A 72,089-nucleotide genomic window follows, 5' to 3' on the forward strand; every position below is an offset into this window, starting at 1 on the left:
AACGCAGCAATCTCCCGCGTCTGGGCGGGCATGCGCGAACCGCCAAGATAAAAGAATTGAACTATAGATGATGATTAGTTTGGCTTTAGGAAAGGTAAAGGCACCAATGAGACAGGTTGCCGATGTGGTTGAGAATCGAAGCAAGACTGAAGAAAAATCAAGACACGTTCAATGGATTTGTCGACCTGGAAAATCGCTCGACGATGTAATATTGTGGAATATGTTCGAAATTCTAGAAAAATAGAGGAATGTTATAACGAAAGACGGGTAATATATTCTATGTACAAGAACTAAGTGGGAACAATAAGACTAGAAGAGCAAGAACGAAGTGCTCAGATTGAGAAGGGTGTAAGGCAGGACTGTAATCTTTCGCCCCTGCTGTTCAATCTACACATCGAAGAAGCAATGACGGAAATAAAAAAGGAGGGTTGAAGAGTGGGATTAAAATTCAGGGTGAAAGGATATCAATAATAAGATTCGTTTATAATGTTGCTATCCTTAGTGAAAGAGAAACAGGATTGTAGGATGTGTTAAATGGAATGAAGTCTACTGAATAGAGGATATGGATTGAGAATAAATAGAAGAAAGACGAAAGTAATGAGAAGTAGCAGAAATGATAACAGTAAGAAACTTAACATCAAAATTGGGGATCACGAAGAAGATGATATTAAGGAATTCCGCTACCTAGGCACCAACCCGTGACGGACAGAGAAAGGAGGCCACCAAAAGGAGACTAGCTTAGAAAATAAGGTATTCCTGATCAAAAGAAGTCTGCCACTATCAAACACAGGTCTTATTGACGAAGAAATTTCTGACAATGTATGTTTGGAGCATAGTGGCGTACGGTGGTGAGACATGGATTGTGGGAAAACCGAAACAGAAGAGATCTGAAGCTCTTGAGAAGTAGTGCGACAGAAGAATTTTGAAAGTTAGGTAGACTGACAGGGTAAGGAATGAGGTTCTCGCAGAATCTGTGAGGAAAGGAATATGTGGAAATCACTGACAAGAAGAAGGGGCAGGATGATAGGATATCTGTTAAAACATCAGGGAATATATTTCATGGCACTGGAGGGAGCTGTAGAGGGTAAAAACTGTAGAGAAAGACGGAGATTGGAATACTTTCAGTAAATAATTGCAGACTTAAGTTGCAGTTGCTACACTATGATTAAAAGTTTGTCAGAAAAGAGGAATTCGTGACAGGCCGCATCGAATCAGTCAGAAAAAGTATCGTATTCACCTTTCTAAACCTTATCATGTTTAAGGTTAGAAATATGTCACAGATTCATTATCATTATCATTATCATCATCATCACCGTCATCACTGCAAAGTGATTCCCAAAGAACGTTTAGGCGTTTTGCAGAGAGAAAAAAAAACCTTGTCACATACATTACGACGAAGAGAACAAAAAATAATGCACAAAAATATTTGTAAATAATTCCATTTACTCGCTTAAAAATCAATAAATAATTTATTCGATCTTCCCTGAGCTATATTTTCCAACGAAAATAGTCGCATCCGCTCACGCACAATAATAGAAGAGTGCAAACAGTCGGGTCAGATGCAAAATGTGAAACAATAATAGTAGCAATGACTCCGATTACACTGTTCAGGACATATGGACAGTAAAAGAAAATACACTGTTTTGTTTACATGATATTTTAGCGGTAAAGTGCATCCAGTCCATAAGCTATCTGGGCCGCATGCTCCCGTAAGTGTCAGGAGTGAAAAGACGAAACAAAACATAAGAACAACGTATATCGTCACTTAGCACGTACTCGTACGGAGTGTGGGTGCTTACACTTTTTCTAGTATTTAATCCGATGATAACAGTTAGCCGAAATGCATTATCAAATTAGAATTATAAAGTGTACCCACGATTGAAACAATTGCGTGTGTTTGTACATGATTGTGGCCATTGATCTATACAAAGGCTGCTATTTAAAAAATACTTTGATAACTCTTGTCATAGAATGTAGAAAGTTTTGTCATCCCCATGGAGCGGGTATCCAGTGCTGACCGCACTCCTCGCATCCCCTTTGTCACGCTGGTGGTGACCTTAAAAACCTTACGGCAACCGTATAACCCTTGCCATGCGTTCATTGCGTCACTTAAAACCACATTTACGTCTCAGACTGTATATCACGAGCGTATTTTACGTGCGTAATTACGGTAGCTTTGAACTTCCTGATTTCGGCAACGGATAATGATATCGAAAAAGTTTCAAGGTTCCCTAACAACGTCATCTTAATAACAGCTGGTAAGGATTTCGACGATTTGCCATGGAAAAACTTTGGCATTCAAAACAGCTTCCATTCGACTCTAAACGAACGAACACAGATCCTGTATAGTTTTCAAGCGAATCTTATACCATTCTTAATGTAAAATAGACGCTAGTTCAGGTAACAATGGTGGAGGTGGTTGGTGGACGTGGATAACGATCATGCATCCTTCTTTCCAAAGCAGGTCACAGAGGCTCAGCAATATTGAGATATGGTAACTGTGGCGGCCAGAGGAGGCGCGACCATTCATCCCGTTGCTCACAAAACAAGTCGAGGACGATGCGAGCTATTTGAACAGGGGTTGCGTTGTCGAACTAGCATGGGATGGATATAATCAGCCAAAATGGCCACGTAATCGTCACCGAAGCCCCGCTATGTTTCACTCTTCAGATGTAAACTCGGCCAGAAGTTGGAACCGGTGCGAAGCAATAGTCATCCGATGGAATGACATTATGCCATTGCTCCACACTAGTGTTAGGTGTTATGGCTTCGGCATTTTCTTGTTACGGGCGTTTCGTCACTGATGAGTCGTTTATGAATTCCAGCTCACTTTTGCAGCTCCCGTCTTCTCATTTTTTGCCACAGTCCTGTGCATTGCCCGTCTGTCACGATCACGCACTTTCATCCGCGTTGTGAGTTAGTGTATGACGGTTTTCCGCTTCCCAGGTATGCCATATAAATCTTCGACACGGTACCTCTTGAAACACCGAACACTTCGGCTACACAGGGTACGGAAGCTCTGACCATACTAGCCCAACCATTTGCCCGCTCTCGAATTTACTCGTCTCCCATGCAGTGCACTCACAGCTACACAGGACACTGCTTTGACAACGACTGACACTTGTGACGTATTGAGGACATTGTGCAGGTTCCCTTATTAGTCAAATACGAAAGCGCAACTTGCAGGCTTGGTTAGCATCTGCATCTGTGTTCAAACATGCATTTCTCGCGGTGTTTCCACAGTTTTTTCCAACACTGTGTGCGATTATATTAAAATTATCTTACATTTATCGTGGTAATTTTGCTACCTCTTAAGACGATAACAATACAGTGTTGCAAAGATATAAATAAAACGAAATTCGAGCTCACATATGCATTTTGTAAAACGAAAATAAATTTATAAGAATAAATTCAACCATCTGAAAAGCACCCTCTAATCATTTGGGCCATTAGATTTTAAGTACCGTGCACCATTTATTAATTAGTCGAAATTTTAGTAACGTTCATTTGCATAGTCAGTACACTTTTAACTAAATTTAAACTGCAGTGGTCTTCACCTCGGCTAATTAGTGAAGGATTTGGGTAAGTCGTGCTATTTTCACACTACATACAACTGTGGAGGCCTCAGAGTAATGGCACATTTACATCATCATACTGTTATAAAGGACTTGAAGTATGATTTTATGTGCTTCTTACTGACATCTTCAGCTTTCATTTGATACCACATGTGCTACGATCACTCAGACCCCCACATTCTCAACACTGTTAATAATGACCTTTTGCTGTCTGTTAACTAAATTTAAACTGCAGTGCTCTTCACCTAGGTTGACTAGCGAAGAGGTTAACCAATTGTCAGCTCCTCCCCATATTTCGTAATGGTCCAAGTTCTGGAGCAATATTTTGTGATCAGCACAATCAAACTCCTTAGTTAAATCAAAAAAATATGCCTAGCGTTCTAAACCTTTTGTTCAACCTATCCAGTACCTCGCAGAGATGACAGAATATAGCATTTTCAATTTTTAAACGACTTCCAAAGCCGAACAGTACATTTGATAGCAAATCGTGTGATCTAAAATGATCAATTATCCTTACAGAAACAGCCTTTTCAATAACTTTAGCAAACACTGATGGCATAGAAATAGGTCTACAATTGTCTATACTATTCCTTTCTCCATTTTTAAAAAGCTGCTTTAGTACTGAGTACTTTAATCGTTCAGGAAACTGGCCATTTCTAAAGGAAAAATTACAAATATGGCTAAATACAAAGCTAACATGTGCGGAAAAAAACTCTAATATTCTGCTAGGCACTCCATCATATCCATGAAAGTCCTTAGTCTTCAGTGCTTTAATTACTGACTCAATCTCCTCCTTGTCTGTATCACAAGCGAGTACTTCAGACATCAATCTCGGAATGGCATTTGCCAAGAGAATTACATGATTCCCTGTAGAAACTAAATTTTTCTTTAATTCACCAGCAATGCTCAGAAAATGATTGTTAAATACTGTACATACATCTGATTTATCAGTTACAGAAATATTTTTAACTTTATATCTTCGACCATGTGCTGATAACCAGTCACGTCCTTCACAACTGACCATATGGTTTTAATTTTATCCTGTGAATTAGCTATTCTGTTTGCGTACCAGATACTCTTTGCCTTCCTAAGAACATTTTTAAGCAACTTACAGTACTGTTTGTAATGGACTACTGTAGCTTCCTTGGGACTACTTCTAACATTTTGATATAATTCCCGCTTTGTTCTACATGATATCCTTATCCCACTAGTCAGACACCCTGGTTGCCTTTTACTACTAGTAACACGTTTAGAACGTTCTAATAGAAAGATACTCTCAAAGAGCATGAGAAATGTGTCAAGGAAAACGCTATATTTGTCATCTATGTTATAGGCACTATAAACATCCTGCCACTCTCGTTCCTTGACAAGGTTTAATAAACTCTATATTTTTGTTGGATTGACTTTCCTACATAGTTTGTAAATATATGTGCCATTTGCTTGAGTACAAAAGCTTTTAGTATTAAAATTTGAGTATCATGGTCTGAGAGGACATACACCCTTTTACTAACACAATGCCCATCTAGTAATGAAGAACGAATAAAAATATTGTCTATGGCTGTGCTACTGTTCCCCTGCACCCTAGCTGGAAAAAACACAGTCTGCATCATATCATATGGATTTAGGAGATCTACCAAGATCCTTTTGCTTGCAGAGTCATATACAAAATTAATATTGAAGTCACCATTTATAACTAATTACTGGTACTTCCTATAAGTGAATCAATAAATCTCTCTAGCTTGAACAGAAATACTCTGAAGTCAGAGTTAGGGGACCTATAAACAACAACAATTAGAAGTTTAGTTTCACTCAATTCAGCTGCCCCTGCTCAACATTCAAATATCTGTTCATTGCAGTGCCGTGATACGTCTATGAACCCAAATGGAATACTGTATTTTGAGTACATGGCAACTCCCCGACCCCGCAAATTTGGATAAATGACCACTAGCAATAATTTTATTGTCTTCATGAAAGGATCTCCGGAATTATCAGGTAATTATCTGACAGGTTTCATATTTTTTACCACAGTAGACGCCAATAAGCGTTTCCAGATTTACGAAACCAAGGTGAATAATATGTTTTATATGCACCAGATTACACCAGTGAATAGCATGAAAATTAAACATTTTGTTTTAAATGTTCTGCTAATGCCTGCATATGTCAAAATTCAGAAAGTAAAAAGAATGTTTGTCTCTTATGGCTTGCAGAACTACTTACAATCGATTAACTTAGAGTGTCTATAAATTAAGACGATGGTGACGTTGACGGCATTGGATGAGTGCACTACGGAAGTCGGATTCCGGATGTAAAATAGCCCTCATTTGGATCTCCGGGCGGGGACTATTGAGAAGGATATCGTTATCAGGAGAAACAAAAGTGGCGTTATAAGGATCGGAGAGTGGAATGTCACATCTCTCAATCGGGCAGGTAAGCTAGGAAACTTAAGAAGCGAGTTAGTGAAGTTCGGTAGCAGGAGCAAAAGGACTTCCAGTCAGGTGAACACACCGTTATAAATACAAAATCAAAGAGGAGTAATTCAGGAGTAAGCTTAATAATGGATAAAAAGAAATAGGAAGATGCATTAGCTACTATGAACAGCACAATGAACTCATTATTGTGGCCACGATAGACAAGAAGCCCACATCCACCACAAAAGTATAGGTTCATATGCCAACTAGCTCCCAGATGATGAAGAGACATGAAACATATGATGAGAAAAAGAAATTATTCAGATAGTTAAGAGAGACGAAAATTTAGTAGTCATGGGGAACTGGAAGTCGATATTAGGAAAACAAAGTGAAGGAAAAATAGTAGGTATAAACGGACTGGGGTAAAGGAATGAAGGAGGAAGCCGCCTGGTAGAATTTTTCACAGATCATATTTAATCATAGCTAACACTTTGTTTAAGTATCGTGAAAGATGCTTGTATACGTGGAAGAGACCTGAAGACACTGGAAGGTTTCAAACTGATTATACAATAGTAAGACAGAGATTTCGGAACCAGATTTTAAACTGTAAGACATTTCCAGGGACAGATGTAGACTCTGATCACAATTTACTGGTTAACTCTAGGGCGAAGAAATTGTAAAAAGGTAGAAATTTAATGAGATGGGACCTGAACAAACTGAATGAACCAGAGGTTGTAGGGGGTTTCAGACGGAGCGTTAGGGTACGATTGACAAGAAAAGCGGAAAGGAATACAGCAAAAGAAGAGTGGGGTAGCTTTGAGAGAGAAATACTGAAGGCAGCAGAAGATCAAGTAAGTAAAAAGGCGAGGACTAGTGGAAATCCTTGGGTAACACAAGAGACATTGAATTTAATTGATGAAAGGAGAAAACATAAAAACGCAGTTAAATGAAGCAGGCGAAACGGATACAAACGTTTAAAACATGAGATTGATATAAACTGTAAAATGGCTGAGCACTGATGGCTAGAGGACAAATGTAAGGGCTTAGAAGCATACGTTACTCAGGAAAATAGATTCCGCCTACAGGAAAATTAAAGAGATCTTTGGAGAAAAATGAACCATCTGCATAAATTCCAAGAGGTCAGATGGAAAAGCAGAAAAGTGGAAGGAGTATAGAGAGGGTCTACACAAGGGAAGTGTACTTGAGGGCAATATTATGGAAATGGAAGAGGACATAGAAGAGGATAAGATGGAAGCTATGATACTGCATGAAGAATTTGAGAGAACACTGAAAGGTCTAGGTCCAAGCAAGGCCCCGGGAGTAGACAACATTCCATTAGAACTACTGATAGCCTCGGGAGAGCCAACCATGACGAACCTCTTCCATCTGGTGAGCAATATGTATGAGACTGACGAAACACCGACAGACTTCAAGAAGAATATAATAATTCCAATCCCAAAGAAAGCAGGTGTCGACAGCTGTGAAAATTACCGAACTATCAGTTTAATAAGTCACAGTTGCAAAATACTAGCACGAATTATTTACAGATGGATGCGAAAACTGGTAGAAGCCGTAAGGACGTTGGAACACTAGAGGCAATACTGACCCTACGACTTATCTTAGAAGATACGAGGGTAATCCCAAAAGTAAGTTCTCCTAGTTTTTTATAAGTTCATAGACCTGTTTATTTCTACAATGGTTTACATCAGTTTACAGCTTGAACATTTAGCTATTTTTCGACATAATCACCCTTTCCGTCGATAAATATTTTTGTAGACGCTGTGGCAGTTTTTGTATGCCCATGTCATACCAGCTCGCCGCCATGCTGTTCAGAAAGTTATGAACCTCTTCTTTCACCTCGTCGTCGAAGCTGAATCGCTGGGACCACAATTAACGCTGAAAGGTACTGTGAGACTCTGAAAAAACTCAAACGGGCAATCCAGAACCGGAGAAGAGGAATGTTGAGCAAGGGCGTTCACATTCACCACGACAACGCTAGCCCACACATCGCTTAGCAAACCGTTGCTCTCCTGCAACAGTTTCAGTGGAACATAATCAATCACACACCCATCCTATAGTCCTGACTTGGCACCAAGTGACTATCACCTGTTCCCTAGGTCAAAAGAAAATTTGCCCGGAAAGCGATTCAGCTCCGACGAGATTCATAACTTTCTGAACAGCATGGCAGCGAGCTGGTATGACATGTGCATACAAAAACAGTCACAGCGTCTACAAAAATGCATCGACAGAAATTGTTATTATGTCGAAAAATAGCTAAATGTTCAAGCTGTAAACTGATGTAAACCATTGTAGAAATAAACAGGTCTATGTACTTAAAAAATAGGAAACCTTACTTTCGGGATTACCCTCGTAGATTAAGGAAAGGCAAATCAACGTTTTTATCATTTGTAGACTTAGAGAAAGCTTTTGACAATATTGACTTGAATACTGTCTTTCAAATTCTGATGGTGGCAGGGTTCCAAAAAAAAAATAGGGAGCGAAAGGCTATTTACAATTTGAAAAGAAACCAGATGTCACAGTAATAACAGTCGAGGGGAATGAAAGCAAAGTATGGTTGAGAATTGAGTGAGATAGGGTTTTATCGTATGCCCTATGTTAATCAATCTGTATATCGAGCAAATAGCAAAGGAAGCCATAGAAAAATTTGGAGCAGATATTAAAGTCCAGGTATAAAAGAAAAACTATGAGGTTCGCCGATGACATTGTAATTCTGTCAGAGACAGCAAAGTACTTTGAAAATCAGCTGAACAGATTGGATATAACCTGAGCATCAACAAAAGTAAAACGAGGATAATTTAATGTACCTGAATTAAATCAGGTGATGCTGAGGGAATTAGATTAGCGAATGAGACGCGCAAAGTAGTAGATGGGTTTTGCTATTTGAACAAAAAAATAACTGACGATGGTCGAAGTAGAGAGTAATGGAAAGACAAGCATTTCTGAAGAAGAGAAATTTGTTAACACCGAGTACAGATTTCAGTGTGAGGAAGTCTTTTCTGAAAGAATTTGTATGGAATGTAGCCATGTATGGAAGTGAAACATGGATGACAAACAGTTTAGGCAAGAAGAGAATAGAAGCTTTTGAAATATGGTGTTGCAGAAGAATGCTGAAGATTATATGCTGAAGATTAAATTAACTAATGAGGAGGTATTGATTAGAATTGGGGAGACAGGAAATTTGTGGCACAACCAGACTAGAAGAAGGATTCGGTTAGTAGGACACATTCTGATACATGAAGGGGTCACCAATTTAGTGTTGGAGGAAGCGGGGGGGGGGGGGGGGGGGGTGGAATCGGGGTAAAATTCATGGTGGGAGACCAAGAGATGAATACAGTACGCAGTTTCAGAAGCATGTAGGTTGCAGTAGTTACCTCGAGAAGAAGAAGCTTGCACAGGATAGAGTAGCATGGAGAGCTGCATCAAACCAGTCTTCCGACTGAAGACCACAACAGCAACAAAAACAAGTCGGATTAAAAAAAAGAGTAGCCAACTTTGCCACCAGCGAGCAGTAGCAGTGGCAACAGCGCGAGAAAAACTTTCTTTGCTGTGCTGATTTCATTCCTGTGGTGAAAAATGCATTTTTTTATTCCACGCTAAAGAAAATGAACTGATCTTCACCTCAGGCATGAAACAATAGACATCTCTGTAAATATGCTAACTATATAAAAAAATATCGGTGAAAGCATTTTTAAGGGCTGTCGAGCACAGCGTCTGCTGTTTGACTTCTTTTTGCAGGGGGATCATTTCTATAATACGGTACAGATGTTAATTCTAGGCCCTTAAATCGGTGTCAGGTAATAAAATTTATTCATTTTTTGTCTGATATGCAAATATGTATTTGCTTTGCCTTGACTAGAAGAAAAAATTTTGATCTAGATTTTAAAGTAAACTTGCACGTGCAAGTCCATTCTATAGTTAATTTCTTTATTTATTTATTAATGAACTGATAGATTATTTCTAGTAGTGATGACGGTCATAATAGTGGCAGTAGTAGTTGTTGTAGTAGTATTTCTTTCTAGTTAGTAAACTGACTGCCCTTTTGGTTTCACTTTTTAATTCTCGTATCTTCAGCGTCAATGATTCTGAACGTCAAAGACATATTACATACAAGTTCTTTTGAATGCCCTTCTGTAAAATTATGATTCTGAAAGGAACATTAAGCTGTTCTGAAATTTTTTTCTTATTACAGTCTCACATTAATTCTAACATTAGAAAGCCTGCAGATATCGATATAAGTTACGTGGTCAAAGTAAAAGGCCAGAGAGCTTTTCAGTAGAATAATGTTTTTACCTTGTCACATGTTCAGGTTAACGTCTGCAGCTGAACAGTGACAAAGTATTTCATAGTTTACGTTATCTCAATTATTTTTCAAAAATAACGATGTAAACAACCAAAAGTGATTTGTTTACGATTACAAGTCTCGTTGTGTTCCACTGTTATAAGTAAACAGCATTTTATTTCCTTTTATGGTATGCGCAAGCAAGAGGTCAGTACAAATATCTATTACTTTCTGAAAGGTAACCTAACTTTGCAAAATAGGAGACAAATTGGATGTGGCCATATTATTCGAGCACGCAATAATAACTTATGAGTACCGTTTCACTGAGTATACAAATGTGACTGTGATCTTTTTCTACGAATGAATCCACTATTTCAAAACAAGATGCGGAGCGCCGTTCATGTAGTGCAGGCATATTGTGTGACAAGAAAGTGCGCTCGCTGCACATTACTTGGTTAAATAAACCGCCCGCATTGTCGCCGACCACATCAGGATCTACATTTTGGTTATGTAAGAATATTGTTATTTCTGATCCAGAGTACAAATGCTTACTTGACACTTCAGAAAGACTGTTGATATTTATAACCTGGTAAGATCAGAATGGACTAGATCCATTTGCTATCACAGAATGGCCCAGGATGTGAACGTTTGCGAGGGTGTCATCAAATATCATTAATATCTTGGACATGAGTGCAAATTTGACCAATTTCTGCAGCAACAACTCGTCATTAAACATGATACTGGAAGTTGTACGTTATGTAGGTTATGTGACCACCCTTCAATGATTCCTGTGCAGGGGTGTAAATAGTTTTGACCCGGAATGAGTAAGTGATTACAATGAGATATTCATCTGCTTCTGTACTGCATTACAATATTTCTTCGCCTAAGGTTGTCTATTCAACAGCTATCAATAACAGTTAGGAAGCCCTATGGCAGCCAAAATGTGCTTATTCCAACTGTGCTGGATCCTTGTAATTTGTCCAACGTAGACCTAAGGCACACTGATTTACGAGTCAACGCATCTGCGTTAGTGTGCTGACCGGTCAGTTTAAAATTGGTAACGTAACTTCCACTGTCAGAAGAACGGCTCTAAACTGAAGTTTACGGGCGGCTTCCGTCTGTCGGGTAGTGTGTAGCGACCAAAGAAAAATGAGCAGAGCAACGAGGGAGCATTCTATACTGCCGAAAAAGGCCACGAGAAAGGCATTTGTCTTAGTTTGACAAAATGATATCAGAATGATTTTGATACAATCACTTCAGAATTCAGCATGTTTTTGATTGATTCTGATAATAATAATGTTTCACATATGACTATTCCTAAACAGTAGCAGTTCCGTGGAAACTTTCTATAAATAAAACCATGTAATATGTTCATAATATTGATATACGACTTACAAAAAATTGTTGTTTCCACTTTTTGTTAGTAATTAGAACCAGAAACAAGTTTTTATGACATCACTTATCGCTTCTTGCGATTATCCCGTCAAAGGAGTACACTGTTTTCGGCCATTTTTTAAACTTAGTGACTCGATAACTTTTCTGGCGACCCGGGTGTCACTTTTCTACACCGTCTGTGAAGTGCGTGACCTCTGATCTGTGTATTGTCGTTATTTTAGCTGTATCGTATATTCTGAGGCGGAGATTGGGACCACCCCAGAATATACGTAACGGGCTGGAAAAGTGCTTAAAAACCACACTCACACTGATCTGTGCACGCTAATCCTCTAGGTGAATTTGATCCTGCTCTGACTCACCTCTCCGTCTCGCAAATCTAACGCGTTGCGTTATTCACTAAACAGCAAATATTTTGATCGATTTCCCACATTTTCATTACATTCAGGGAAGCGTACATTTCCTTCTAATGCAGCTAGATTTCACAATGTCATTGAATTAGCGTTTGTGAAACAGGATTTATCATTACAAATTTTAGAAATACTAAGATTTTTGAGTAACCAAAACAGGCCTTAACATCAGAAGTCGTTAAACAAGACAATTCGCTACTATAATGTTTTTTAGAGTAAGCTCGAGTTAGAGATGTAGTGGAAAATTATCATATTCCCTGAAATCACTAACTCCAGAGATGAGAACATTTGGGGAATGCACAACTCTCTCCTCCCAAAAGTTCGACATTCGTCTTTGGGACATACATATTATTTAATACTAGCTGAGTACCTGAGGTTGCCCGGTTATGTATTTATTCCAATCTTCTGTTAGTCCATCTCCTCCTGTTCCTCTCTTTGTCCATCTCCTCTTAACCTTCCCATTGTCTATTTGCTCTTCCCTCCCTCTCTCTATCCAATTCCCTCCCCCCCCCCACCCCAGCATCTGTCCACCAGCTCATCTGCTCCTTCCCCTCTGTCCATCTCCTCCTCCCCCTATTTCATTCCATCTCTTCCTCCCCCTCTCTTTCTCCATCTTCTCCTCCCCCTCTCTCTGTCTCTCTCCACCTCCCCCTCTCCCTGTCCGTCTCAACCTCTCTCCTCTCGCTGTGCATCTCATCCTTCCTCCTCTCTCTGTTGGCCTTCCCCTCTCCCTGACCATCTCCTCCTTCCCCTTTCGCTGTCGATCTCCTTCTCCCTCTTCTCTGTGTCCAGGTCTTCTTCCCCTCTCTCTGTCTATCTCCTTCACTTTCCTTCCTCTGTCCATTTCCTGCTCCCCTCTCCCTGTCCATCTCCTGCTGCCCCCTCTCTCTGTCCATCTTTTCGTCACCTCTGTCCATCTCCTCGTCTTTCCTTCTCCTCCATCTCCTCCTCATTCCTCTCTCTCTCTCTGTTCATTTCCCTCTCCCATCTCTCTGTCAATCTCTTCTTTCCGTTTCTTCATCAGTCAATTTGCTCCTCCCCCTTCTCTCTCCACATTATCATCCCCACCCCTATAGGATGCTGGTAGTTCTGACCCCCACAGTATTTCTTTCCAGATCGTAAGATGAACCAAATATGGTTTAAATCTTTCCAGGAGTTTAGAATGAACTTTTTACCCGTAGCTTTGCCCGAGATTGCACATGTCACATAAATTTCACATATATTTATCTTTTTCCATACATATTTGTACATATATCTAGCGAATTTCACTGTGCAGTTTCATTTCCACGTACCTTAATGTTTCTGATGTTATTTCTCTTGAACTATGGACCTACAACGATATAATTTTGCTCATACATTCAGTGGTATTTATGAAAACTGTCTGCTAAATGTGTCGCGAATATAGTTAGTAGTAAAGCAGTAATAAATTAGAACGCCACCCTGCATGTGGAAGTTTTATTGTATGAACAGCGAAGATGTAGTATGCGATAAACTTATATCTTTCATTATTTTACAGGAGTTGCGAGCAAGGAAAGGATGCATATTACATGTAGAGCTTATTCCAGGTCACTAAGCGCATTCATTCTCAAATACTGGACGAGTAAACTATGTATCTTCGTGCCGCTCATGGGCTATACAACTTTTTCACTCTTACCCCCACAGCGATTCCTTCCAGACAGTAATATGTGTACTAAGCTTGGCTGAAATCGATCCACTCGTTTAGGAGGAGATGTGGCATGTATATATGTATGTTAGTTTGTTATTGACTTTCGATGTGAATAAGCCTTTCGACGATAACTGCTCTATAGAGTTACTATAGTTTTAAATGAGTATGGTTGGCCTGCAACAGCAACTTGCAATCGTTTACATCATTGTATAATATGGTTGCCATTTATGCCTGCCAAGCTAGAAAATGGTCTATGACCGAAACTAGAAGCTCTGTGCAAAATAAAAGAAAGCAGAAGATTTACAACATAAATTTATACGTATAATTTGTATAATTTGTATGGATAAATAAATGTCAAGGCATGTGGAAGGAAATGTTTTCAAGTAACTTTTACTGGCACAGAAAAACATGACGATAACAACAATTTGGTACAATTGGCGGTCACTGCGGGCTACACACTCTCTGGGAAGACCTCATCGTAAGGCACCAGGTTCGTGATACCGGACAGAATCTGCGTCACCACCGCGGCCAGCGCCTCCGCCAAGGCCGGACCAATCTCCTTCGCCACGTCCTGCCAGTTTTCGTTAAGGAATTTGTTTGTGTTGTCACCTGAAAAAAACACAAGTGACATGTCTCATCAGTACATCATCTCGTATTGGCAGATTACAGACTGCGCGCAAGAAGGAAGTGGAGCAGTAGAAGAAGACTGCATTACCAGAGGGGGAACAAGAAGGATGGAGGAAGGAATGCGCATTGTGAAATAATAATTCCTCGTTTACATGAGCTGTGCGTTTAAGGCATGTTGGTATCTCAGACTTCTAATGGAGTTAAATGGTTCCACGAGCTATCATCCAAGTATCCCTGCTCATTCTCAGGGGGAAAATGCTATCTCTCGTTTAACTGACGGCTCCTGCCACATACATCCAAGCTAACAGCTGGGCCGTCGCCGGCGGTTATTTAGGGTTCCGTTATGTGTTTCGCATGTAGACAGCAAATGCTTTGCTACGTCCTCATCTATCTTTCTGTCACAGTTCCAGGCAACAGGCTCCATCTGCTCTCCCTATTGGTAATTAAAACCCTATGGCATGGTGCGCGTGGGATCTCAGTTTCTGCTTCTGATGCTCTCTCGGAAAACTGAGATAGTGTAGTTTTTTCTGTCTCTTGTCCGTGTAACAGTCAGCTCTTTTCGTAATTTGACCCATAATGAAAGCTATAGCGGCAAAACAGATCATCATGTAATGATAATCACAAAAAATCATCTATAAATGTTCAATATCCACTCGAAAGTGACCACAACAAACAAAATCAGAAGAATGTCTCCCAGTCACTCTTCATATTATATGTTCACTAACATAGTCCATCGTTGTAGCAAGTAATGTTCTCTTAGACATGTAATGGGCCTGCTTTACATGATCTGTGACTCGGTCCTGCATATTCCATTGTTGAGGAAGTTATGTGTTAATTCAGTTTTTACTTATGCTGTTATAGAGCATTTCCAGACTAATTGGGACTAATAATAACGATATTATTGAACACACCTTCAAGGGCAATGGAAAACTTCATTCTAGAAAGAACTTGGGGACGGGGAAGGGGCGTCACTAATTACGTTTTAGCGAGAATTAAGAGGAGTAGTACAAACGTTAACGACTAGCCGTTATGATCAGTAATATTGTGGATGGGCTGCTCACCAACAAGCATTGCAGACAGCGTGGTGAGTTAACGCCTGCAGCCCTCTCGAGCAAGTGTACACTACCGGTAAAAAAATTTCCATCACTCGTGCTAAAAACAAACACCTCTTACAAATTAAGTAGATCAACAAAATAAGTACTTTCTCTCTCTATTATCAAGTACAATACAATATAGTTTACATTTTGGTCTCTTCAAAGTATCCACCCTTTGCCCTCAAAGCAGGTGCACAAACTCTTGGAATTCTGTAGATAAGATTTTGTAGTGTTATTACAGATGCATCAGTGCAACAGCTCTGTAAATTACTCCATAGATCTTCAACTTAGATGACCTCAGTTTGCTGACCTCCATGTCAAGTACACCCCATAAGAGCCAATGAGATTTAAGTCGGGCGACTGACTTAACCAAATCATATTCTTCAGTTTCCTACATTTCTCTTTCGTATTGACATAGCCTCTCCACAGTTCAGAAGCACGTTTGGGATCATTGTCCTGCTGTAGAGCAAACCTACGACCAACAAGTCTCTTCCAGATGGAACGCCATTTTTGATCAGTATCCTCTGATATCCTTCCTTCTTTAATGACTCTGTAATTCTCACTAGACGACAGACTTTACCACTTGTAAAACATTCCCACTGACTCTTAATAAGCTCACTGCGAAGACGACGAACAAACATTAGACGATAGCTTCCATGTACGTCATACCTGGATTCGTCCGTGAATATCGCATTCGACCATGGCTGCACGCTCGAGTTTTTACGTTGCTGTGCCCACTGCAATATTTTAACCCTATTTTGTTTCTATAATAAAGGTTTCTTTGGACTCTATGCTGCCCTTTAAACCCTATTCACAAAGATGGCGTTGGAGCTGCTATCATGCTGCTTACTTACTTGCAAATTTCAGGTGCAATACGACTCATCTAACGTTTATTCTATGTACATAGAACTGACATTCCCTAGAAGATGTTACTCGGGGCCATCCAAATCGCGAAACACTTGCATTAGTACGACTTCACTTGAACCGCTGCGACACGTACTTCAGTGTAGATTGGGCTACGCAACTTTTCTTGCTATTACCCTAATACATCTACATTACGTGATCACTCTGCTATTCACAATAAAGTGCCTGGCAGAGGGTTCAATGAACCACCTTCATGCTGTCTCTCTGCCGTTCCACTTTCGAACGGCACGCGGGAAAAACGAGCACGTAAAGTTTTCCGTGTGAGCCCTGATTTCTCTTATTTTATCGTGATGATCATTTCTCCCTATGTAGGTGGGTGCCAACAGAATGTTTTCGCAATCGGAGGAGAAAACTGGTGATTGAAATTTCATGAGAAGATCCCGTCGTAACGAAAAACGCCTTTCTTTTAATGATTGCCACTCCAATTCACGTATCATGTCAGTGACACTATCTCCCCTATTTCTCGATAATACAAAACTAGCTGCCCTACTTTGTACTTTTTCGATGTCATCTGTCAGTCCCACCTGCTGCGAATACCACAAGGCACAGCAGTACTCCAGAATAGGGAGGACATGCGCAGTGTAAGCAGTCTCTTTGGTAGACCTGTTGAACCTTCTAAGTGTTCTGCCAATGAATCTCAGTCTTTGGTTGGCTCTACCCACAATATTATCTATGTGATTGTTCCAATTTAGGTTATTTGTGATTGTAATCCCTAAGTATTTAGTTGAATTTGCAGCCCTCAGATTTGTGTAACTTATCGCGTAATCGAAATTTAGCTGATTTGTTTTAGTACTCATGTGAATAACTTCGCACTTTTCTTTATTCAGGGTCAATTGCCACTTTTCGCACCATACAGATATCTTATCTGAATCACTTTGCAAGTCGTTTTGATCATCTGATGACTTTACAAGACGGTAAATGACAGCATTATCTGCAAACAATCTAAGACGGCTACTCAGATTGTCTCCTATGTCATTAATATAGACCAGGAACAATAGAGGGCCTATAACACTTCCTTGGGGAACGCCGGATATTACTTCTGTTTTTCTCGATGACTTTCCGTCTATTACTGTGAACTGTGACCTTTCTGACAGGAAATCACGAATCCAGTCGCACAACTGAGGCGATAGTCTGTAGGCAAGCAGTTTGAGTAGAAGACGGTTGTGAGGAACGATGTCGAAAGCCTTCTGGAAATCTAAAAATATGGAATCATTTTGACATCACCTGTCGATAGCAGTTATTACTTCATGAGTATAAAGAGCTAGTTGTGTTTCACAAGAACGATATTTTCTGAATCCGTTCTGACTATATGTCAATAAATCGTTTTCTTCGAGATACTTCATAATGTTCGAATACAGTATATGTTCTAAAACCCTACTGCAAATCGACGTTAGTGATATAGGCCTGTAATTCAGCGGATTACTCCTACTTCCCTTTTTGGGTATTGGTGTAACTTGAGCAATTTTCCAGTCTTTAGGTACGTATCTTCCTGTGAGCGTGTACTTGTATATAATTGCTAAATATGGAGCTATTTTATAAGCATACTCTGAGAGGAACCTGACTGGTATACAATCTGGACCGGAGGTCTTACCTTTATTAAGTGATTTAAGCTGCTTTGTTACACCGAGGATATCAACTTCTATGTTTCTCATCTTGGCAGTTGTTCTTGATTGGAATTCAGGAATATTTACTTCGTCTTCTTCTAGATAACCTTCCCGACGCAGAGCTACACTTAGAGCATATTTTTCAATTGCAGTTTCGTGCTTTCGTCCCTTTAGGAGGTAAAGTGGTATGAACCGGATCATGAACACAAACACTTTGCTATATGCACCCAATATACTGTAAAGTAATTCGAACTGATTGCTACAAAGACAGCTGAAGGAATGAGGCCTGTCCGAACGGAACTAATTTAGGTAAAGGCACATCAGTGATGTTGTGGATAGTCAACGCCCCTCTGCATTAATAACCAATCTGATACACCAGAGAGACACGTTGCCTTTACATGTTTGTATTTGTTTTACTATCAGAACGGGAATGTCATAGAATTTTTAAAACTAAATCCGATTTTTAACCACAAATTCATAGTTGTGATAGGTGATCGGAAACTTTTGACCTAGCGACACAAAGACTGACAGAAGCCAAATGACATTATTATGACAATTTACTTGTTTGTTAATTTCATCTGAGACGCTTTTCTCATAAAAGAAACAACTATGTTGTTCATGTACCGCGAGGTGGTAAAGGAAAGTAGATATAACGGCAGTGTAGTCCTCGAAACAGAGTTGTGGTTTTTAAAGGGGTTGATCGTAGAAGAGAAAAACATTGTGACACAGAGAGGTACATGACTAGCATAAGTAACTCTAAAGCAAAAGCTAAAGCCACGGACAGCCCGTGACGAAGTTAATATGTCTTGAAGTAAGAGACGGAGCAAAGTGGCGTAGATGTTAGCTCGCTGGACTCGAGTTGGGTAGCACGACGGTTCAAGTACGCATCTGGCCATCCAGATATAAGTTTCATTGATTTCCCAAAATCATTCTAGGCAAATACTTGGATGGTTCCTTTCAAAAGTCACAGCCCATTTCCTTCTCCATCCTTGAAACGTTAAACCTAGTCTTCTTTAAAAGTGTGCTATAGGGTATTCCACCGAGTCGGTAGAACTGCCGGAAGCACACTAGTACTCAAACGCGCCGAGAAAACATGGGAAACTACATAATCTCCCTCTTTCTTCCTGGTGAGGGTGCAAATTGTGTGGTGGACCGAAGATTTTCCATTCTGAATTGGAATAATCCCCATATGATTTTACACACTTACTAGCTACAGCTCCACCGCTAACTTAGAGCCACCAAGGCCGTATCAAACGCCATCAGCTGAACCAGTCAGCCCTCAGACAACACCTAAACATATCAACACCAGTGCACTCAAAAACTGTGACTCATTGTATCATTTTTATGTAGAAATGTACACTAGTGTAATACAACTGAAGTGCAATACGCCTTAAGGGGTCATCAGGCTTCTGACCATTAGCCACATAATACTTTATGTGGCTACGAAGTTCCTCTCACACTCATGAACTGAAATATAATCCTTTGCTTGGTCAACTTCCGGTGGATCCGCAACGGAAGTTTAAGTAAAAGTAGGAATATACAGCAATTTGTACTATGTTTCCCAATGGTTCTTCGTGTCTAAAATATGCTGTTGAATGTCTTCTTCGATCACCAACGCATTTTGATGATTTTCTTCCTTCTTATATAACCCAGATTTCTATCAAGCGCGGAAATAACTTCATGATACAGTAGGCAGCAACAGGAATCATTGCGTTCCCAAGGCAATCCTCTGTGCCACTGTGAATATTCAAATTCATGCCAGTCTGTTCAGTTATTCTTCATGTGTTGACATCCTTGTCTGCCGTGTATCATGTGAATCCTGTAAAGCTTCTAGCCCTAACATAAAATTTCGTGTGAGTGTAATTACTTTTATAAATTAAATATTAACAGAATTACGAGCTGCGTTCATTAAGCACCGTAGCAGAGGCCTATAATACAATTCATTTTCCCATTGTCGTTCGACTACGCGATAGCCATCACGTCAAGTGCGGAAGCAATGATCGTTCTTGAAGACCAAACCTGCGCCAGTGCAGGCCCTACTCGATTTTCTTCCAAATTCCTGTTCGCTGTCTTACGGACAGAGGGTAAGTGAATCTGTTCATCCCTGTCGGTCCATCGGATAGGGAATTTATGCTTGGCAGGTGCTTTACCACTTTTTAAGAGGAATAGGCATTTCTTCGACTGGGTTTCACCCCTTTCTTCTCTTTCATAACTCTCATCAATTACACGAGCACTATCTTACACTCCTCATGTTCTGACCAGTGAACTAGAATACAGCTTGAACTTTAACGAAACCAACAAACTACGGGGACGAATTTCTGACTGGATATGGAGGAAAAAAGGACCTATGAACATGTGTCCAGGAATGCATCGTTGCCACGGTAGATGGCGCTGATGAATGGAAGTTCGTCTGTCCATGTGGCGTGTGTTCCTTGTGTGTTTCAGGCTGTGTGACTGATGCAGCGTACTGTGAGCGGCAGAATGGTCCGGTATTCATGGCGGGAACAATCTGAGGTGGTGTTTGTGTACAGCCAAGGAGATGGAAACGGTAGAGAGGCAGCACGGCTATACCAAAACAAATACCCTCGCAGACAGCAACCACATCACACAACATTTCAAGGCCATTTTGTGCGTCTGTATGATCATGGGTCCTTTCAGACAGACAAACGTGCGAGAATGCGGCAGACTGTGCGTGCACCAGATTTGGAGGATCGGGTTCTGCCTCTCGACCGTTTCCATATGCTTGGCCGCGCACAAATACCACCTCAGCTTGCGACCGACATGAATACCGGACCAAGTATGCTGCGTCAAGCACACTGCTTGCAGCACACAAGGAACACACAGTCCCTGGTCAGAGGAACTTTCATTCGTCAACCCAATCAGCCGTGGCAGCTGTGCAGTTCCGGACACAGGTTCATAGGACCTTTCTTCCTCATTTTCTGTCAGGAATCCGTCTCTGGAATTTGTAAGTTTTAATAATGTTCTCCCGATATAAACACAATTAAGAGACGGCACGCTTCGAAAATTGAAGTTGTCCGATGAATGCGAAGAAAGAAAGTCTTCCTGATACAGGAGACTAAGCACTAGGGCTATATCTCAGCCTACACTGACACACGTTTAAGTTTAACTGCCGCAGGGTGAAAACAATGCACGGTTGCAAACTCTCTCTGTCTCCTATTCCAGCAAAGTATCACAGTAAAAACGCCCACGATCCATCGCATACATACTACGTGCTGCATCCTACTGTCTCATAGGAAACACGCTCGTCGTCAAAGATACGAAATTATGCCAGAGTGAAACAGAGATCAAATTATTAAACGTTCTTACACCAGTCTGACGACTAGTGATTGAAGCCCTTTTGGCGATGTGTTGTAGAAACCCATGAGACGTGTTACGAGGAGAACGCTAATGTGTCAGTTTTCATAACTTACTCAGAGCCTTGTCGCCACCGAACAGACCGTCCAGGTTGATGTAGGCGCGGCTCAAGTCGTACTTGATGTCCGAGTGCACAGGCTTAATGTACTCCTTTCCGTCGTCTCTCTTCTCCAGCTCCCAGTGGACTGTGACGGTGAGGTCCAAGTCAGCTGAAAATAAAAACAAGCGATGTGATTTGGTGGTGTAATTTCACTGATGGGTTTCTCATTCTAGTTTTGAAAAACTCAATTGGTTTCAAAGTTTCTCTTGATACCGATATAACAAGCAGAGACATACTGACAGAACACTTATGGAGAAAATGTTGCAATTACACCATACGCTGTCTGAAAAAATAAGTGACTGAGTAAATTTAGAATTAGGCTTCGCCTCCAAACAGCTTTAGTCTATTACGCAAGTTTCCATGTAAAGAAGCACTAGCCTACACAGAAACTTATAAAAATATTGTTTGGATTTCTAATTTCAGTCCTCTGTTTCTGTATACTCTAGCAGATATTTTTAAGTCCAGGAGATTGCGTTTGAAAAATGAAGATTTATTGTACAACAGCTCTCGATGTGTAATCACTTTCAGATTTTCGACCCTTCAACCTGCAGAGTGACACGTATCATTTAGCTCCTGTTGTTGCAAGAATCTACATCTATCCTCCGCAAGATGCCTTTTGGCGTATGGGGGAGGGTACTTGTGCTACATTTACGATTTGCTCCCTTCCTGTTCCAACTGCGAATGCTGCATGAGAGGAAAGACTGTTGGTAAACTTCTGTACGAAACGGAAATTCTCAAATTTTCTCATCATGATCATTTCGCAAGACATGAATGTAGCAAACTACACTACTGGAAATTGAAATAAGAACACCGTGAATTCATTGTCCCAGGAAGGGGAAACTTTATTGACACATTCCTGGGGTCAGATACATCACATGATCACACTGATAGAACCACAGGCACATAGACACAGGCAACTGAGCATGCACAATGTCGGCACTAGTACAGTGTATATCCACCTTTCGCAGCAATGCAGGCTGCTATTCTCCCATGGAGACGATCGCAGAGATGCTGGATGTAGTCCTGTGGAACGGCTTGCCATGCCATTTCCACCTGGCGCCTCAGTTGGACCAGCGTTCGTGCTGGACGTGCAGACCGCGTGAGACGACGCTTCATCCAGTCCCAAACATGCTCAATGGGGGACAGATCCGGAGATCTTGCTGGCCAGGGTAGTTGACTTACACATTCTAGAGCACGTTGGGTGGCACGGGATACATGCGGACGAGCATTGTCCTGTTGGAACAGCAAGTTCCCTTGCCGGTCTAGGAATGGTAGAATGATGGGTTCGATGACGGTTTGGATGTACCGTGCACTATTCAGTGTCCCCTCGACGATCACCAGTGGTGTACGGCCAGTGTAGGAGATCGCTCCCCACACCATGATGCCGGGTGTTGGCCCTGTGTGCCTCGGTCGTATGCAGTCCTGATTGTGGCGCTCACCTGCACGGCGCCAAACACGCATACGACCATCATTGGCACCAAGGCAGAAGCGACTCTCATCGCTGAAGACGACACGTCTCCATTCGTCCCTCCATTCACGCCTGTCGCGACACCACTGGAGGCGGGCTGCACGATGTTGGGGCGTGAGCGGAAGACGGCCTAACGGTGTGCGGGACCGTAGCCCAGCTTCATGGAGACGGTTGCGAATGGTCCTCGCCGATACCCCAGGAGCAACAGTGTCCCTAATTTGCTGGGAAGTGGCGGTGCGGTCCCCTACGGCACTGCGTAGGATCCTACGGTCTTGGCGTGCATCCGTGCGTCGCTGCGGTCCGGTCCCAGGTCGACGGGCACGTGCACCTTCCGCCGACCACTGGCGACAACATCGATGTACTGTGGAGACCTCACGCCCCACGTGTTGAGCAATTCGGCGGTACGTCCACCCGGCCTCCCGCATGCCCACTATACGCCCTCGCTCAAAGTCCGTCAACTGCACATACGGTTCACGTCCACGCTGTCGCGGCATCCTACCAGTGTTAAAGACTGCGATGGAGCTCCGTATGCCACGGCAAACTGGCTGACACTGACGGCGGCGGTGCACAAATGCTGCGCAGCTAGCGCCATTCGACGGCCAACACCGCGGTTCCTGGTGTGTCCGCTGTGCCGTGCGTGTGATCATTGCTTGTACAGCCCTCTCGCAGTGTCCGGGGCAAGTATGGTGGGTCTGACACACCGGTGTCAATGTGTTCTTTTTTCCATTTCCAGGAGTGTATATGTCCCCTACATCTTCTTCGAACGTGCTCTCTCGGAATGGTAATTGCAAACCTCTTTGTGATGCACAATCTCTTTCTTGTACCGTCTGTCACTGAAGTTTGATTCGAATCTCTGTGTCGCTCTCATGCTCAGTAAACGCCCCTGAGACAAGAAGTACCGCTAGTCTTGGGATCTCCCACCTTGTAAGGGCCCCAGACTGATGATGAGTACTGCAGTATCGATCAATCCAGGGTACTGTAAGCTACCTCTTTCATGGGATGCTTGCATTTCATAAAATTTTTCCAATGATTTTCGCTCTGTCTGCTTCTTTTGTAACTACATTGCCTGACAAAAAGTAGTAAAATCACCACAACACGTGGTCGAAAGTAATTGTAACTTCGTACACATGCACACCATCAGCGGGTACAGCTGCAATTTTCTGTGATAGGTAGAATGGCTCCCAGAGGGCATAATTGTTATTCGTATTTAGTATTGGTATCAGGCCTGGTAGGATATGCAGCCAGGAACGGGCCCAAGTGAAGATATTTATGTTGGTGACTGAGAACAGTGTATTGAACAACATTACATCAATGTTTTCGTCATTTGCAGACTAAAAATTGTAGTTATTACAATTGTATGTTCTTAGGTTGGTTAGTACCTCCAAGTACATTTGGCAAGAGCAAGCCATAAACGCTTATTTTCGCCTGGACAGCAGAGCTTATATTGCAGTCTGGATGCGTGGACGCACAACAGGTGGTCTATAGTACCAGGCGTAGTCCACTTCGAGGTGCAGTTATGATTGTGCTATAGGGTATTCCACCGAGTCGGTAGAAACATTAGGTCGTAAAGTTTGTGATGTGTTTGTGGGAAGACTGTTCAACGCAGAGAAAAAACAACTTAAGTGTGTGCAAGCTAAGGTACCACACATAAAAATATTTGCACTCGTACCTGTTACACCCTGTGTAAATGACGTGAATAGCGTCAGATATTGAATGACTGAGTGATCATTGTGGACGAGACGGAGATGCTGTGTATTCATATGAGACAGTGTTATCACCACTTGATGGAGTTTGAAAGGTGTGTCATTGCGGACTTCCATTTGGCTGGCTGGTAGAATCATGCAGTATCCAGATTTGTGGGGTATTCAGATGTGACAGCTACCTTATGTTGGAGTGCTGAAAACATGAGAGCAGAAACACTCTTCGTCAAGGTTGCTGCCAACCACGTCTGACAGACATAAGGGACGATCGGTATATTCTGCACCAAGCCCATCTTAGCCCCTTCACATCAGACCTGCCAACCCGAGAACAAATAACGCACTTCCTGCAACATTCAGTGCCATCCCGCACCATTGGTCGGTCAGTGGAATTATCGTTCCACGTATAGGTTGCCATTAACACCACAACACGAACGACTGCAATTGGAGTGGTACTGTTAGCAGGAAACAGGGAATGCTGATAAATGACGTCACACTGAGCTCAGCAACGAATGGCAGTCCTGCACTAACCCGAATGAACGCGTCTGCGTGTTATGGCGAAGAACTGGGAAGGTGTCCCAATAGTCCGATGTTTTGAAGAAGCACAGCGGTGTTATTTCTGGCTTCATGGTGGGGGAAGCCGTCGGGTATGAGTCCAGAACGCGGTCGATAGTGATCGAGGGAACTCTTAACATCATGACGGTAGGTCACGGACATTCTGCGTTCTCATGTATTACCTCTCGTGGTGCCCTTTTACAACTGGACGATGTTGGTCCACACATGGCATCATGGCATGTGTCTGCGAACGTTGACGTTCTCCTGCAGCCAGCAAGATCCTCATATCTGTCCCCAACATGTATGTCACCAGCTCGAACGTCACCTGCGTCCCAGATCAGTATCCAGGTTATCAAGGATCCGTTAGACAGTCATGGGACGTCTTACGTCAGGAGAGGACAAAACGGCTTTATCACACACATCACTACTGAATCAGTTCATGCATCAAGGCCAGAGATGGTGCAGCGTCGTTCTGATAAGCAGGCTCGTACTGCCAATTTTGACTAGATTTTCTAATCACTGAAATAATATCACATAGCTTCTCAAGGCGTGAAGTTTCATTTCATTTCCTCGCCCCCTTCCGTGTGCTCGACGTTTTTTTCATCTTGCAGTATAATTTTACGTGATTCTTCCAGCTTCCATCTTCTCAGACGATTACTACCAGATATTTGAGGTTGTTACTGTTTCCAGTGGTTTATTGCCACTCGCATAATCGAACAACAATGGAGTCTGTTTACGCTCAACTAAGTTATTTGTGTTCAAAGTAAATTGCCATTACTTTCAAAATTACTTTTACATATGACGATTTCATGCCATTTAGACCGACTGGATTTGTTTTACCTGTTAGTGATTATCTGTTGAATAGTCACTAAGCCGGTCCAGTCTTCCTTGAACTTAAACGTGTTTTCAATTGACGACAGAGCGCATCTGTATGCAAGTGATGCAATACACAAACCTTTGATCCATTATCTAATGCCGTTTGGACTGATGGACAAACAGAGCCAGTTCAGTTTCACAACAACTGTGTTTGTCTAATTCATGTTCATGCCTACAGAGGATCAATATATCTTCAGTCAAAATTTCTAATAATTTGGTACAACAAAATGTTATGCGGTTATGACGCAGCTAGAGCATGTTCATAAACAAAATACATTTGTATTTTCTGTAGAATTCGGAAACAAACCAGAATTTGGTTTCGAAATAAAAAAGTTGTTTGCATGAGCTCTTGTTCAAGTTCCCGGCTGCCTGATTTATCTCTCTAACAAGTAAGTGCTGAGCTCTCCCAATTTTAATCAAATTTACTTTAGCCAGTGCTGGAATATTATCTAGTTTTTAAATATTATTTTATTAGTTTGTTGATTCCGTTAGACAACAGTGCTTAAGTCTTTCCCTAAGATATAAGCTCATTAGGAGTTCTTACGACAGTGTGTTTGCAAGTGGCGACAGGGGTAGTTGCTGTAGAATCATTGAGGACGTCTACCTCATTTTTCTCTTTTCTTGTAGTCTCTGAAAGTTGTTGCTGTAAGATAAATATTACTGGAGACTCTTATGACACTTTACAGTATTTGAAAAAGCGATGGCATACCATAAAGATAAACTGGAGTGTATTTGTACTTTCTGAGTGTTGATCTAAAGTACACCTCCCAATGACCACGACGAGAAACTGACAGAAAATCACATTTTTCCCCACTCACCACATGGGAATGGAAAATGTATACAAGGAGGGAGATGAGAGTATTTCCGGAAATATCGTCTGCCACATCCCGTACTGTGGCTTTCGGAATATAGGAGCAACTGTAGATTGAAAGAAATGCGCATATCAAACGTGATACAGTAGGAAACTCGTGGCTCGTAACGACAGTTCAAGACATAAGAAACTTTCACTAAATTACCGTCAACCGGAATTACTTTACACACATTCTTTGTGTTTCTTGGTTTATAAAGTGTGGTTAGTTATATAACTGACAGAAACGAGTTTGTGTACACCATCAGGACTCTTAAGGACAATTGTAACCTGAAAATGAATGAAAACCACGTTTATGACGTGTCTTAAGAAAAATTGTGTATAAAGTTACCTCTACCAAGGGGTAACTTTACAGACATGTATTTAGCAAGGTATTCGACAATATTGCCTCGTAATGGTTAACTTTACACATGTACGGAAATTTTAAATGGAATGAAAACAGAAAGCTGAAGAGGCGCGGCAATTTTCGTAGCTTTATTGACTTGTCGTAACACACTACAAAAATCAGTGGAAAATGACGAATCATTGCAATTTTAAGTCCATAGAAAATAAGCTGAAGACAGTGTTCCTGTAGTTTCCGGTGCGCGACTTCTCACTCTTCACTTTTATGGCACTTCTACGGCAGCATGAGACAGCACTAACTCTAATTTGACTGCAGTAAAGATTGATATGTACGTAAGTGATTACAGGTGTTCTTTGAACTTCAGAAACACTCTTCGCACAAATCTGGGTTTATCAAGTGCGCCCACAATGTCCTTATAATTGATTTCGGAGATATCATCAACATCAGGCCATATAAATATGTATGTTAAGTCACCCGTTATCTTCACGAAATTCTCTCTCATCACAACAAAAAACTTTGTCCACATGTCCAATAAAGTTCTTGGTTTTCTTTGTTTTTACTTCTGTTTGCATCTAGCAGCCTATGTAAAGTTTCCCCCACCCAATCGTGAGTCGTACACCTTCGGTTGTTTTCGGCTTTCTAGTAACTTTCGCCTATGGTTCCCACCTCTTGAGGCCTTGTTGAAGTACATTTCATGCAAACCAGAATAACAACTAGAACGTAACTATGATATAGCAATGAGACTTTCTAGGTAACGTACAATACACAAAGATACTCACGTCCTGTTAACTGCATTTATTATCCAGCAAAATGATGCACCAACAACACAATCACGTCTTTCCTACCACTAAGGTTCACTGTCTCTTACCTATACAGCCATTTTACTCAGAACTTACAAAACCGGCCACGTGCGGCCCTCGATAGTACTTAGTGGGAAGAGAGTCAAATAATGCAGGTTGTGTAAAATAACACCGCTTGACGGTACTCTGGGAAAAACAAGAGCATAATTCCCACGTTTCGGGTCAATCAAATTTCGGCGATAACCTTTCTTCCAAAAGTACTAACGCAGTAAGGTAAGCGCTAGAGCTTACGTGAAGTTTGTAACGTATGAGAGCAGTCATGAGAAGGGTGGAGGGATTGGAGCTGTGAAGCGTGCAAATACGTTATTGTATTAGTACACATTTCTAATTCTATAGTAAATTCCCAAAGAACGAAAGAAAGGCAAAGGTTAGCTAGTGGTCGGAGAGGAATCATTTACAGGAGGACAATGGCTGGAGTGAGAAATAGCATGGGAGGTGAGATTGCCGCTGACATGCACTTGTACTCACTGAGTGTGATGTTGCAGTCTCCGTTGCCCTTGATGGGAACCAGGAGGATCTTGCCGTCCACGACGTACTTGCCCACCATCTGAGCGACCGGGACGCTGGCTTTTATCACAGCTTCGTTTTTGGCGAGATCGAAGCTGAAAATGAAACAGTGATGTAGTAAATGATTAAATCTCATACCACTCCCACAATTATAGCTAGCGGTTGTGACAGTAAGCACGTTCACCTTGATCGATAGAGAGATCACAGGGACTAACATTATCTGGGTAGGTGGGCAGTGATTTGAACCTCACTCATCCTAGATGTGTGCCAAAAAGTCATTTTTTTTAAAAAAAATTAAAATGTTAGTAGGTAAACATGTAATTTGAGAACGTACTCTTCCTTAACCCCTATCCACGTAGTCCGACCAGAATCTCTTTGGGTCCCCTGCCAGATTTCGAGACAGAATTTCGTTGTGGAAATTATTAAAAGCGTCTCACATTGAAGTACGCGCTATATTTTGAACTTCTGCCCTCTTGTTGATTTTGCGTTCTTTTAAATTTGTCATGCTTTTTTCGCTGCTTCTGCAACAGCGTTCTGACACGTTTTGTGTACCATGGGGGATCAGTACCATCACTTATTAATTTATGTCGTATATATCTCTGAATTGCTGCCGATACTATCTCTTTGAAACCATTCCACAACTTTTCTACGCTTACATGATCGGATCGGAAGGAGTGAAGACTGTTTCTTAAAACGATGTTAAGAGCATTTTTTATCAGCTTTCTTAAATAGATATACTTTGCGTTTCTTTTTGATGGTCGTAGGTGTAATGTTATTCAGCTTAGCAGCAACTGCCTTGCGGTCTGTTGTTAAGAGGTCAAGTATGCTTTCGCAACCATTTACTCTTCGAGTGGGCTCATGAACTAATTGTGCAAAATAATTTTCTGAGAAAACATTCAGTACAACTTCGGATGACGTTTTATGTCTGCCGCCGGCTTTAAACGTATAATTTTACCGGCATATTGAGGGTAGATTGAAGTCACCATCGACTATAATTGTATGAGTGGGGTACCAATTTGAAATGAGACTCAAGTTTTCTTTGAACTGTTCAGCAATTATATCTTCTGAGTCAGGGGGTCGGTAAAACGATCCAATTAATAGTTTAGTCTGATTGTCAGGTATCGCCTCTACCCTACTATTTCTCAGGAACTATCTATTTCAATTTCACTACAAGGCGAACTACTTCTGACACCAATAAATACTCCATCACTTATGTATTTCATCTATCACAAGCATGAGCATGAAGCATTAAGCACCAAAGTTTTCATATTGTTGATTTCCATCTTTCATTAACCAAATGCCTTACTACATATACTATAAGGTTTGAAACTTATGTTTCTCTTAAGTGATTACCGCTTTTTACAGTCAGCCTCCATTCGACTGGTTAATTGTTGTTTGTTAATTTTTCTTTACGAACCTCTTCATTTACTGATATACCCAATGGCTCGATAATAGTCTGTTACGTGCTATGATCACTGTCTACCCGTATAATAGCCTTCCTACTGGCTTTATGTTGATTCCACTTGTAATGTAAATATTTAAAGTACAGCAATAAAAATATATTCATTATAAACCATCATCATCTTCATCCTCATCATAACCATCATCAACACAATTTGACAAACACATGCAGATAAAATTATACATTACAAATAAAATTAATTTTTATTTGAATTATATAATGTTACAGCTACAGAAGCGATGTACACTCACACCTGTACCCAGCTTCCGCAAATAATTACTCGAAAATTGAATTTTCATTCCGAAAATGGTCATGAGATGTTGACTTTTGAAACGTGGGTGTGTTGCAGCCTTGTAATGTTTTACGTTTTAATGTATCAATCATCTTAAAGTCTTTACGTGCACTACTGGCCATTAAAATTGCTACACCAAGAAGAAATGCAGATGGGAAACGGGTATTCATTGGACAAATATATTATACTAGATCTGACATGAGATTACATTTTCACGCAATTTGGGTGCATAGCTCCTGAGAAATCAGTACCCAGAACAACCACCTCTGGCCGTAATAACGGCTTTGTTAAGCCAGGGCATTGAGTCAAACACAGCTTGGACGGCGTGTACGGGTACAGCTGCCCATGCAGCTTCAACACGATACCACAGTTCATCAAGAGTAGTGACTAGCGTATTGTGACGAGCCAGTTTCTCGGCCACCATTGACCAGACGTTTTCAATTGGTGAGAGATCTGGAGAATGTGCTGGCCAGGGCAGCAGTCGAACATTTTCTGAATCCAAAAAGGCCCGTACAGGACCTGCAAGATGCGGTCGTGCATTACCCTGCTGAAATGTAGGGGATCGAATGAAGGTTAGAGCCACGGGTCGTAACGCATCTGAAATGTAACGTCCACTGTTCAAAGTGCCGCCAGTGCGAACAAGAGGTGACGTGACGTGTAACCAATGGCACCCCATACCATCACGCCGGGCGATACTCCAGTATGGCGATGACGAATACACTACCCCAATGAGCATTCACTACCATGTCGCCAAACACGGATGCGACCATCATGATGCTGTAAACAGAACCTGGATTCATCCGAAAAAATGACGTTTTGCCATTCGTGCACCCAGATTCGTCGTTGAGCACACCATCACAGGCGCTCCTGTCTGTAATGCAGCGTCAAGGTTAACCGCAGCCATGGTCTCCGAGCTGATAGTCCATGCTGCTGCAACCGTCGTCGAACTGTTCGTGCAGATGGTTGTTGACTTGCAAACGACCCCATCTGTTGACTCAGGGATCGAGACGTGGCTGCACGATCCGTTACAGCAATGCGGATAAGATGCCTGTCATCTCGACTGCTAGTGATACGAGGCCGTTGGGATCCAGCACGGAGTTCCGTATTACCCTCCTAAACCCACCGATTCCACTCTCTGCTAACAGTCACTGTATCTCGAACAACGCGAGCAGCAATGTCGCGATACGGTAAACCGCAATCGCGATAGGCTACAATCCGACATTTATCAAAGTCGGAAACGTGATGGTAAGCATTTCTCCTCCTTACACGAGGCATCACAACAACGTTTTACCAGGCAACGCCGGTCAACTGCTGTTTGTGTATGAGAAATCGATTGGAAACTTCCTCATGTCAGCACGTTGTAGGTGTCGCCACCGGCGCCAACCTTGTGTGAAGGCTCTGAAAAGCTAATGCTTTGCATATCACAGCATCTTCTTCTTGTCGGTTAAATTTCGTGTCTGTAGCACGTCATCTTCGTGGTGTAGCAGTTATAATGGCCATTAGTGTATTACGTTTCGCAGTTGTAATCCGAAATCACACAAGAAAGTCCTCCTATTGCACACTGACCGGAAGTAAAGAAACGCTTTGGCAGGAGCCTCTCCGTGGAAACAGGCGCAGCGAGAACTCACTTGGTCTCCTTGATGATCGCGTCGGTGACGCCGTAGAGGTTGACGTCATTGAAGGTTATGCCGAGTCCCACGCTGCCGTCGCCGGGGCTCACCTTGATCTGACTCACCTTGAGGGGGTTCATAGCCGGCACGTTGTACTTGCGGTCTCCTGCGGGACAACGGAAGCATCAGAAATCTGCGCTCGAGGCTGCACCGCGTCACGCCGGAAGCGTGACCCAGAATCTGTGCCTAGTCGGCAACCGTCATTTCTCAACGTACTCTGCATGATAGCACAACGATATGCGTATGAAAAAGTGATTTTTTCCGGAATTGGCTATTACGTGATAATTAAAAGCAGAGGGGCGCAAAACGTTAAAACAGTGAATTTACGTGTATTTTATTTCACTAACACATGAAATTTTGTTCGTTGGTAAAGTGCAATGTACAGTTTAGTTTTGCTTTGGTGAGTAATTAGAAAACACTGTAATAAAAGAATAACTTGAGTTTCTTATGAAACACACGGGGAACGTTATTGGTGCCAAGTTAGCCATATGTTTCTTAGGGGGTAGGACGTCAAACGGGACGACTTGGAGCAGGAGACACACCATAGGAATTTCTAATTTCCACTGTCTATCATTTTAAAAATAAATTCATAAAACTTTGTCAGAATGACCAGAAAGTATTCAGGATTTACACTTATAGTGGTGGAAGTTCAAAAATATAAGAAAATAATTTATTTTTTTACATCTGTATTTCATCCTTTTTTCTCTTACCATTGGCTGCATTTGTTGCTATAGGTACGCTTTTCTTCATAAGAAGGGAGATTCTTCGATGAATTTTGCACAGCATACAAACCGTACTTACAGTTGCATGAAACTCTAGAATTTTCCACATCTATTAAAAACCGTGGTAAAAATTGTGGTAATTAACTATAAAATTTGTATTTTTTTAAAACATGAAGTTTAAAATATAACAGCTCAATCTTTTTTTCATAAATTAAATAAATTCTAGAGTTTTATACACCTGTAAGTATGGTTTGTATGCTGTGCAAAATTCATGGAAGAATCTCTCTTACTTATGAAGAAAAGTGTATTTATAACAACAAACGCAGCCAATAGAAGTGAAAAAATGATGAACTTTCACATGTAAAAAAAATATTTTGTAATTCTTTTGAACTTCCACTGCTATGATTGTGAATCCTGAGGCCTTCCTGGTCATCCTGACAAAGTTTTATGAATTTATTCGTAAAAGTATAGACATTGGAAATTAAAATGTCCTGTGGTGTCTCTCCTGCTCCAAGACGGCCCGTTTGACGTCCTAGCGCCCTTAAATGTGTGAAGCGCCATTTCCAGGCAACGCAAAAGACGCGGAGAAGGTACGTTCAGTTCATTTCTTGCGTAAAGTTTTAACAACAAATAGGAACCGAAGAAAGTTTAGTGAACAAATAAACAATTTATCTGATCGCTCTATAATAAACTTGTCTGACATTCGAAGGCTAACTTCTTAGCTAATTTCTGATTGTTGTTAGTTCAGGTACTGAATGGTGGCTTTCAATCCGTTACGTACTTCTTTTGTCAGACATCTGTGACCCAGAGTGCTTCATTTCGAAAGTGCTGGATGGAAGACTGCAACGCGCTTCCATTTCCTCAAAAGTGCAAGGTTTGCTTAATATTTTCTCTACTTCAGTGGTCATCTTAACATATTTCTGGAAAGTTTCTTATTTTGTTCTGTTAGAAAGACTAAACGGGCACAGAAGTCACTGTGAAAAAAATAGTACAGGTAGACATTCCTATGGACCTGGGCAATAACTGAAATCAACACTTTTTTAAAAGAATTACCAGGCGGCCGTAGACCTCGCGCTCTGAGTGTTTATTACAAATTTAAATATTTATATAGACAATTCATCCGTCACGGAAATTCAAAGAATTTCGAGAATGCTTTAATTTTAAGTTTGAAGTCAGATAACAAACGAGAAAGGAATCTTTTTTTCATGTGATATAACTAAAAATTAACAATTTTCTAGTTTTCTTTCCTGCACTGTAACACTTTGCTTCTTGCCAAATTTGATGTTTCTAGGTCAACGTGAAGTATTCTATAGCTGTTAATGAGTGAGTTTGGCAGTATTAAAATAAGCTGGCCGTATATTTTGATTGCACTGACTTAGACCTTACCTATTTTACATCATTAGGGACCATAGACATTAGAATGTGACGTAAATTTCAATTTGATTTGTCTACCTGTTTCTGAGAAAAATGTTTCTTAACATTCGGACAAGCAGACAAACGGAAAACAAAGTTGTCGTATAAGGGTTCCGTTTTTAATGATTTCGATACGGAACCTTAGTAAATACTAACAGGTGGCTAAAGTTTACAAATTGTGTAACGAGTTATTCAGAATCTTTGTTACAGCAGATGTGAATATATGTAAGCATTAGCACAAAACAGCGATAGACGAATGACGTCATCAAAGCGGTTACAATGCCGAAACATTGAGCGACCTGGTTCTCTGTGGGCGTTTCTTAACAGATACAGATTAGCTTCGATTCAGATACAGCTTTCATGTTCCAGTGTCGCACAGAAAGAACGAAATCTTGTGCTAGAAATCGTAAAGCTTCATGTGGAACAGACTTCTTAATATGGCAAACGATTTACAGCACGACGCGGTATGGCACGCTACAGACTGAGAGGACAACGTCCAGTACTCACCTTTGAGGATGCTCGGGATGGCCTCTTGTGCATGCTTGTAGGCGCAGTCGTTGAGGTTCGGGTCATTCTTGGAGCACGGATTTATGTAGCTGGCTGCAACAGTACAGTTTTGATTTTTGAGACACTGCCGTCTCCAAAGCTATAAGAGCAAGTAACAACGACAAGAAACAGAGACAAAATAAAAACTTCAAGATAATCGAGCGAAAGAGATACTCAAATGCTGTTCTCAAAAAAAAAAAAAAAAAAAAAAAACGAAGAACTGTCAGTCAATATGACACACACAACGCTTGATAGGAAGCGACGGCACTATATCTTTTGCGGGGTACATAGCTGTTGGCTCTCATTTTTCTTGTTGTTGCTTTGCACACTATACCACCCACCTGAAAAAATTTGTCTCTTTATGAGGCGCAACAGAGTTATATGGTTCTCGAGTTTTCGCAGTTCTCTTTGCTTCTTATTCTAGTAATACCTAAATCCAAACTGATCTGAAGCATTATATCCACATTTAGAAAATAAACGTACATCATAATTTCACATTTCTAAAGAACTAATAGTGTGAGTGAATGAACTGAATTCTTTCCCTCTTTTTCTCCCTTCATTATTATCGATCGAAAGTCGGGACTGTGGCTTTCACTGTCTACCAAACTTTACTTGGTGATCAGTCAGTAAAGAGGAAGTTTAACTGTTAATAAATTAGTACGAGGTATTCTTGTGGGTCAGATACTAGACGCAGCCCATGCTCATTCGAAGAGATATGATGGATGAGAGCAAGTGGCGACGTGTCACAGACAGCCATTCGTTTGAAAAGAGAAATAGGAAGGGGTGAAGGTTAGCTTTGTACGTCGGCGAAGAGAACATCAGAGACGGAAGACGCGATTGATCGGGGAAGGATGGGTAATGAAATCATTTGTGTCCTTTTCAAAGGCGCCAACCCAGCAGTTTAGGGAAGCACGGAAAATCTAGAGCTGGGTGGCCCTCCGAGATTTGAGCCACCAACCTCCCGAATGCGAATCTCGTGTGCCAACACATTCATCTCGAGTCACTTGAGAAAGCCAAAGAAATAAAATCAAGATGGCCAGACAGGAGTTTCTATCCCGTTTATTCGCAGTAATAGTTAATTCTCTTAACGAGTATGCCAGTTCACTAGTAATTGTATTTTTGAGGCAAGCAAATTTGTACACCAGTTGATTTAATTGTTTGTTTCAACTCGGTAGAAATGGATGAAATAACGACAGAATGCAAAAGGAAAACTCAGTAACTACGAGACCGTTCAGTATTTTATCTTCAACGAAGAATCAGACTTTTGGAAAAACATATTTATCACACACACGCCAAGAAAGCACCAGCAGTTAGTATAAGACATTTCGAAATTAAGGTAAGTTTAATGACTCGTGACATTTAATCTGTTTCTTCGAAAACAATCAGACTAGAGACGAATATTGAAGACATACGCGATGCTAATTAGCTATCGGTCAGAAAATGAATATATCAAGGAAATTATTGTAATAACTAGTGGTAGCTAAATATAACTGAGTAAAATGGAGATGACGTAAAGTCAGCCAAGCACTAACCAATAGCTGCAAGCATTAAATACGAATAATTACAGTGAAGTGTGTATGACGAGGAGCTCAGTTTCAGGGCAAAAGGAAGTGTCACTGTTGTTCGCCACACGGTATGTGATCAGCGCGTTTTCACAACACACGTAGCAACTTGTTTCGTTTACTGAAAGTGTCCAGGATTTTTCCGCTGTGAAAAAACCGGAACGGGATACAAGTAAGCGCACGAGTACAACTGAGTTGCTTCTAGAACGAAAGGAAGGCGTAAGTTTCGCAAGACGACATGACGACATCGGGAGTCGACATATTGCTGTGAGGCGCCAGTGCTGCCGTCCCATGTCTCTAAGGCAGCGGACGGTGAACACTTGGTTAGCAGGCCAAGCAGCCACAAGGTCTAGCACTCAGATTAATTCCTGTGTTAAAAGACTAATGTTCGGTAAGAACCGTAGAGGGGAAAGAACAGTTCTCTCCATGTAGAAAAGAAGACCTGGACAGAATGAAGCGAAAAGACGTTTACTAATTAAAGAAATAAGAGCACTGCCCTCTAGAACGGCCACCAAGACCGGCGGAGGAAGCTACCGGAACAGGTACAAGCAGAATGCTGTGCGGAAATGAATATGAGCAGTGACTCAACCGTTAAAGAAGAGACTGCATCCATTTGGCTGTTGTTGGTGAAGATCTTAAAAATTTACCGAACAGAAATTTAAGGCTATAAAATGTACAAACGAAATCCATAGACAAATCTGGGTTAACTAGCTGTATTGACATCTTCAACTTTTGTAGTCCTGTCTTCCTCAGTTGCTTGTAATATTACGGTATATTGATAATTTTTGCTTATGGACCGTCTGACAGCAACTGAATAAAACACACGTGTTTTATTCAGTTGCTGTCAGATGGTCCATAAGTAAAAGTTATCAATATTCTGCGTTAACTACTTTAACAGAAGAAGGAATATGTGACCTAAAGGGTGTGAAACACGTTTTGGAATATGAACATCTGCAGTAATATACTTTACACTAATATGAATGTATATATTAACAGATTCACATAAGAAAGCAGGAATGGGGTGTGCCCCAGTGGCAGAGAAGGTAATTGCCTGACTACACACCCAGGTAGCTGTGGTTCCATTTCCAGCTGGTCTCAGGCTCTTTCTCTCACTTATTGTTTCTTTCACGTATGAAAGCCATTCATTAAGGTGAACAGGGCCAAGCTGCACCTTGGTTCGTGATTCATGTCAAAATCTAAGTATCCCTACAACTGGCTGGATAAGTCAGGTCAAAGGTTGGTAGGGTCCAATAGGAGCATGCCTAGTAAAGCTCAGCGTTGCTCACATCTTGCTGCAGGATGAGGACAGCTTTAATATAGTTAGCAAGAGATGGTGTCGAAAGCACACTCAGCTGAAAGTAATAACTAAAGCCATTGAATTGAATCCTACGGTGGTTTTGTCGATAACTCCACTGTGTAACCACTTCAAAAGTAGCAAAAAATACATTTCTGACGAAGGTATATTTGTTATCATCGAGAACATATATAAATTGTTACATAAACTGATTCCCAATTGCTTGAAAAATATTTTAATTAGCTTGTGGCGGTCTTATTTCTTCAATATAAGCTTTTTTTGGCAAGAGCTGTCATTTTATCTGTCAAAAATAGTATTCTATACAGACGAAATTAAGTAATTCGTACTACATGTCACCAGACAAATATCCCCTCCAAGGTGCATTATGAAAGTCACTCCACCTAGACATACACTTGAGACACATTGCGTACTAGGTGTAACAAGCTTTTGGTGAAGAAATACGACCAGCAAAAGCTAAACATAGCATTTTTCTGCTAAATGGTAATCATTTCCTATAAAAGCTAGCTGATAAACAAGGCACACCCCGGGTATTCATTTTGCCAGTTTTCTATCAGAAGCTAAAACAACAAAGAACTGTGTTTACAGAGAACTATCGAATAAAATTCATTTCCATATATTCATGAAAACACCCTTGAAACTATGGAACAGTTGTACAAAGTAGAAGCAGTAAAAAACAGTTTAGATTCCATAGTCGGTTTGTCTCTAGTAGTAGACCATCATCATATAATGCACCTTCCGGCTTTCGGTGATGACGCTTGGAACAGCTGGGTTGACCCCAGTCACAAAACTGCTGTCCCAAGAGTCATCATGGTAAGCTGCATGGTGCATATTCTAAATATGACCTGCTACTAGAGGCCGAACCCTCTCATATTTTTAACAAATGGCTGTGCGATCGATTCTGTTTCTTACTAATTTTACTTGAGTGGCGGATCGCTGTTTCCAAATAATGATATCTAAAATTCTGTAGTCGTACAACGTAATATGCACAATGTACAGATGTATACGTACAATATCCAATTTATGAAACGTTACCCCGGATAGTTTTTATATGCTGGGAGCAGCTGCATCGCGCGTCTGCAGAGTGATCTTGTGAACGTCTCTCTCTTTATAGCTCTATAGACTGATACTTTTTTCGCCTACAGCCATTCGTGCTTCGCAGTTGAAAGCTGTCAAAAGCGCTGCCAGATGTGAGGGATTTCATTACTTTAACTCGTCTGTTCGAGTGTCTTAATAGTAAGGAATAAATGTATTACAACTTCACGCATGATGCGACAATATTTCAAGCATCTAATTGTTTATTACGTCATATCTCCCTAAGTATGTTAGGTAGGGAGCCTTGCTCTCGCAGCAGTTGTTGCCTGACAGTACAGGAAATCTGTGCTAAGTGTGGCTGAAATCGATCCAGTGGTTTAGGAGTAGATGTGAAAACACACACACACACACACATATATATATATATATATATATATATATATATATATATATATATATATATATATGCTGTTGGCTCAGGAGAGAAGAGACAAATTTAAATCTGAGGATGGCTTTTCTGGTTGTTTAGAGCTGAGCCGGCTACGGCGTGCAAACTTCACGTGCACGTGTGCAGCGTGTTTGGACCGCGTGCGGGCCAGTGCCTCAGCTGTCACGTAGTTTTGCTGGGTCCTTCCCAGAAGTACCTGGAACAGCGCGACATTTCATTTAGAATTGCACTGTAACATCTTTTGGTCGGCACAACTCTTTGATTTCGTCAGAATCGTGCTGTCAGCACTGTTAAATCTTCCCTATGTTCTCGTGGTATGAAAGACGCCCTAGATCCACTGGACGTTTGCAGAAAGTTAGTCAGTCCATCGATCTATTATTGCAGTCCTTGAAAATGAATGGGCATGACAGAAGAGAGGGATGACTGTTCTCAGTTCGCATAAGCGACAGGTGCTGCAAATCTGCAATGTAACGACATTACAATGCCATGCAAAAAGAATTGAAAGAATTTAAAGATTTGATTGACAATGAAAAACCAAAGAGTTACGACGCTCGACTAATGGGATTCAATGTTTTGACCCTCAACAAGCACTGTCCGCTAAATTTGCAGGCCTGGACCACGTAAAGTAATTAGTGGAAAGAATACTAAAATTTCTGACATCGCACATTGTCAGTTGCAACAATTTTCAATAGAACTGTACGAAGAGTATGGAAACTAGATATAGTACTCCAACGTACCTTGATTAAGTCAAGGAGCAAGCTTGGAACGATTCTTAGATTTAAAACACGCTGTTATAGAATTTATTAAGGAAAGAGGGTTGCAAGGACGAAAATAGAATATCTAGAACGGATTGCAGACTTCGCATTTTCAGTGGACTTGGCTACAACTGGCCACAGTAAGACACTGCGAGATGACTTCTTACTGATTTGAAAGGGATGCATTTAGAAAGAAAACGAAAAAAAGCGCTGTACAAGTGACACATTCTCACAAAGAGCGTCCAGTTCTATAAGCTCACTGGCACTGAGGAACACGCGCGGTTTGAAAAATTCATTATGGTCTTGAAAGAGTTACAAGGAGTTATATGAAGGTTTTGAGGACACAGTCTGTCTCACATCTGTCTCAGGGCTGTTTTCGATATCGTTTGAGTTGAAAAGCGGTCCTGCGCTTGTACAGAGGTAACTGACTGACCTGCAAAGTAATTCCAGTTTTAATGACAAATGCCTTTAAATTTGAAACGTCTAAATTGCTTTCCTCAGGTAGACTTTCGAAGTCTCCGTATGAAGTTGCTGAAGTATTACAATATTTCGATCGACATATTTGTGTGAAATGTTGTTCGATTATGAAACTAAGTAAGTCAGGATTACGTGTCAACCTCAGGACGAAATTCTGTGAAATTATCTTCGTCTTTTCATATGCCGACAATTTGTACCAGATAAAAATTATATTACAGTCTTCAGGGTGCCAAAAATAATTAAATAAGGCTGAAATTCTTGTTTTTTTCTGATCTGTGTTATTGAGAAATTTGAAATATAAAACGAAGTACAAGCCAACTAGTTTGCAGTGTGACCGCACTGCGCGGGCGTGTCTGTAGTTTTACCCTCTTCTCCTCCTCACGCTCAGGCAGCGCGACGTAGCGGTAGGGGAAACGTGACGTGACGCTGAGCGCTTTGGCACTCGTGCCCGGGCACGACCCTCAAGCCGAAATCTTGACCGTTCATGGTCTACACTGTAGCGTTGAACTGAAGTTAAACGTGAACAATAGCAGGTTCGGCAAGAAGAGAACACAAAAGAAATGCTTAGATTCGATGGGAGGAACGGACAACTAATGATGAGGTGTTAAATCTACTTAGGGGAAACGAAACTTGTGGCACAGCTTGACTAAGAAAACGGATCGGTTGATAGGACACATCCTCAGGCAACAACAAAAAATTAAACTCCACCGGAAAGCCCAACGGTACTGACCGACCACCCTGTCATCCTCATCCACAGGAGTCACTGGATGCGCATATGGATGGGCAGGTGGTCAGCACACCGCTCTCCCGGCCGTATGTTAGTTTGCGAGACTGGAGCCGCTACTTCTCAATCAAGTAGCTCCTCGTACGTACGTAAATTGGGGATCAAGGCTTGACCACTGAAAGGAGGTTCAAATGGCTGTGGGTCGTACGATATCGAGTATTTTGGAGATATGCGTCAAACCAGGCTTCGTGGTTCGGTTTTCAAAATTTAGAATAGGGTCATATTCGACGACGCCAGTGTGGTCCTCGAGCTGAACGAGCAGTGAAACTTGAGTGGACTGGATGTGGCTACTCACGTAGCTTGAGAGCTGACGAGGGAAGGACGGAAGCCGAGACAAGCAGCAACAGCAGCAGAGCGCAGGAGGCAGCGGCGTCCATGTCTGGTGCGCTTAGCGTGCAGGAAGGCGCTGTCCGGCGGCGGCGGTGGCGGTGGCGACTACGCAGGCAGCCGGCCGCGCTCCCTTTTATACAGGCGCGCCGAGGTCTGAACCCCCGCCCAGCCTCACCGCGCGTCGACCGCACAACTAAATCTTCCGCAGGCAGCACTGACGCTCGCGCGCACTGCATGACGCAGACAGCGCCTAATCGACGTTAATCGGATCCCGAGGATTACCGAAATACCTTAGGATAGAGAGAAACAAGTCTGGGGCCTGTCTGCTTGGGTCATATGAGAATATTAACGACTATCTAGAATAGCAGCTGCTGATGTTTACTGGCTCACTGACTCAGCAAAATGGCTGACTTGGTCCAGCGACTGCATTTGGAATGTACACCTGTCACATTGCGAATACCAGTACATCAGTACCCAAAATGATTTACTCGAAAAGTTGACACTCTAAGTAGTTTATAAAGCCCCGAGATATCTATTGCAGGTTTCCGACAAATGACAGAACTCACACGAACGGGTATACGCCGTATTATCAAAACCTTTTATCTACCGAAATACTAAACTTCTTTATTAAATAATATTTATAGCAAATCAGGAACAGTGCTAAAGTAGGACCAATATGAGTGATATATTTCCCACAGTAAACTGCGATTTTCCCATTAATGAAAGCCAGATCTTTTGATGCAATTTATCTTTTCTCTACCTTTCAAGTGACGTTCATTTGACGGCGGAGGTTAAACTCTGGCTGTTTTGCTCTTCGTATTTAACATATTTGCGCCTTTTTTACTCTCCCTACAACCTTGAATTTAGAAGCCTAAAACCATAATAATATCCATTAACACATTTCTAAAAGAAAAAGCTTCTCTGCAAACCTCAATGATATCTTATCACTACTCATCAGTCTCTTTTGCAGAGCACTCGCATGCCATAGATAGTCTTGTTGTTGTTGTTGTTGTTGTTGCCGTTGTGTCTTCAGTCCAAAGACTGTGTTGATGAAGCTCTCCATGCTACTCTGTGCTATGCAAACATCTGCACCTCCTCCAAATAACTACTCAACCTACATGCATTTGAATCTGCTTACTTTGTTCATCCTTTGGTCTCCCGCCACAGTTTTTTCCAACCACACTTTCCTCTAATATTAAACCGATGATTCCCTGATGTCTTAGAATGTTTAATGTCAAACAGTGTCTTCTTCCAGTCAAGTTTTACGTTGTAAAAGCTTCCACTCTCTTTCTTGTCTGAATTGCTTGTCGTCCAGGTTTCACTTCCGTACACGGCCACATGCCAGTCAAATAACTTCAGAAAAAAACATCCTAACAAGACAGTTTATATTCGGTGTTAACGAATTTCTCTTCTTCTGAAACAGTTTCCTTACCATTGGCGGTCTATATTTTGTTCTCTCTCTACTTGAGCCATAATCAACTATTTTACTGCCAAAACAGCAAAATACATCTACTACATTTAGTCTCTCATTTGCAATCTGACTCCCGAACCTTCACCTGTTCCAGTTTGACAGTATCCCATTACCTTTATTTTGCTTCTGTTGTTCGTGTTATGTACTCCTTTCAAGACAAATGTCCAACCCATTCAGGTGCTCCTTGAAATTCTTTGCTGTCTCTAACAGATATTCCTTCTCCCTGAACTTAAATTTCTCCACCTAACTTTTTCCTATTTTTTCCGGTCGTGTGCATACAGCCATATCAATAGCGCTATGTCATTTATTAAGACACGAAGGTCAACAAAACTCAATACCCAGTCCCCTAGCGGAGAAATTCTCCGACCGGGCTAGGAGGAATCGAACCTGGGCTCCTTCAGTTAGCAATCCTCCGCGCCAACCCACAACTACCGAGGCCGACTTTTGCTTCTTTATCGCTTGCTCAACGGACGGATAGTACAGTAACATATTTAACTTCTCACGGTCGGGGTGTTTTACAAACATCATATTCGCCGTTGACTGTAGAAATAATTTATTTCACAATTTAAATTTCGGCCTTTGGCCAATTTTAAGTAGTACTCGATAAACTAAAAGACTAAAAAAAATGAAGCACAGAGCGCACAGACAGAACTCCACAAACATGTCATGTAGACAGCAGTATGTTACAAAAATTGAAAATAATAGGCTACATAACTTATAAGTTCTTTCAGCACATGTCGACTTTAAAATCCTCCGACATGTCATCGTCAAAAATAAGCCTTTTCACTGAAGAAATACCGTAACGTCAGGCGACTGCAAAGCTATTTGTAATGTGACATGCTGGAAATTTCGTGAAATGTTGCTAATGTTAACACCCATCACATAAATCGTTAGCAATCAATGTTCTAACACACTGTTTACATGTGAAGTAAGGCCATTGGCACGAAAGACATTCACAAGTCTGACTGTTTGGACTCTAGTGAGAGATAATACATTCCAGCGATATGAACATTCTCGAAGAAATAGAAATTTATAGCTACATTAAAAATTAACCTGGTGACTTACTTAATGACCAGTCTTGTTTAAGAAACAGAAGATTTCTATATAATTTCCAGACTATTTTATGTGCAACTGACAGAAAGTAACTTGACATAAGGACGTGTTATCTTTCCCATCAGATGCGTGTTTGCTGGCCTAAAATTCTATACAGAAATGGTTGTGCTTGATTTCATAATATGTCCGGTGCTTACGAAGCTTTTATTCAGTAAGATATGCGCTACTGCTTTTTATTTTCATCTTTATTTATCTTTATAATCTCTTAAGTGATATATGTTACCAGCTCTTCATAAATGCTATGTAACAAATTTTATCAGTGCTCCCGATGTTTTCTTTTGTATTGCAAGTTTTATAAATTGTAACGAGGAATGATTAAGTGCACTACTATACATTTTATTTTAGTAAATTAATTTTATCTTTTACATTTCATTTTGTCCTTAAGAGATTATCTTGTCATATCTAATTTATTTTGGCAGAGCATCATGCTAGTGCGTAATTACTTTTTACAATTTTATCGAAAGCATTTTAAGCACTTTGGAATTTATTGTTTTATATACATATGTTTTTACACATCTACATTCCGCGTATGAGGATTTGGTAAGAAGACTTAGCCTGTATTTACGAGGCAGTGTCTTCTGATTTATTGTCAAAATTTGTAGCGCTTCATTGTTGGCTGTATCACTAGCGTTTATTTTGAGCTTTCTGTGTTTTTTCACCAGTTGCAATCTACGCATAAACAAAGTAATTTTTAAGATTCCTGTTGCCACTTTCTGTATGAGTACTCAAGTCAGTGAGAGATCTTTAGAACCGATAACATATGTAATTTTACGCTACTTTATTATACTCATAAATAAATTTTCCCATCCTGTCCACTGGCGCCTTATGACTAAATCATCACCTAGAAAGCAATACATTGTCAACAGATCTAAAAAGATGTTATGTTATGAAGCTTACAGTTGTTATCGCTGGATTGTAATATCTCTGATTATTACACATACAGTCTGACTTGTGAATGTACTCGCGTGCCAACGGCCGTAGTTCACCTGGAAGTATACTGTTAGAACATTTATTTTTAACGGTTTGTGTGAAGGTCGTTAATATTGGTAATATTTCACTTTATTTCCATCATTTCACGATGTACAGGGCTTCAGTCTCGTCTGATGTTACGGTATTTGTACAGTGAAAAGGCTTATTTGTGATAAGGGTGTGTCGGAGGATTTTAAACTCGACTTGTGCTGAAGCGAAATGTAAGTGATGTATTATTTTCACTATTTTTCTAATGAACTACTGTCTACGTGACATGTTTGTGTAGTTCTGTATGTACACTCTATACTTCATTTTCATATTATTCTAGTTTTTTTTCAGTACCACTTACAAATGGCTCAAAGGCCGAAACGGCAATTGTGAAATAAATAATTTCTACAGTCAACGGCGATTATGGTCTTTGGTTCTGTGTCTCGGTGTATAAAACATTCGATCATAAACATACACAAAAATATGCATCTCAATTCATAGCATAATTTTTCACAAACTATCTGTGGTTTAAAAGTGGTATCAGAAATATTTGAGGTGCACATAGTGTATCACGTGCTTTTTGTAGACTCATTCATTCGGAGTGCTGAGTACGGCCGCTAGCAGGAGAGAATTGAATTCGCTGTGTCAGCGACAGAAGTGTAATGCTTAAAGCAAAATTTGTTTTTTAGTAAAGAATTTATATACTTCGCCAATTTTAGACTGTGTGCTCTTTAAAAAAAAGTGAAGTACAAGTACTCGTCTTCTTTACCTATGCGTCTAAGCCACTGGACGATCAAGTCAGATAATTAGTGTGCTCTTGAGAAATCTTTTGGAATAATAAGAAATTTAATTGTTATTCTGGAACATTACATGTAACTCTGTGACCCTCTAAACGAAGAAATCTTTTAATGTGTGTTTTAGCCTATTAAATTAGTTGTGAGTGGTCCCTCGGGTGACGCAATTATGGCGACAAAATTGCGCTATCTTGTTTCCATATTACAACGTATATAACTCGAGTCGGTAGTTTACCGTTTGAACGAAGTCAGATCATCATTGATATTTTCTTCCAAGTTATTTATTTGCATTGAAACCTAACACAAAATATAGTAGCCGCGCGGAATGGCCGCGTGGTTAGGGGCGTCATGTCACGAATTGCGCCGCCTCTCCCACCAGAGGTTCGAGTCTTCCCTCAGGCATGGTGGTGTGTGTTGTTCTTAGCATAAGTTAGTTTAAGTAGTGTGTAAGTCAAGGGACCGATGACGTCAGCAGTTTGGTCCCACAGGAATTCACACACATTTCTACAAGACATAGTTTTGTATCACCAAGCCCCCCCACCTTCCAACAACGACTTCTGAGCCTAATGCTTTAGGTTCACAAAGAGAACAGATATTTAATTGCTTTAAAGTGATACACGGAACAGGAGAATTTTCTTTGCTCTCAAGTAATGAATCCTAAAGCCTAAGCATTCGTATGTTTGCATCATTCTCTTTTTGTTGTTAATGTGATCCTACCTTCCTTCGTGAACATTTTATTTTGTTACTTTAAAACGTTTACAATATCCTCACAAGTCGGAAGGAGATAGTATTACAATGTGCATCTATGGATATACATTAACTCTCTCAGAGTTAATAGGATCACGGCAGAGAAACGTGAAAGAGAGTGATATTCCAGCCCTAACACCCAAACCTGAAAAGATGTCAACGCCCACAACTCCAGCGCCACGTTCTTTGTCATCAGGTTGTTTGAATCCTTGTCAGCTACTGAGCATCTCGTTACCAACAGATCTGTTATTTAATAACTCCGTAGATACAGTGGTTACAGGATTAAGAAGTCTTTTACAAAATATGGTTCACATATACTAACTATTTAATGAAATATTGTAAAAATTAACTTTCCTGTCGTACTGCAGTGGGTATTGCTACCCCACAGCCTTCCTGAGTAAGGCTAACCGGTAATTCCCACCCTTTTGTGACACCTACAATCCATTAGACAATAACTATTCGCACAAATTTAAGGAGAAATCAGTTACACAAAATACTGACGACCTCCATCCACTGAACTGCTTTCCTAGATATCGCTCACACTGCTGCAACTATATTTCACTTTTTTTTAAGAAAATGTAATTTTGAAAGCAGCGTCAGTTGTTATATAATAACGTCTTAATTATGAGAGACAGTTTAGATATGTTCTGTTCTTCATCTGCACGATATAATTGCTACAGTAGTATTTGCTACAATGGTAACTACAGCGTGACTTGTCTCCAAAGGTAGTGTTATTATCCGCTAAGTGATGGCCACTATATATCCTCCTAGTTAAGGGCCCCCATATTTAATTGTATAGAGCTATGCTGCCAGACTCAGTCAACGTAGAAGTTTAGGTTTTTATTTTATAACGAGGTATCGTGCCCAGAAAGCTTTTGTGTTAAGTGGCCCCCATATTGTCCAAAAAAGTGACATTGCCAGGACGGCCTGTCTTTCACAGTAATGCCAAAGTCTCATTATTCCAATGCCGGTCCCTTCTCCTATTTTCCCGCTTAGAAAATCTTGTAAGCGCCATTATAACCCCAAACAACATTTGGCATACTGTTACAGCCGATCCCGTTCGCCGGCAAGGCAAAGTTCTGTCAGTAATCCCAACCTTGACAATATTCGACTAAATAATTCCCTCCTGCAATCCTAAACCATAGAATCACCTCTTGCCAGTTAATTCTTCGTCCATATTATCTCATCCGAAGTACTTCCCTGAAGCCGAGCATTAAATCTGAGATCTCCACGAACCGGACCTCAGCGGCACCAACAACAGCAACATAGCTAACAACGTAATCACCACCACATCATCATAGAACAGGGACTGGTATGGCTGAAGAAGTCACATTCAGACAATAAGCTTGATCCAACGGAACAACGAATGCTACATTCTTTTTAAAAGAAAAAGAATACAGAGAACAGAACAGCTAGTTTTGATTTCCTCCTCGTACCCTTGAACGATCGCTATATTCTTTTTCCCCCTCTGTCTCCGTTGCCTCTCTAATTCTTTTACCTTACCAGTAATGTCCATTATAAACAGAATCGTCAATTTCTTCTACACTTTGTGTGTATGTATTGTGAAGTAATGAACTAATTCCTGTTCAAACGTTCATTTTCATTGAATTTTGTCCGTAAGTAAAGTTGCGCAAGGGAGTGAGTGTTTATAGGAAAAAAATCTCATAACTTACTTACCCATTGCTATATCATCAAATGTTTTTATGCAGTGGAATGTCCTGTCTCTTAACGACATCCGAGAACTCCCGATCAGGGCACTGCGATTATGTGAAGGTCATTAACTTTTACAACTAAACCTTTCGAAAAAAACAGGGTGAGAAATATGCTAAATATGACTGGCATGATTCCAGCATTGTTCCACTGTTATAGACACGTAAATACCGGAAACTGTTACGCCACCAGAGTTGACCTTCACATGCGGCAAACTTCCAGCTTCTTTTCTGACATATCTCAACCTGACATGACGTCACACACCACTCTCACCCAACCCCCCCCCCCCCTCTCTCTCTCTCTCTCTCTCTCTCTCTCTCTCTCTCGCTGTCTAGATCTCTCTCAATATGTTTTCGTGGTTGTACTCTGTGATGCTGAAATTTACAGGCACTCATCTATCCCTGCCATCCTCCATAATGAAATTATACATTTCAACATTTCATCAGTCGTTTACCACTCCTGTGGATTTATTAGCAGTGTGGCTTGTAAAGTTTGAGGACGTCACCTGCTTACATATCGTATAAATTTGGCCTTCTATGCTACCTTGGTACAGCTGCTAGCGAGTTGTCCTTCAGTGGCGAAGATGGGGATCCAGAGTGATATTTGTCTAGACAGGTAAGGAACGTAGCCTCAAAATCTGTTCATACCAGCTGGTGACATAGTAACAGCGCACAACTTCTATTCGGTTCTGGGTCGCCTCTTAGCCTCACTCTTTGTACTAAGATGCACTGGCAGGTGAAGACATAAAACGGCTAAACCTCACTTTACTTTTCAAAAGCTCAAGGATGCCTCTGAGAAGATACATAGTTCTAACTGAGAAATGTGCCAGGAACATAAATGCTTCAGTATTTCTCTGGATAACAATGTGACGAATATCAATCGTACAATTAAATAGCTGGGAAAGAAATGGGCCTTCGTGAAGAACACTCCGTAAACATCCAGAATGGCATTACTAAGGCTCTCTGGGAAGTAATATTGACAAAGTGGGGCATTTGTGACGTGTTAAATTTGTCTCCATCACGATCGCTGTGACTCATGGATGTTTGCAACTAAGGGGCTAACATGAGGCAAAATTTAAATACTGACGCAAGTGAGACTTTGAGGGGGTGTTGTAAGTCGTGCTTGGCTAGCTCGGTCGGTAGAGCACTTGGCCGCCAAAGGCGAAGGTCCCAAGTTCGAGTCTCGGTCCGGCACACAGTTTTAATCTGCCAGTAAGATTCATATGATCGCACACTCCGCTGCAGAGCGAAAATTTCATTCTTAAGCATGTAGTTACCCCAAGTTATTCTGCCCAACAGATATAATTCTGCTACACCAAAAGGACAGCCTTTGTGGTATGTGAAAGCTCGATGGAGACATGCTCATAATCATGGGACTTCAAATGTTTAGCAACTAGCCTCAATATCCATGCCCTGTAATCAAACCAACATTTTGTGGTAATTTTATCGTTTTTACCCACTTTTCAAAAAGACACATTTAAATACAGGAAAAAATTTTGGAAATTTGTGGTAATGTTCTATGGGACCAAACTGCTGAGGTCATCGGTCCCTAGACTTAAACACTACTTAATCTACCTTAAACTAACTTACACTAAAGACAAGACACACAACCATGCCCGTGGGAGGACTCGAACCTCCGACGAGGGAGCAGCACGAACAGTGACAAGACGCCTCAAACCACACGGCTACCCTGCACGGCTTAAACTCAGGACTGTAAACGTTTAAAAATTTCCACAGTAAATTATATAACAGCAAATACACTCCTGCTGTGTACATTCTGCAATACACCACCTCCATCCACTACTATCAACAGTTTTGCCGATTTTATTCCAGTACTGGAAAGCATGTCCAACGTTACCTGAATGACACCTTTCCAGGACGCTGAATTGGGAGAGGAGGAGCAGAAGATGAACTTCATGGTCGGAGGTCTCCCAGGTCTCCAGGCCTCACACCTTGTGACTTCTATCTGTGGGATTACGTAAAAGACCGCGTTTTTATCTCCCCTATGCCTGACACTCTCGAAACTCGGAGACATCGCGTTGTAGAAGTTGTGAATCCCATAACGAGAGACCAGCTGCTTCGTGTATGGTGGGAAATGAACCGCCCTTTTGATATTTATCATGTAAGACATGGTTCTCACATTGATTGTATAAAAATTGGTATTTTTCCTTTTCCAGGAACGTTGGAATTGTGTTTCGATCTTTTGTGGTTTGGAAGCAATAAATGTTTGAAATCTGTACCTTCTTTTTGAATATCCCTGTATATTCAACGCAAGATTCAATGTCCTCGGTTCAGTACTCATTGTAACAAGCAAGAATGAGTTTGCACTTATTTAGCTGGAGACTACAATGATTTTAGAACTATATCAGCTGTTTGCGCTGTTGCCATCATAGCATTCGTTTTAAAAGTGTAAGGCTACAAGCTTTACACGATGTGAGGAGAGGTCTGTTAGTACAATATTCGTTGTACCAAGCAAAGAATCACACCCAGAGAATACACGATGGTAAAACTTCATGCAGAAAATGAGTGTTAATGTTCATTCAGTCACTTTTTTTTAAATAGGTGGCTGACATTACAGCAGGTGAGCTGTTAAGAGTGGCAACACTTTAGGCAGTGCGTTGCACCAAGAGGATCAACTGACCTGGATAAAATTCCTCCACCGTCTATTCCTCCACCATCTGTACAGCGGGAATGCCTCTCTTTCAACACCAACATCCCTCAGTGGTTGTGTGCGTGTGTGTATTATTTCTGGAACATGTTTCAATCGTTCATGGATGTAGCTAGAGCGTAGTCGACAAAGCATTTTACTTATATATACGTTCCTAAATAACAGAGATGAAGACAACATTCTGTGAGCTAAGCAGAATACCTCAGCCTTCTACAATATATGAGGTCACACACAGGCACATACATAAAGTTGTTGATCGGTACAGATGAGCGTCTGAAACTTCTGCCAGACAGCTTTCAGAGCGTTTACCCGAAGAAGCAGAATAAGCAAGGATGATGAGGGGTTATAAACACATGCAGTGCCAGAGGATAGTACATACACACACTCCTCTCCATCCTTTGGAGGCAGAGTGTGCAGATTCGTTCACAGTGAGACCACTAGTACAGACATGCGTGTGTATCTCACTTGCGTGGGACATATTATTTGAATGGTTTTCCCACATGAGAGTTATTTTACTTAGTTGGGGAGCACTTCCGGACAGTGACAGCACATCCAGAACATTTGGAAGTACACCCCAGTTAACCGTTCAGTTCTTCATCTACGAGAGATAGTCAGGTATTTTGCTATTTTGCTATTGTTTGCGGGGGGGGGGGGGGGAGGGAGTGGCAGTTTTTATGAGAAATACGTTTACCGATTTGCAAGAAGCGTCCTGCTCTTGAGTCATTGGCCATCTGTCGCTGATTTCTGCGGAAAAGACACAGTATGTCACTGACAGCAGATCGATCTCTTTGTGTGCCATCAGCGACAGGTTAGAATAGGGCTGGGAAATTGGTATATCTACCTACAGGGATAGGAAAGGGAGGGCGGAGGGGGATAGCAGAGGAGGTAAGACCGGTCTTAAGCTGCTTACGCTGTATCTACATACGGAAGTGAACATGCATGCAGCTGCCGCTACTCTTTACCAGCGATATCTTTTGGGGTCAGTTTTTGCTGTAATTGTGTTATTACAATGATGTTTCTCAATTCCCAGTGCATGTATTGTATTATGATCCACTGTATACGTGTGGTGGTTTTTACACAACAATTCTGATGTGTAATTAAAGCAGTGAAGCATTTTCTGTTAGTTATGGTAGCATGTATTGTGCCATGATCTTTGGTTTTGTGTGTGTGTGTGTGTGTGTGTGTGTGTGTGTGTGTGTGTGTGTGTGTACAAACTCTTCAACAGCTATACACTTGTCGACTGGTAGGAGGCAGTTCTTCTGACAGTGGCTGTAGGACAGTTCCCCCCCCCCCCCCCCCCCAATTTCATGTGGTATTGCGGACTAGGGCACACAGCAAGGTGAACATATACACTCGTTTGATGGGAAAGGGGTAAAAGACCCATTTCAAGCGTCTTCAGTCAAGCTCCACACACCAGGGCGAGCACCTCTGGTTCATTCAGTCTGGGGTAGCGAAACAGGACAAAGTTGTCTCCTGCAATGGAGACTGACCTGTCATTTCGAGAAACACAAACAGCTTCAGCTTAGACAGTAGTCTCTTTGAGGTGTGTGAAATGCATCTTCAGCCCATCCCACTGCATCACCATATTTGCTGAAATGTATTCCCCCTGCGCTCTTCTGTTATCAGTGCCTTCCCTTCCTTGATTAGGAGGCTGTGGATGCAGACTTCAGGTGTATGCTTACAGGTAACTCAATTATTAAACTCCTCACTGTCCATCACCAACATCTCGTCAAATTAACAACTTTCCTGTCAAAAATAAATAAATACCTTACATCCTTCCCCTCTAGCCATCTTGCTGCTAGTTCACAAATGGAGGAGGGGAGACAGCCCTATGACAATCTCACGCAGCTTTTCTCTCTAAAAGCTCAGAGTAGACTGAGTCTTTTTCGTGCCAGCTCCAAAGTGGAGGAGAGGAGGAGACGTGGGGGAGAGGAGGGCGAAGTGGGGAGTGGGGAGGAGCGTGGGTGGTGCTGTCACAGTGAGACACTGCCACACCTGCCCCAGAGAAAGAAGGTGGGGGGAGCGTTCGCCTTCTTGAACAAATTTGGCAGCAATGCAGACTGTGTTCACTCTCTCTTTATTGCCCTACTTGCATGTTTAGTGGCAGTTACTTTTTTTAACAAACCCAATATTTACATTAATACTGGGATTCTACGTATTATATAAATATAACCTATTAAATCATTATAATATCCTATGTAGAAGAATACAGTTTCAAACATATTGTGAAGAAGCTCTAATATATTGATACTGTGCTCAGAAAATCTCCTGAATATGAGTCAACGTAATAGGAGAAATAACATCTGAAGACACCGCGACCACTTTTAATGTAGAAAATAAATACAGGCAGCGTCTGTGTCACAATTTATATCTGTTCATATTAGTGGTTTCGATTGTTACTGGAAGTGATCTTCAGTTCCAAATGTAACTACTGCAAATCACAGTTCATCAACAAAGCGAAGTTTATGTTAAATCACTCTGCACTAGTGTAATAACTGAAAACTGGACGAAGTAGCTTTAATGACTGTCCTCTGACACGTTATGTCGTTGCCTAACAAGGCCAATACTATGTCACTCCCGCATGGGATACATTTGCGTCATCCATCTTGGTGTACCTGAATAGAGTCGTTGGCAGCTGACTTCAAGATAGACTTATAGATAGTATTTGTAATTTATTATACAAATCATCTAGAAGATGCAACCTCAATCTTGTTGACAAAATGTTGAATTAATCTACAGAATTATTATATGTAAATAGGAGCGCTCCTCGTTCAGTACGCAAGTCAGCTGTATCTGTGTATCCTTGTGTGCTTACATAATAAACCTGTTTTTCGTGTTAAGCGTTGACGCGCCTTCGCTCGTGTTCGATATATAGTTCAATGAGAACGTGATAGCTACGTCGATAAGCTCCTGAGATACAACCATTCTTCAAAAACAACAGTCCCCAGCTCGGGAGCACTTGAGGGAGGTGTTGGCATAACATACCTGGAACCTTCATGGGATTCGAATCCTCAAAGACCATTGGCCGTTACACACGCTAGGTCTGCCAAAACTGATTGTTGCCCACAACAACGGTCGGGCGTCTTCAAAGGGGGGATTGATCTTATGCTACATTATTTGCATGTCTCAATACATCGTTTTCAAGACGCTCCATTTAATCAGTATCGTTCAATCGACCCCAACCAAACGCAGTTTCTCACAATAACGTCACCCAGCCAGTTTCGTTCAGTCAATTTATAATCCCCTAGAGTAACGTAATTACCCCTGAAAGACCACAAGTCTAAAGATATAGCACAACCTCTAGCTACTGCTTCCCAAAACATAAAATCTTTCGAAAATCAAACCATGGAAACTCCAGGAAAGAATATCAACGGTGTAGGAAAATACAGACTGGTACTTACTCTAAAGAAGACACATCAAGTTGCAGAGAGGCACAATTAAAAGACACTCACATATAACATTTGGGTGCAGCCTTCGTCAGTAAGAGACACACACACCAATCACACATACACACACACACACACACACACACACACACACACACACACACACACAGACACACACAAGCAAGCATACCTCACGCACTTACGAGCACCAATTCCAGCGTCTCAGGTCAGAATGCAACATCATGTCGGATGCAAGCAGCACTCTGGAGGGGTGGGGATGGGGAAACAGATTGTAGTGTACAAGTCGGGTAGAGACTTACACTGTCTCGCGGAGTGTCCAGGGACTAGACTGCCAACAGGTACATCATCAGAAGGTTATGTAGCAGGGAGGTGGAGAAAAAAGGAGAGAACCAGGGAGAGATGGGCGGTTGCATTGGCAGATGGTTACAGATAAACAAGATGGGAGGTGAGAGTTAGGAGGAGATGATAGAATACTTGGGTTGAAAACTGTTGAATGATGCGTGCGGGGACAGTACGTTACCATAATTTGGGGCTGGGATGAGTGTGTTGCAAGGACAACTACCATCTGCCAGTTCAGAAAATGTGATGGTGGGGGGAAGGATCAAGATGGCTTGGGCAGTGAAGCAGCCATTGAAATCAAGTGTACTATATTCAGCTGCATGATGTGCCACAGGGTGGTGGTCTACTTTGCTTTTGGCCACAGTCTGACAGAGGCCATTCACCCTGGTGCACAGCTGGTTGGTTTCATATCAATATAAAAAGCTATGCAATGATGGCTGCTTTCACAGGTGACACAGCCGCTGATGGGGTAGGAAAAACCTATGACAGGGCTGTAACAGGATGTGCTGGGAGGGAGGACTGGGCAGGTTTTGAACCTGGGACTTCCACAGGGATGTGATCCTTGTGACAAGGGGTTGGTATTGGAAGTGGCATGGGGATAGATTAGGATGTTGTGGAGATTCTGTGGATGACAGAACCTCACTTTAGGAGGGTAGGACGTATCTTGGATGGGATGTCACTCATATCAGGGGGCAATGATAGTTAATCAAAGCCCTGGCGAAGGATGTGGTTCAGTTGTTCCAGTCCAGGGTGGTACAGGGTGATGAAGGGGACACTTCTTTGTGGCTGGTTCTTGAGGGTGGTTGGAGGATTTGGGGTGTGAGGGGAAATGGCACAGGAAATCCATTTACAGACAAGGTCTGGGGGATAGTGCTTCTCTGTGAAGGCCTTCAGGAGACCCTCAGCGTACTGAGCAAGGGAGCAAGGCTGTATGGGAGGGATTTTTTGGTGTGAAAGGGATGACAGCTGTCAAAATACAGGTGCTGTTGGTGGCTGGTGGGTTTAATGTCGACGGATGTGTGGATGCAGTCATCAAAGAAGAAGAGGTCAACGTCTAAAACGTCTAAGTAGGAGGCACGCTGGATTGCGGAGGTCCACATGAAGCTGATGGGAGAGAATGTGTTGAAGTTGTGATGGAATGAAGACAGGATGTCTTCGCCCTTAGTCTGGACTCAGGGCCCTGAAATGCCCTAAAATGAGGGACATTTTACACCAGATACTTCCAACCTCGCCTAAAGTGGTGTTCCATTGCCCAACCAACATCCTAGTCCATCCCTATGTGACTCCCAATCCCAACCCCTTACCACAAGGGCCATATCCCTGAGGATGTTCCAGGTGCAAGACCTGCCCAATCCACCCACTCAGCACTTCCTATTCCAGCCCTACCATAGGTTTATCCTACCGCATCTGGAGCCAAGCCACTTGTGAAAGTGGCCATGTCATTTACCAGCTCTGCCACAATCATTGCACAGCTGCCACAGAACCAATGAAACCAATAAGTTGGCCACCAGGATGAACAGCCACCATCAAATAGTGGTCAAGAGCAAAGTAGGCCACCACCCAGTGGTACAGCATGCAGCCGAACGTAGCTGCTTCATTAGCCTAAACATCTTTATTTCAGCAGATAAGTGGACTTTTACTCTAAACATACACTCCACATATTCCAACAAGTAGGTAGACGTCCTTTTTTTCGTTTAGTTTGTTTTATTGTCCCTCACGTTTTAACATCACAAATAAGACACTTAATGCCTAACGTTGTGGTGCGAAAACAACAGGACTTACTTATCGACAGCATATTCTCCTTCATCAAAAACAGACGCATAGTTGTGGAGGCTATATATCAGCACCTAGTACAACATTTCATCCTGACTTGATCTTTGTTTAGGTAAATTGTTGAGTCGTGACGTTTGAGGTGTGGAAGAAATTGTCTAAACTTAAGACGCCTGGTCTTTAACTTAGGACAAGCAGCATGTGATCTCAGGAAATATTGTGGCCATCTGTCATCATATTCTTGAATTCTGTACTGAGAAGAAGTGGTATCATAGGGCTAGGGGGAAATCTGGCAACCATGCAGACATACCAGTACTACAGGATCAGTCGTCTTGGATTAGTTGTGAGGAGGAAAGCTAACAACTGTGCAAGCTGCACCAATATCCCAGAGTTAGCCAACTTGAATTCTGGCATTGTAAGGATGGGGAGGAAAACTGACAACTGCATCAGTGTCCCAGGGTCAGTCATCTTACTCTTTCAACCAATAGGGTAACTGTCCAATTTGGGTTTTTAAATTCCTAACCATTTTACAGTTAGCATGACCCCCCTACTTTCACAGTGATGTCACGTGAGTGGCTATGTTGAATTTCCTGCTGCTTTACATATCGGGTAGCTGGTCTACATCAGAAGAGCAGGAAGAAGGAGAAAGAGGGAAATCTGACCACAGCACAAGATGGTAGGAGGTGATTTGGGAGGAGGAGATCATTGTTTAACGTCCCGTCGACAACGAGATCATTAGAGACGGAGCACAAGCTCGGATTAGGGAAGGATGGGGACGGAAATCGGCCATGCCCTTTGAAAGGAGGCATCCCGGAATTTGCCTGAAACGATTTAGGGAAATCACGGAAAACCCACATCAGGATGGGTGGAGACGGATTTGAAGCGTCGTCCTTCGGAATGCGAGTCCAGTGTGCTAACCACTGCGCCACCTCGCTCGGTCTGAGTTGGGAAAGGGGGAATACAGCAACATTTTAGACTACACCTGAACACACTCAGCCCTACTGTTGGCGCAGATGTCACGATATTCTGTTTTAGCTATATAGCTAATTACTATGCAATAATGGAAATACCAGTTATGGTGTAAGTATTTAATCAGATGGATAAAATCCATTATAAAATCTTTTGTTTTATGCGGTTAGTCTGGCATTCAAGTTGGCACCTACCTAAAGCTGTTTAGGGGAACCACAAGAAACGTAAGTCAGGATGGCAGGATGGAGACAAGGGTCTCCACAATCCTGAATACAAGGCCAGTCTGTTGAAAACAGTGCGACCTCATTTGGTTTATCCCAAGTACACTATACTGCGTTACAAAGAAGTTAGTTACCAATTGAAAAGGCTGTTGCTACACTGTCCTTTCATTTATCACTCCCAGCCCATGCAAACATTACACATATTTTACATACATTATTAAATAACGTAACATTACACTATTAGCTTAAATCAGTGTCACAGGATCAATATTTTGTTCTAATGTCATGTATGGCAACTTCCTATTTGTTATTCTGGAATACTAAGTCGTCGTTGCTCTGTAATGAGTGACATGTTGAGGTAAGAGAATACGTGTTCCATAGCTTTGGGATTATGATTTTCTGGAAAAAAAATAAAAAAAGAGGAAACGGTGTGAAAGTTTTATGTAATATGGTAGATGTTTCATTATCTTTATTATTATTTGATTTGTGTTACATTTCTTACCAAACCCTTGCTCTGTTTATCTATGTAATCTTTCATTGTATCACATGCGTTGCCTAACTTGTACTTTTTAATTGCCTTTTTAGATAAGTTCGTTTTAATAATTTCTTTAATCACTTTTGCCAATTTGTTGTACAGTCCTACTCCATAGTAGAAAATAGTTTTGAACAACATGTTTATTGTTTCTTGGTAAGTATAAGTTAAGTCTAGATCTTGTTTCATACTCAAGGACAGAGCTGTTTATGCAGTAATCGTCAATGTTGTTTCCGATTCACACAAGTTATTGGTAAATATACTCATGCGGTGTAGATCAAATCCCCTAGCGGTATTTTGAACATATCTTTAAAATGAACTCGACTACTGTTCCTGGTTATTATTCTTACGGTCAATTTCTGTAGTTCAAAAAATGTTTTCAAAGCTTGTACATTTGTTCCACAGGAAAGAATTTCATTACTAATAACTGAGTGTACATAAGAATTTTACGTAACTGAAAGACACTTAGCTGTTACACACAGACGACAGGACTCTTAAGGATGTGACAGACTGATGATATTCTGTTTTAATGTATTTTGGTTGTGATAAGTACTTCGTTAAATGTTTATCCTAATTAGAGATATGTGTTAGCTCTATTTTACGAGCTGTTTTTGCTATATATGATCGGAACCCGTTACTAGCTACACCTCTCCTTTCTAACGACTCTAGATTGTTTAGTGGAATCTTAAGTTTACCAGCATCATAAGTCTTATTGGGTGAGGAGTCATGCTAAAACTTGAAAAATGTGAGAAAACAGAAAAGTGACAAAATAATTGGAAAGGCGATGAAATATTCTGAAAAGGTGTTTGAAAGGTGACATTATTTCAATAACAGAAATGGTACAACTGAATTATTTTCATTTCAGATAATCCCTTACGGCTTCAGACTGTAATCAGCATCTCTGTAATGATCCTGAGTGGAGTACGGCCTTTTTCCCGTCGGATTTATTTTTTAAGTCATCAGTAGCCTGAGGCGGTTTTGTTGCGGACCGCCACGAATTCACCTCCTGTTCTAACTATTTCATATCAGAGTAGCACCTGCATCCTACGACCTCAACTGTTTGCTGGATGTATTCCAATCTCTCTCTTCCTCTACAGTTTTATTTCTTTTGTTACCCCTTACAGCTCCCTGTGGTACCGTGGAAAATTTGCCTGATGTCTTAAGAGACGTCCTAACATCCCGTCCCTTCTTCTTGTCAGTGTATTCCATACTTTCCTTTCCCCACCGTTTCTGCGAATAACCTCCACATTACTTAGCAGTCCATCTAATTTTCAACATTTCTCTGTAGCAGCATATCTCAAATGCTTTTATTTATCTGTGCTGTCGGAAAAAGCACATTCTTAGAAATTTCTTCCACGGATTAAGGCCTATATTTGACAATGGAAAACATCTCTTGCCCTGGAGTGCCCCGTTTGCCAGTGCTAGTCTACTTTTAATGTCCTCCTTGCTCCTCCTATTATGGGCTTATTTTGCTGTGTAGGTAGCAGAATTCCATAACTTCGTCGATTTCGTGAGCCCCAATTCGAGTGTTGTTTCTCTTGCTCTTATTTCTACTATTTCTAATTACTTTCGTCTTGCATCCATTTGTTTTCAATGCATATTCTGCTCTCATTAGACTGTTCATTCTATTCAACATGTCCTGTAATTCTTCTTCATCAGCGGATATTGTCATTGGTATCCTTTCACCTTTAATTTTAATCCCTCTCCTGAAATTTTCTTTTAATTCCATTATTGCTTCTTATATGTATAGATTCAACAACAGGGCCGGCCGTGGTGGCCAAGCGGTTAAAGGCGCTACAGTCTGGAACCGCGCGACCGCTACGGCCGCAGGTTCGAATCCTGCCTCGGGCATGGATGTTTGTGATGTCCTTAGGTTAGTTAGGTTTAAGTAGTTCTAAGTTCTAGGGGACTGATGACCTTAGAAGTTAAGTCCCATAGTGCTCAGAGCCATTTTTTGTCAACAACAGGGGCGAAAGGCTCCATCCCTGTCTTACTCCCTTTTTAATCAAAGGACTTCGTTGTTGATCTTCTAGGCTTGATATTCCCTCTTAGTTCTTGTACATACTGTATACATCCGTCTGCCCCTATAGCTTACACTTACTTTCCCAGGATTTCTAACATCTTGCACCATTTTACATTGTCAAACGCTTTTTCAGGTCGACAGATCCTATGAACACGTTTTGGTTTCTCCTCAGTCTTGCTTCCATTATCAACCTCAACGTCAGAACTGCTTCTCTTGTGCCTCTACCTTTTCTACAGCCAACTGATCGTCATCTAGCAGATCCTCAATTTTCTTTTACATTCTTCCGTATACTCTTGTCAGCAGTTTGGTCGCGTGAGTTGTTAAACTGACTGTGCGATAATTCTCACACTTTCCGGCTCTTGCTTCGCATAATGTGGATGATGTTTTTCAAAAATTCTAATGGTATATAAGTAGACTAATATCTTCTACATACCAAAATGAATAGTCTTTTCTTTGTCACTTTCCGTAATGACTTAAGAAACCCTGATCGTTTGTTATCTACCTCGTTATTTGATCTTAGGTCGTCCAGAGCTCTTTAAAATTCTGACTCTAATATTGGATCCCCTACCTCTTCCCTGTTGACTCCTGTTTCTCCTTCCCTAATATCATCAGATAAGTCCTCCCTTTCCTGTTTCCGCCTTTCTGCTCGCTCCGCAGAATTTAACAGTGGAATTACCATTACACTCTTAATGTTACCGTCTTTGCTTTTAATTTCACCGAAGTTTCTTTTGTCTTTTCTATATTCTGTGTCACTTCTTCCGACAATCATTTGTTTTTCGGTTTCTCCATTTAATATACCCATTTCACCTTAGCTTCCCTACACTTCCTGTTTATTTCGTTCCTGAGCGACTTGTATTTCTGTATTCTTGAATTTCCACGAACATTTTTGCATTTCCCTCTTTGGTTTATCACACGAAACATTTCTTCTGTTAGACATGGTTTCTTTGCAGTTACCTTCCTTGTACCTACGTGTTTCCTTCAAACTTTTTGATTGCCCTTGTCGTTTCATCTTCAATTGGACTGCATACTGAGTTGTTCACTATCGCAGTATCTATAGCCTGATAGAACTTCAGGCGTATTACTTCATTCCTTAGTATTTCCATATCACACTTCTTTGCGCTCTGGCTCTTCCTCACTAATCTCTTAAACTTTCGTCTACTCTTCATCGTTACTAAATTGTGATCTGTGTCTATATCTGCTCCTATTCTGTGTGGTAATTACATAATGTGTGTACGAGTGCAGCTTGTGACTTTGGAACGTCGACATATGGAATTTTGGATCTGGGTCTGAGACGAGCACGTACAGCCAAAGCAGTTAAGGCCATCGCTCGCTTACAGCGGGAAATTCCGGTTCGAGTCTCGGTCGGACACAAATTTTACTGTTGTTATTCCCTTCTGCAGTTGATGTTCGTGTTTGCAAGTGCTAACACATTTCATGTATTTCATGACGGCTGTAGTCGCCGCAGTGTCTGTTCCTTCGGACATGCATGTATGTCCGAAGGAACATTGGTTTGCGCTTCTTAACAACGCAGGCGCAGCAATTTCATATCATCGTATGAATGTTGCAAGATCTGTTGTTTATAAGTTTTCTGTTCCAGGACTCCTGGACATCATTATCGAAAGGCCTAAACACTTCCTGTATCAACGCTAGGCCCGTATGAACCCAGCATAAGGCATTTGGACAAGTAGGCTTCAGAAAGTGCTTCATAGCACTCCTATCGTACGTAGAGGCTACGTAGAAAATCAAATACTAACTATTCCAAGACGAAATTATTCCACGGCGCAGAGAGCTCTCAAGCAGTCGCAACTTGACTGTTGCGAGTTGAGTTCTGCTTTGCTGCAAGGGGAGACATTATTTGGGATAAGGTCCTAGAGCTTGAGCCCATAATAATTGATCAGTGGCACGTAGTCATTTTCAGTCTTTGGGTTCTTTCTGTATGCCGAAATAGCAGATTTTAATTGGTGATACTGCGCATACGAAAATTTAACTACATGACTATTTATATCACAGTCAGACTTCCCACATCGCACTTTTTCGAAAAAAAAGCCTCTATACCGCTCAGTCGCTTATCCGTCCTGCAGTTGTGACCTTCAGAAAGTACAGGTTTTAAACATTCGTGCTCACTGGTTGTCACTCGCTTCGTCCCAAAGCTGCCGCTTAATGCCCCAGTGCGAAGTACCGTACAGTGGAGTGAGTACAAGCTTAGTGAAATACTGTTTTGAGATTGGGAAAGTAATTTGTTCAAAGTGCCAAAGTGCGAGGTTACTGGCCTGTAGCTCGTCCCAGAGATCTTACCGCGTTGAAAATTTTAATGTTTCGATTGACAAATGTAGTGTAAACGAATAAAACGAAGGAGTGTGTGATTAAAGAAGTAGCGCAACCCGTTTGAATTGTTACTATCGTGGTTGTGCGTCGTGTTCTTTCGATTGTGAAACTGACACTGATAAATTGATGTACGTTTTCATCAGGAGCTACGCTGTTGTTCAACGTGATTAGCATGATTAACCCGTGAATCGAAAATCATTAACTTCATATCGTAATACAATGGTCGATAAAAAAGTTTACGATCGAGGGCTTTGTTGCAGTGTATATGTAACCCAGCGTGATTTCGTTGCGGGTGTATAAGCACAGTAATAGAGGCAAGGGATTGACGTGGGATTCGTGTCTTTCGGACTTGCGTGAGATAAACGCGGAAACTATGGCGACGTTACTACCAAATTTGTCCAAACAGGACCAACGTGCTGTTATTCTCTTCTTGGCTGCCGAAGGACAAACACTTGAAGATATCCGTTAGATATTGAAAAATTCAATTGCGAGATCCTCGAGCACCCTCTCTATAGTCCTGATCTTCCCCATGAGATTATCATATCTTCGCTTCCGTAAAAAAGGCTTTGAAGGTCTAATCGGATGAGGATGTGCAGCAATCAACTACGGACAGTTTCACGCAGCAGGACAAGGTGTTCTAACAAACGAGTACCTTAACCTGGTGCGTCGGTGGGACGATTGCCTCAATTCTCACATCGATCTGCCAGGTTGGCTTTCATACGGAAACTTTTGATCGTTTCTTACAATTCTTCAGCTGCTCAGGATTATTCATTTTTACTTTGAGGCCTTAGAACTTCGGCACTATATCAATACGATGATATTTTTAGAATAATATTGAACGTACTTGTGCGTGATGTTGACATATTACGTACTCCATTACTTACCTATTTTTAGCATAGAATAATGTATGTTCTCGAGCAAGATTTCAAAACACGTTAGACAGGCGTGACCCCTCCCCCTCCTCGTCCCTCGCCATCAACATCCACCAAATAGGAGGGCTCTAGTTGTTAATCCTCAGTACAGCGCTCCGTGCTCGAGAAATAGGCCGTTACTGTGGGACGGAGCAAACGACAAATAACCGTTGCTCACGAATGTTCAAAATCTGTACAGTCAGAGAGTCTGAACTGCCTACCATAAGAGTTACGCCCCAAATTTTCGCACAGTGTCGAGTGCTGGGGCAGTTATTTAGCACGTGTGACATTTTCTACTTAAAATACGAGTATAAGGTTTTGGTAATATTTACTTTTTAGAGACGGAAATGTGGAACACCTTCAGTGGTGCCGTTATACATTTAGTTCGACAAAAGATGACTTCTAAGGCAAATGTAAGCGATTCTGCGTGAGTAGTGCTAAGTGGAGTAACTGCTAGTAAACGACCGAGTAGGCGCAGCCCCGCAGCTGTCCTCGGTTATGAGGCTCCATGGCAGCGTAGGTCATCGCGTGCGTCTTCCCGTACGCGAGACACGTCGCGGCATACGTCATCGGAAGGCATGTGCGCGCGTTTCTGCGTGTCTCGTCGGTCGCGGGAAGCCCTCTGCGTTGTACGACGCGGCGGCACGCACGCACTTTCTCAGAGAGCGACAGGTGTCGTTCATCTTTCGGGAAATCTATGTTCGCATCGACATTCAGCCAATGCCAGTAACTAATCAATATGCGGTGGGCACTAGCTAGCACCGACGTTGCGACTTTTCTGGTAATGTACTGTAGAATGGTATTACCTACCAACTTATGGAAGATACGAAATTGGTCTCAAAACACCCGTATTTTTGCGTCGATGAAATAAACACACAGAAAGTTAAAGCACCCAATAAATTATACTGAATTACGAGGGGGTGCTGAAAAGTAATGCCTCCAAATTTTTGTGTAAAAACTCTTAAGGATTTTGAAATGAAAGCGAGTTTCGAATTCGAAGAGTTCGGCCACACATGGAGCACCATCTCCTTTAACACGACAATCACAGGTCACACACAATCGGTGTGACATCTATAACAATCCGAGGCCTGGGGTGCACAGTCATCTATCATGCTCCGTAGTCCCGACTTGCACCCATCTGATTTTCATCTGTTTCCGAAACACGGAATACCTTCGAGGACTTAGTTTTGATAGTGGTGAAGCGTTTCAAGCAGAGGTGAGGCTGTGTCTCCGTCAACGAAGTCAAACATTCTACAGCGACGGTATCAAGAAACTGGTCTCTCGAAAAAATGGTTCAAATGGCTCTGAGCACTATGGGACTCAACTGCTGAGGTCATTAGTCCCCTAGAACTTAGAACTAGTTAAACCTAACTAACCTAAGGACATCACAAACATCCATGCCCGAGGCAGGATTCGAACCTGCGACCGTAGCGGTCTTGCGGTTCCAGACTGCAGCGCCTTTAACCGCACGGCCACTTCGGCCGGCCAAACTGGTCTCTCGTTGGAAGAAATGTCTTCGTCGCCAGTGACTGTGTTGAGAAATAAATTTATAGACATGAAGACTAAAAATGTAGAACGTTAATCACGTTCGCTTTCTTAGGAAACTTAAAGAGTTTCACACAAGAGAACACTCTCGTAAACAAAATGGTGTCAATTTGGTTATGAGTCAACGAAGTGGTATCGAATATTTCAGTTAATCCGAAATTTGTTCGTTGTATTCTTTTCTGGTCGCATTTTCAACACACGTTACACGCTATAAGCCTTGTAGTTTCTTCTTTTGGCACCGAAATCAAGGATGACAATCTTAGACGTGACTTGAGAAGGACTGTTTATTTCTTGCTTCGGATTTCTAAAAAACAATACGCCTTCTTTTTTTCATAAACGACGTTCTCAAAACCCGGCAGTTGTTCTTTGAATCTTCTCAGTTTAATTACGTAATACAATTTGGAGTAACTAATCGAGTGAGATAGCTTACCCGTTAAGACATTGGCCTCACATGTAGAGGGAGAAGGGTTCAGTGCTTCAGCCGACGGTCAAGATATAGGTATTTCGAGGCTTCCGTAAAACTTTTAAGATGGATGCCGACACACTTTGGAATTGTTTTACAATAAAAATTATTACAGTCAAATTTTCGTGAGCACTTCTGTGGCTGTGACGGTCTCTGTAGTGTGTGAAGGAGTTTTTGCCTAAGGCAATAAGAGAAACGATATTATTCGTTCGCATCTCCTCAAGATATGCCGGTAGGAGCCTCGCTCGTGTAATGACGTTATATGTATTACGTTGCAGTCTGGGGGCTATGGAAACTTACTACCCGGTTGAAACCAATGAAGTCATAGATATGTTGACTACTTTCTTAGTGTATTAGGTCTCTATCTGCGATTAAATGAAGGCCATCTGCCATATTTATATTGCTTCTTTTATTTTTGTTTTGTCTTCAGTGGCCTTTCCTTCACACTTTTGCTGCGATGGGACTGAAATGGGTTACCTCATGCAGTCCAGAGTGACTTATTAAGCGCATTTCTACGCACATTCCCTGTTTCTACTTCAGGTTGCCACGTGCGCGTTTATTAACACGGGTGTGTACACGTTTATAGAACCTATCGAGGTGGCGCAGTGGTTAGTACACTGTACTCGCATTCGGGAGGACGACGGCTCAAACCCGTTTCCGGCCTTCCTAAATTAGATTTTCCGTGATTTCTCTACATCGCTTCAGGAAATGCCAGAATTGTTCCTTTGAAAGTGCACGACCGATGCACGACCGACTTCCTTCCCCATCCTTTCCTAATCCAATGGGACCGATGACCTCGCTGTTTGGTCCCCTCCCCCGAATCAACAAACCAACGAACCAAGGTTTATAATGTGTATAGGTGTTTAAAGAGAAACCCTGACTGGGATTTATCGAAAGTGCACGCAGATGTTTACAACAGGATATCATGAACTGTATGGGAAAACAAAATAAAATTCCGTAGACGGGCAGATGCGAAGACAGGAAGACACAAAATCGCCGCAGAGGACGCTTTGAAAGTAAGATAAAGGAACCATACATGCCAGACGAACAAATATTATTTGATTTAATCGCAGAGGAAGTCATTGTACACTAGTAAGATAGGGATCATGAAGTTAGCCACTTAGGACCTGAGGAAGATACATACTATAATGAAGCCACAGAAATACGCTGGGCTGATAAAACTCATAGGACACTTCCTAATATCGTGTCGGACCTCCTTCTGCCTGGCATAATGCAGTAATTCGAAGTGGCATCGATTCTCCTGCAGTAATAGTGAGCCACTCTGCCTCTACAGCCACCCATAACTGCGAAAGTGTTGCCGGTGCAGGATTTTGTGCGTGAACTTAGCTCTCAATTACATCCCTTAAATGTTCGATGTGATTCATATCGAACGATATGGTTGGACAAACCATTCCCTCCAATTGTGTAGAATGTTTTTCAAAGAAATTGCGAACAATTGTGACCCAGTGACATGGCGCATTAACATCCACAAAACTTCCATTGTTGTTTGGGAACATGAAATCCACGAATGGCTGCAGGCAGTCTCCAAGTAGCCGAACATAACCATTTCCAGTCAATGATCGGTCGGTTCCGCTGGACCACAGGACTCACTCCATTCCATGTAACCGCAGCCAACACAATTATGGAACCACCACCAACTGGTGCAGTGTCTTTTTGATAATTGGGGTCCATGGCTTCGTGAGATCTCCGCCACATTCGAACCTGATCATCAGCTCTTACCAACTAAAATTGAGACTCATCAAACCAGGCCACGGTTTTCCAGTCGTCTAGGATCCATCCGATGTGGTCTCGAGCCCAGGAGAGGCGCTGCGATGTCGTGCTGTTAGCAAAGGCACTTGCATCGGTCATCTGCCGCCATAGCTCATTAACGCCAAATTTCGCCGCACTGACCTAACGGATATGTTCGCCGTACGTCAAACATAGATTCCTGCGGTTAATTCACGCAGCGTTGGTAGTCTGTTAGCACCAGTAATTCTACGCGAACGGTGCTGCTCTCTGTCTTTAAGTGAAGATCATCGGTCACTGCATTATCTTTGACGAGAATTAATGTCTGTAATTTGGTATTCTACGCACACTCTTGACACTGGTTCTCGGAACACTGAATTCCCTTAAGATTTCCGAAACGAAATATCCCATGCGTCTAGCGCCGAGTACCCTTCCGCGTTTGAAGTCTGGTAATGTCCGTCGAGTGGCCATAATCAAGTCGGAAAACTGTACACACGAATCTCCTGTGTATAATTGGCAGCTCCGCCAATGCAGTGCCATTTTACACCTTGTGTGCGCTATACTACCGCCATCTGTATAACTACATATCGCTATCGCACGATTTTTGTCACTTCATTGTACGAAAGCGAGAGGCGACTGTAAGGAAACGGTATCGTAATATCTTGTGCTCACTACTGCTCTCTGCCTAATGTGGCAAATATGAAATATATGTTTCCTTTTCTGCTTGGACCACGCTTTTTTGTTGTTAATGCTATAATGAGTCAAACGTGCTAGTCCTTAAAAAGAATCTGCGTGTGTCGGACTTCTTCCGTGAGGGGAACAAAGTAATTTTATGTAGCTAATATTTTAAAATTCAGTCTCCTGGATGCTGGACCATCACCTGTATCTGTATGCACATAATGCCAGCTTCTTGCGTCTCCCACGCCACACTACAGGAGGCAGAGACTACCACTGATAAATAATCGCCACTGCCACAGTTAAACATGCGACCAACTCTTGTGAAACGTATTTTTGTGTCACTTACTTGTTGAACAGACTCCAAGCTATGCTGCTTTCTGAAAACAGAGAAGTAACACTTCCCCAAGAACGTCGTCCGATTTGCATTAACTCACTTACAACAACAGCAATGCTCTACAGATATTACTCGCTGTAAACTACAACTGAAACCTTCAAAGACAAATAGCAGGCTGCATTCTGGAAAGAAAATGAATATAAGTACTTCAAATTACTTACATTGTATTGATGTCTAAAACGAAACAGTATCGTTTACGAACATTATGCCCTCTCTACAAATTCTAACAATCTTTCGGCGTTTTGTCTCCCTTTTAACATTTCACGTTGTACGAAATTTTTTCATTGTACAGATCTCTCGATCATTATTCCAGAATAATCCAGAAACAACACTTTCTCCATCAATAAGTCCACCCCCGGTAACTGAGTGGTCAGTGAGACAGAATGTCAATCCTCAGGGCCCGGGTTCGATTCCCGGCTGGGTCGGAGATTTTCTTCGCTCAGGGATTGGGTGTTTTATTGTCCTAATCATCATCACTTCACCCCCATCGACGCGCAAGTCGCCGAAGTGGCGTCAAATCGAAGGACTTGCACCCGGCGAACGGTCTACCCGACGGGATGCCCTAGTTGCACGACATTTACATTTTTTCCATCTATAAAACGTACAATTAACAATAATCCTGTTATTGGTATAAAAAGGCAAGGAATCATTAACCTTCGCAATTACTTCGCTGCAGTTTGAAAATTAGACCTCTCTGGTTCACTTTACTTTTTTGACGCAGTCACAAGCCTCACTCACCTCGACAGCCCATGGTCTTTCTAACAAGTTCTCTTTTTTTCATCAGAGGGCTATACCCTTGTCTGTCAGAGCGTCTTTCTCCCTCTCTCTCTCTCTCTCTCTCTCCTCAGCGTGTGCTATAAATATTTGATTGCGGCATAAAAAAAACCAAGAGATCAAAATGCGAACTCTCATTCCTTCCTTTTTCTTTCCGATTGCAAAACATTTGCCAGATATTATATTTCATTTGCGTGCTGTGAGAAATTATGGGTGTGCTTTGGTAATTAAGCAGCTGAGACGTACTGTTTACGACCTGGCTGTGCACACTCATGGTCGAGGTTGCGCTTACTGCTTGTAAATTCTTATATACGAGCACTATAACACACTCTTTCAGAAAGACCACGCTCACGTTCATGCTCTCTAATGAGTGCGAGTCCTAAACATCATCAAATCGAACACTATTTGCGAGACGAAGTGTATATTAATTACAACGACCTTATGGCATCCATTTATCGATCGTGCACTGTATCGTCTACGCCAAGCTAGTTACAAGTACTTAAAAATGTCAAACGGGGATTAAAATTTCGACACTCGAAGTGCCATATAGGAAATGTATCAGTGGATAACGCAGGTTTACGTATCCACACCACATGGGTCTTTGAACTGCCTCGTGAAGTACAAAAATGACGGTGAGACACACATTACCCCAGCCACACCGCCGAGAAATTGGCAAGCTTCACAATTTATCCAGTAGCTAAGGGTGTCCGACAGGTACGCTTTGAGCTGACAAAACATGTTCTCACATATTTGTACATCTGGGGCTGCAGAGCCATAGTGATATACGATGGCCAAGGACCTGTTCCAAATGCGGCAATGAGGTCCATGTTCTGTCGGAATGCCTACAGAGGAGACAGACGCAAATACCTAGGGGCGACCAACAAGTTACAAATGTGACCATGTCTCTTCCGCTGAGATACATGGCCACACTTCGGATCACATCGACACCAACGCCGAAGCTTTTTGTCGATCAGAATACTCAGAAGGTGACGGAAATTCCGCTGCGTACGGTCGAGTAGACACCGATCGCAATTACACCCGACACAATATAGCCAGAGATGCACGACGTGACACGCGATGACGTGGAGAGTGCAAACCAGGAGCCGGCCGCTGTGGCAGAGCGGTTCTAGGCGCTTCAGTCCGGTCGCAGGTTCGAATCCTACCTCGCCCATGGATCTGTGTGATGTCCTTAGGTTATTTAGGTTTAAGTAGTTCTAAGTCTAGGGGACTGATGACCTCAGATGTTAAGTCCCATAGTGGTTCAAATGGTTCAAATGGCTCTGAGCACTATGGGACTTAACATCTATGGCCATCAGTCCCCTAGAACTTAGAACTACTTAAACCTAACTAACCTACGGACATCACACAACACCCAGTCATCACGAGTCCCATAGTGCTTAGAGCCATTTGGACCATTTGTGAGCAAACCAGGATGAACCCTTACTAAGGCGTCAACACACGTACTCAAAAATAGCGTTTGCCCAAACAACGTAATAAGCGTCGACTCAATAAAAATGATGTCCATTCCCTGCCATCTGAGATCAGTGATGGTTATAACACCTTGGAGCATTTGTCACGAGAGCTTCAACACCATGATATGCCGACTGTACGCTTTGTGACAGTGAAAGTATGTCGTGCTTTTCTGATGACTCTTCCCCTACTCATCCTGCACACTCTTCTGTACTCCAACAGGATACGATGCGACAGAGGCGTCGCAGACACAGATAAGGTAGAGGTTCTGGATTAACACACACAGGGTTGGGGACGCGATGCTGGGGCCTGCCCACTCAGATGACTGATGATGTTCGACATCCACAGGAGTAGCTCCACCGTGGAAACCGTGGGTGTCCACACTGTGGATGCACCCCGTACTCCACTTCGTACTCATATGACCGACGCCAAACTGCAGGCCTACAAAATTTTGAGTATCAATATGAACAACACTGGTTCGACAGTGAAGTTCCAACTTTTTCTTGATATGTTAAACGCATATGACGTTGATATCCTGTTAATGCAAGAATTACCACTCGACAAGCTCCCTGAGGTATCTGATTATCTCACGCACAAATCACCTTACTCGGCCGATACCAGTGGCACGGCGATATTGATACGGGAAGGGATGCCGGCTACGGAGCCGTCTTTCCTACCATCTGCACGAGCCTGGCGGTTACAGTTCTCGGGGCTTGTCTCATCGACACCTACGCTCCCTCTGGCACAGACCAGCAAATGGAAACGGCACAGTTTCTCCTCTTTTTGCCGACAGATACGACCACTATCATCTCGGCGGTGACTTCAATTGCATCCTGGCTCAGAAGGATCAAACTCTCCATATCAATACCAGCAAAAAGCTGCAAGTGATATTCCAGGACATGAATATATGTGCGGCACACGGTAACGTATCCACAGAAACAGGGGAGGTTTCACGTTTTCCGCCGGACATTTGGCGAGTCCTATTGAACGTATTCATGTCTCCAGTGGTCTACAGGAAGCGACGATTGCTGCTGAAATATGGCTCACGCCGTTTTACCGATCATCTAGCATACTTGTGCACCATGAACCTGCCACGACAGATTGTGTGGCACAGTCGAGGAACTGTCAGTTCGAGAGTGTCATGAAAGAAACTGAAAACGTATGGGCCACCTGTGAGCGGCGACTTTCAGCACACGCAATGGCGACACAGAGGTGCCTGGGATATGCGGAGCCGGCTTTACGCCGTGCCCTTAATATGCGTGGCCTTCTTTTGCGCGCTCATGTCACACAGGGTGGCCATGCAGGTCTCTGCCAGAGTAGTGGATGTGGCCTGACAATGGCGTCCTAGCCTAACGGGAGGTGATCTTTTAGCCACTCAACATGCTGACCACTCGCTGCTGCGGCGGCTGCTCCCGGCAAGGGTAGTGGCGCTGGTGTCATGTTAAGATTGCGTCCTGGGAAAATCATTTCTTCCTATAACATCCAACGATGCTGCATGACTGGATAAGAAACACCTGTAACATATAACTGGGGGCTATCTATATAATTTTGGTGCTATCTCGTTTGTGATCTATAGTGTACTTGATGTGTTACACAGGATTTTGTG

The 72,089-nt window shown here is 41.8% G+C and overlaps 1 protein-coding gene across 2 annotated transcripts; it reads right to left on the minus strand.

The window, feature by feature from the left end:
• Nucleotides 1-14,125: 14,125 nt before the first annotated feature.
• Nucleotides 14,126-41,580, minus strand: LOC124776596 (protein takeout-like). 2 transcript variants are annotated; one of them, XM_047251662.1, is made up of 6 exons: nucleotides 41,423-41,580; nucleotides 34,716-34,808; nucleotides 32,032-32,179; nucleotides 28,611-28,744; nucleotides 21,432-21,584; nucleotides 14,126-14,360 (listed from the first exon to the last, which is right to left on the minus strand). In XM_047251662.1, exons 1-6 carry the CDS (start codon nucleotides 41,502-41,504, stop codon nucleotides 14,203-14,205), a joined length of 768 nt encoding a protein of 255 aa, XP_047107618.1. In that variant the 5' UTR covers nucleotides 41,505-41,580; the 3' UTR covers nucleotides 14,126-14,202. The 2 variants fall into 2 exon arrangements, with proteins under 2 accessions (XP_047107618.1, XP_047107619.1); XM_047251663.1 differs by lacking the exon at nucleotides 21,432-21,584.
• Between the last annotated feature and the right edge of the window lie 30,509 nt (nucleotides 41,581-72,089).

Source organism: Schistocerca piceifrons, chromosome 2, assembly GCF_021461385.2.
Source record: "Schistocerca piceifrons isolate TAMUIC-IGC-003096 chromosome 2, iqSchPice1.1, whole genome shotgun sequence".
Taxonomy (NCBI): Eukaryota; Metazoa; Arthropoda; class Insecta; order Orthoptera; family Acrididae; genus Schistocerca; species Schistocerca piceifrons.

Coding starts and splice junctions, on each gene's coding strand:
- LOC124776596 (XM_047251662.1), bottom strand. CDS start 41,504: ATGGACGCCGCTGCCTCCTGCGCTCTGCTGCTGTTGCTGCTTGTCTCG. Junction 32,180..34,715: donor CATCCCGAGCATCCTCAAAG/GTGAGTACTGGA, acceptor GTTGTCCCGCAG/GAGACCGCAAGTACAACGTG. Junction 14,361..21,431: donor CGGTGGCGACAAGGCTCTGA/GTAAGTTATGAA, acceptor TGTTTTTTTCAG/GTGACAACACAAACAAATTC.